This window comes from Anthonomus grandis, chromosome 19 (genome assembly GCF_022605725.1).
Source record: "Anthonomus grandis grandis chromosome 19, icAntGran1.3, whole genome shotgun sequence".
NCBI lineage: Eukaryota > Metazoa > Arthropoda > Insecta > Coleoptera > Curculionidae > Anthonomus > Anthonomus grandis.
The window spans coordinates 8,779,819-8,851,907 of NC_065564.1; the positions used below are offsets into that span (position 1 = coordinate 8,779,819).

Sequence of the window (72,089 nt, forward strand, 5' to 3'; positions counted from 1 at the left end):
CAAAATCATGGTCAGAAGTGCAAAAGCTAGCTGAAAAATATATCACATTAATTAAACTTTGGACGGATCAGCATCTTCTAACTCTAAATAGTAATAAAACCCACTTTATAAATTTCTCGATTTATAACACTAATCAACAAGAAGAACCTGTGGAACTAACTATACATACTTATCCTTGTTTTGCAAATCAGATGGAAAATTGTACTTGCGACTCTAGGATTTCTTCAGTTTCGTACACAAAATACCTCGGCGTCTATATTGATAGAAATTTAAGATACAATATGCACATTGATTACATAACTAAAAAGATAAGGAAAACAATTTATAAGTTATATCAACTACGCGAATTTATGCCTCGTGAGTTATTGGAGATGGTCTATCGGGCTCTGGTTGAATCCATTCTAAATTATGGTATAAGAATTTGGGGTAGTGCGTGTAGCACAATGTTAACAAACCTGGTTATCACTCAAAAATATATACTAAAAATAATAAATAAAAAACCAAAAAGATACCCAACAGTTAATTTGTTTTTGGAAAGTGGTGCTCTTACTGTAAGAGAACTTTACCTGAAGAGCACCCTTAACTTTATGAAGAATAAAAACATTTATAAGATTCTACCCCAACGCCTTAATATTACTAGATCTGTCACGAGAGAACATGTTTATTTGACTAAAGTAGATTTTACAATTTGTCAACGTCATATATCTTATGTGGGGCCAAGAATCTTTAATTTCATACCACACGCTTTTAAGGCTATAAGAAAAAAACTATTTAATATACGCATAACCGAATGGATCAGGTGTAACTATGAAAATATTTTATTAAAGCTACCTTTTCTAATGTAAAAAAATGTTATAATTACAGGTATATTTGCAAATATTATTTAATGATAGAATAAAAGAATGAATTAATTTAAATATTACTTTTACAAATTTAATCTAAGTTAATTTAATTTGGTTTTTATAACAAGCTCTCAAATTTATTATTAAATTATTATTGTATTCTGAAATACTGTGTCCCGACAAGTCACTTGTGACTTAGGGCACAAACACTAACTTTGTAACAATACTGTACAATTTTAAGTAATATATTTGAATTTGAAATTTGAAATTTGAAATTTGAAACATCACATACTACATTGTCTTCCTGTAAAAATACAGGGTAACTCCCGAAAAGTGTATCCTTATGATACTCACTAAAATCATTCGCGCCTACGCGCGAGAATTCCTTATTTAATTCGCCCAACACGGTATTTTTATAAATGTCTACAGTTACATTAGAGGTGTTTGTTATGCAAATTAACGTCTTCTTTTCGTCAAAATTGATAATTTTACAAGCTCGATTAAAAAAATAGTTAGTGGACGGTGAAAAAAAAAATAGTTTCTTGCTAACGCTCTATTGAAATGCACTGAAACTTTTACTGAACTTTTAGGAGGTATTTTAACAAAACAGAGACTGCGTACAACACTATCTTGCGATGGAGTTTCGTAATCTAATTTACCGAATTTAATAATACGCGAGTCTTTTCCTACTTGCAGTTTTATGGATTTTAGAAGAAAATTAATATCAGCTCTAAATTTGTCATTAAAATCATTTCCTAAAATAATTTTTTCTCCAAAATTTTTAACAACGATGAAGTCAAATGACAACTCTACACCATTTAAAGCAAAATTCAACTTAATCCTACCTAAAACCCACAATAAATGTCCACTAGCTGATTTAATTATCACGCTTCCTACCTTTTCTATTTTACAGTGTCTAACCCAAGAGTAATCAATTAAACTTATTCCTGACCCGGTATCTATAATAAATTTTACATTATTTTGACCTATACGTCCGTTAATAATTACTGGCTCTATAAATGTCGTTATGTCAGATACAGTATAAGTACATGATTTTAACTGCCTTTTCTTAAACCTACAATTATTTTTCTTATGGCTATCTAATTTACAGAAATAACAATTCAGCATTAAATTTGATTGAATTTGTTTTGTAGATTGACCGTCGCTTATCGACGGGTATTGCCGTTTTTTGCAAAGCAGTTTTTTGCATAGTGGCCAATTTTTCCACAGCTATAACACCTTATTTTTCCTTCTGGCGTTCGTACCTCTCTTTTAATGCTAGGATTGTTAAATCCGTTATTTCTTGAATTATGATTAAAATAACGTGGGTTATTAAAATTTGACTGTTGCCTACCTGATTGTCTTTCCAGTTGTTGGATTCTCTGCACCAGATCATTCATTTGGTGATGGTTTCCTCTGGCTGTTTCAGGGTAAGGTCCTCTGCTAGTACTCGGCATGGCTCCATCAGGGTACGACTCTCCCGCCAAAAACTCGGTAGTTTCTACTTTCTGCAAGTTCCTTCGAAGAGCCTCTACTGTCGGGTTGTCCATTAAATTTACTTTCTGTAGAATTTTCGGTTGCAGACCTCTTATGATGAAACCAACTTGCTCTCGTTCTTCCATATCTGGATCTACATCATGGCACAATTTCAACATCTCATGATAATAGGACCACAGTTCATCGAGATCCTGCTGCTTTCTAGTTAATAGCCGAACATACACCTGCTCTTGGTCTTTTGTTTTTGTAAAGTTGGCTCTTAAAGACTCTATTGCTTCGTCGTACGTCTCTATATCTTCCTCTATCGTTTCAAAGCATTCTAGAGCTGCACCTTCCAAATAGCATAGTAGTTGGAGAAGTTTAGTCTCCTTAGACCAACGGTTTGCTCTTGCGGCTCTATTTAAATTTTTTATAAATGATGCCACGTTCTCACCCTCTTTTCCTGCGAATAGTAGAAGTATAAACTTCCCTTGCGTTTCGGTCTTGGCCTCTGGGATTTTCTCCTACTTCGTCATTATCTTGGTTGTTAGGCATGTTTGATTGCTTCTAACTGGTAGAAGTGATGAGCGGCGTCTATTGGCTCTAGCGTGACTTCTCAAGAACATTCACTACTCTCGCACTACACTTTCTAACCATTAACACGTACTCTACACTTTCTACGACCGACGTTACGTTACGAGTGATCAACCACGCAAACTAGTACTTTAACTGTAGATGTAGATCAGTTTTCGCGAAAGTTACTCTGTACGATAGGATTACGCGGCGCCTCCATCAGTTGTGACACCAGTACTTTCTTTGGGGGTTGTAGCTTAATTAATACTACTGTGTTGGGCTTTAATGAACAGATGGTATATTGAGTTGCCTAGATGTTATAATTCTGGTGTCTACGTGACAACTAATTATTAGTACATTTTATTAGCTATGCAATTACAATAACACACTATGCTGAGTCGTTGTTTCCCAGCCCACGCGCGCTTCGGATGTCTAGCTCGTACAGGGTGGTCTCTCAAATAGGTGGCCTGTCGTCACAATATAATTTGCCTCATAAAATCAACCAAATTGAGAAAATTCAAAATCGAGCCATGAGAACGATTTTAAAATGCAACCGATACACACCTATTAAAATTATGTTAAATGTTTTAAATATGTTATCTGTTCAGCAAAGGATTGCTTTTAATGTTAATTTTTTTATATTTAAATTAAAACAAGGTCTTTTGCCAAAATATTTAGCTGATAAATTATCAATTTTTCGAGACGTCCATAATTATAACACAAGAAACTGTATTGATTTTATTTTAGTTAATAGATGTAATACCAACCAATTGCTAAATTCTATTCTTTGCAAAGGCTTTAGTGAGTTTAATAAATTACCAAATGATATAAAAGTTTGTAATAGTGTTAACCTCTTCAAAAGGCTACTAAGGGAATACATCTTAACAAAATATTAATGTTAGTATAACCACAAAAATGTAATTTTTCCCGATTATGACAGATTTTTATTTTATTTTTTGTTTTATTTTCTGTAGATGGGTAATATGTAAATGATTATTTTGTATTCTTAATTATACTGAAATATTGTCTTTAATTTTAAATATTTAGTTTGTATGCATCCATACCTAGGTCATGGTCTGACGCACTACGGTGGTGTGTTTCTATGTTGCCGGGATGTCGTCATTGTCCTGGTGACCCGGGTAAAACGTGCAGCTATGGAAACAGCATGGGACCGCACTATTTTGGCTGAGTCAACAAGGCCGCAACCCGACCCAAGCGCAACCAAATCAAAACATCAAACATCGATTGTTGAATTGCGTGTGTGTGTGTATGTATGGATGTAAATTAAACTAAACAAGCTTTGTATTTTTATATTTGATTTTGATATGTCATGTAGCATTTTTGCTAAATAAAGATTATTATTATTATTATTATAATTTTCTAAAAAACTAATGAATTTAAAAATTATTTTTCTATTGCGTCTAATGCGCATTGACATTCCAAATAACTTTTGTTTTAACTTTTTTTTCTCCTTCCAATTGTTTTTTAGAAAAAAAATAAAAACCTAAATTTTGAACATTTTCCCATGGGTACCGCTTACGATATTTCATACGATAATAGGAGTTTTTTGTTAAAATTTGAGTGTAACTTTTTTCTGGTACATTTTTCGAAAAAGTTTTATAAGACTTTTCTTAAGCTTTTTTAGTGATTCATTGATTTACCAAAAAAAAATTAAATTAAAAAAAATACAATTTTTCATCTAAAATGTTTCTAATTTTTCAAAAAGCTTACATATCTTTTTTATTCTTTGATTTACGCCTAAGTGTTATCCTTTACAACTTGTTCTAATTTTGAATAGGAATTTAATGCTAAAAAAATTTTTCTATTCTCCCCATAGTTTTCCAGAAAATGAGGAAAAACTGTTTGAGGTTTTTCCCAATTTTCTGAAAAGCTATTAGATTTAAAAATGATTTTTATATTGCATCTAATGTGCATTGACATTCTAAACAACTTTTGTTTTACTATTTTTTTCTCCTTTCAACTGTTTTCTACAAAAAAAATTAAAAACCAAAATTATGAACATTTTCCCATGGGTACCGCTTAAGATATTTCGCAGAAGAATTTTTTAGAAAATACATTTTTCAAAAAGGTTTTAAAATACTTTTTTGAAGCCTTTTGAATGAATTATTAATTTACTAAAAAAATTAATTTTTTCAAAAAAAAATTTCTTCCTAATTTATCCTCCAAAATGTTTCTAATTTTTCAAAAATGTTCCATAACTCTTTTATTTTTTGATTTACAGGTAAATGGTATTCCAAGTGATTTGTTCTTTTTATAATTGGGAATTCAATGGTAAAAGAAAATGTTTCAGATTCCTAATAGTTTTTAAGATAACGAAAGAAAACTATTAAAAGGTTTTTTTTAATTTTCTGAGAAACTAATGAATTTAAAAATTATGTTTCTATTGCATCTAATGCGCATTGATATTCCAAACAACTTTTGTTTAAACTTTTTTTTTCTTCTTTTAATTGTTTTTTGGAAAAAAAATAAAAACTAACATTATGAACATTTTCTCATGGGTACGCTCTACGTTATTTCGCGGAAGATTTTTTTGGGAAAATTGAGTGTTACTTTTTCCTGATATATTTCTCGAAAGTTTTATAAGACTTTCTTGAAGCTTTTTGGGTGACATCCATAAACAAAAAAAAATAATTTTTTCAAATTTTTTTTTTGGTTTTTCACCCAAGAATTTTCAATTTTTCAGAATTTTTTTTATTTTTCAATTTACGGCTAAATATTATTTTTTATGATTTGTTCTATTTTTGATATTCCTTGTTCAAAAATAGAACTAAAACTCAGGCTTCTTATTGAAGCTTAAAATCCGGCCACGTCTCAGTTTGATTTGTACAATTTTTAGTCAAAACTTTGTTAGATTAAAAATATATACAGTATAGTACCACTTTGTACATTTATTGGTTTCTTTATACATTTCAAAAATAAATTATAACAATAAAACACCGTTAAAACAACGTAACAAAATTTATTTGGAAATTGTCTTTGGGTTTCACATGCGTAATAAAATCCATTCATTTACCTAATATCGTTGCATATTGAGAATTTCCACTGAAAATTAAATATACAGCCATTAATGTGCGAAAAAACGTGTTTTTCCCCAATTAAGTGCCCCACATAATTTCGATTAAGTAACACGTATTCACTAATTAATTAAATAATGATTAATAAATGTTACATTATCAGAGCATATTTAAAATATTCTTTGGCATACAGTTACTATAAGGAATAACAAAAGTTCTTATGGTAAAAACCTCTCTCCATCCTTCCACCTCTTCTCTGTGCAAAATCCCCCATCTTTCTCATTTTAATTCATTAATATATATAAACATTTTCGAGTGTCACATTAAAAAAAAATCACAAGGAGAAAGATCTATGTGGTGTTCCCGGTCTTAATTTGAAATTTCCCACTATACTGTGCCGGCAATACTTATGACAGCTGTCACGTGTCACTTTGACCTTCTTCTTCTGATTGTTAAGGTGTATAGAGCTACACTGAGAAGAGCTACAGCTGAACAACCTTTTCGTAGCGCTCCATTACCCCTACGGCCTCCAAACACCCACTTCTTTCACTAAAAACTGCCTTACTGCCCTGCAAACTTAATTTACCAAACACAGCTCCACAAACATCCCCTCTACAGCCTCGTAGCCTCAGAATTACTTGCTGACCCGGCGCTCTTACTACCCTGCTGGCCCTCCTGCCTGGACGTCCTCCTGGCAGCACTGTAATACCCGAAATTAGGATCGGTCGGACTGATCACGCTTGGCCTTGGACTCTGAAAGAATCTGGACTCACTGCCATCGGGCACTGGCGAGCTGACCGCCTCCAAACACTCACAACTGGCACTGGAATCCGTTAGGTTCTCATTCGAGTACTTCGGAATGGAGAGCAGGCTCTCAGTGGACTTGGTGGGCTGGAAATACCTTCTCTGAGTGTGTGGGGTGTACTGGGGGCCATTTTTGTCTTGCACCCTGACGTACTGAGATTTCTGAGAGTTCCTTGGGGTGGTGTTTTGCTTGCACTTGTTCCCCGAGGCGTCGAAGTATCCATATCCGAAACCGTAGCCTCCAAACGCTTTGGTGGTCAAGTTATCCCAGGATTTCGGCTTGTTTTGGTTGTACTGCACGTAAATCGGCTCGTGGGGGTACTGCTGCTGTGAGTACCGCTGCTCCTGTTTGCTTTTTTGGCTCAGTTGTCTCGCATCTGTCGAGCCTTCCCAGTAAAGAGTGTCAGTGCTGAGTGACGTTGTGTAGCTGTTCGCGCTGCTTTCTCCCATGGTGGTGGTGGTGGGAACTACGTTGCTCATTTCGCTGGAGGTGCACGAGTGAAGGCTACACTGACTGACCAATCCAGCGCCCATATGAAAGTACCTTCTGGGTACGGAAATGTACCCTGCCGCAGTCGTTGGAGGTGCCTGGCCTACTTGGGAATGTGGACGAGATCTTGGAACCTAAAAAGCAAATAAAGCATTAAAGGGCAAGGGTTTTTGTGAATTCTCACTTGTTGAGGCTCAGTCTGAGTTTCTTCAGTCTTGGACTCTCTCTTTCTGTTGTCCTTCTGACTCCTGCTCCTCCTTCTGGCAGGTACGCAGTGAGGATCACAGCAAGGACTAGCTAAGTCGTATGCTTCTAAGCTAGTATTGTCACCTGAAAACTCCATAAAATAATAATAAAACTTTTTTGAGAAAAATTTAATTACCATTAGTGGTATTAACGGTGAGGCAAGGGTTGCACAGGTGCCCCCCGTAGCTATGACAAGGCCCATGCCCCTTTTTGCTTTTGTTTTCTGAGTACTGAGATCTCGTGGGTGGCTTCTGAGATTGAGGGGTTTTAATGATGAAACTTTGATCCCTTCTGTCGCTGTATCGTGACTCACTAAAAGCAACTCATGAGAAAAACTGTTAAAGGATAAGTAACCTTTGAGGCACCTCTGTGGGTCAAAAGTGAGTAAGTACTCCCCACTGGAGCTCGTTGAGGGGTGCAGCAAGTATCTGTAAGTGCTGTCCAGATATTGATAAGCAAATATTAGCGGAGCAGGCTGTTTCTTTTGGGCAACATCTTCTGTAGAAACGGTTGGTCTGCAGAATGTGTAGTAACCTTAAAAAGCGCATATCAGCTTAGCTTCTGAAGAGCCATTGCAGCTTACCTTGAGGGGTAGGGGGTCCACTGGTGTTATTCTGACTGGCCTTCTTCCTCGCCGGTAAGCTATGGGTCTTCCACTTGCCTTCCAGCAGCTGTCTCTCTCGGATGCACAGCCTCTCCAGCTCGTCCATCTTGCTCTCAAGCAGGTTCTGCAGCTGGATGTAGCGCATGTGCAGTTCCACCTGAATTTCCGTTACAATCAGTTCGAAGAGACGGGAATTTGAATGCTACTCACCTTCCTCACGCAATCCTCGAACAAAACCACCATGCGCATGCGCGACTCGCAGTTTTTAATGTAGTTCACGAGGGTCTTGTGATCGGCCTTTTCCATGTCGGTCCCGTTGATGGACAGAATGACGTCGCCCTCTCTCATGCCTGCCCTGATGTAACGTGAGTGAGGGAGACGGATGGAGTTTTATGTTTTCGCTGCTTACCTGTATGCCGGGCCGTCATAGTCGACGTAATCCACGTAAGTGATCATCTCTATCTCCTTCTCTTTTTTGTAGTGGATGCCGTAGCTTTGGATGGTGAAGCCGAAGCTGCCATTTTTCTTTTCAACGATGATCGTGCGCCTGCGCCGGTCTTCTTCTGGTTTCGTAACTATCACTTTGTCTGATTGGACCTTTTCTAATATTTGTGCCTGTAAATGGAGGAAATGCTACATTTTTGGGTCACAGTGTAAATATTAATATGCGAATGGTTAATGTATTCTTAGCACGAAACTAGTCGGTTATTCTTTGTAGTGACTCATTAGATTTTAGGTCCGTTTACCTTTTGAGACGTGCATTTATTGATACATTATTAGTCGTTAATTTTAATTAATTAGAGGATTTATTCAAATTTCGATAGAAGTTTTATTTGTTTAGGGTCAAAGTTTGAATATACCAAATTTTCCAGTTTTCTAATGAACTATTTAGGAAAATTAGACTAAAGGTTATTTAGATTTCTTAAAAAGTTTTTTTGGTTTCACGTCATCCGACCTTGAATTAAATTGAATTGTCGAAACAGTGGGCTGCCGAGGCAGTTATGCATATAGGTCTCCTGATGGACCCGTCATGCCCCACCGGGGGTTACCAGAGCCCAACGGCCTTAGAGAAACCGATAAGGCTCTCTGGTCTGAAGGTTTTAAAGTCACTCGGTACACTGAAAGTGTTACCCAAGTATTTTTTCTGATTTTTTCTTCCTCCTCACAGCGCCATCGGCATTCCGGGATGTTCGCAATGCCGATAATATGGAGATGGCTTCTTAAGTGCCAGTGACCGGTTAAAAGAACTGTCAGTAGCCGACGTTCGCGTCTTTTTAGGCGTAGTAGATTTTTGGTGAGACAGGCAGAGGGCCCACTTATGTGCGTTTTGGCCTGTCTCATACCAGGAGACTCAGTCCATCTTCGGTGGGTCCACTTGTCCAGCAGACCCTTCATTTACGTGACCGCAACGCATTTGGCGATACCAACTATGAGTTCCGGCCCCATCGGCACATTCGCGGATCCCAGTCTGGCAAGAGAGTCCGCTTTCTCATTACCTGCATGGCAACCTGCAGCCAACCTGCACCAGTTTTTTCAGGACTATGCACTCTAGCAAAGAAAATAATAGTAAACTATAGAAAATCCATCCCGTGTAAATTTTTTGACCACCTAAAAGGATCCCCGCTTTTCGAGCGAGGATCCATCGGTGAAATTACGCGTTGAAATCTGGCCGATCGCTTGGCTGTGTTGCAAAATTTAATTTGACGGCTGCGACTCGGCTGAGCAACACAATAAGTCCTAGAGTTCTATAAACATACTTAACCTTAACAGTGCCTTAGTAAGTAAGTACAGGGTGTTCAATTTAAGAGGAAAAACGGCATATTATTTGACTTTCCCGGTATATTTTAAAAAAATCGAAAATAACCAATCGACGTATTTTAACTCGGAGAATTTGAAAATCGTAATAAGAAAACAATTCCATTAAAAACAAAAAAGACTGACGACATTGTTTTCTTATTACGATTTTCAGATTCTCCGAGTTAAAATACGTCGATTGGCTATATTCAATTTTGTAAATATACGGAAAAAAGTAAAAAATATGCCGTTTTTCCTCTCAAATGGAACACCTTGTACCTAAAGTTCGTTTCATGGGTCTTTAACTGTGGATCCTAGAAGAGCCAGGTATAAATACGTGTATTTTACGCAAAGTTACAGCTGAATACCTGTGAAATGAACATCACCTACAATCTATATCTATCTCAAGTTTTAATTGGGAACTATTCGGCAATGAAAATTACAGTTAACCAAAAACTATAATTTTCAGACTTTTAGGTAAATGAAAAATGTATAAGGTGGTAAAACTATGAGGTGATGTACAAAGTTAATTTTTGGATACTGAAAATTAAATTTAAAGAATAAAAATATATAATACCGGTTTAAATAGTCAAATTCCAAAACAATAATTACTTTGAGATAAAACCTTAAAAATAGTACCATAACAAATAATAATAGTTATTTATTAGAGTAAAATAGGCGTTTTAAAATTTCTGCCTTCGCTAAAGCTCATGTAGTAAACTTACTTTATCATTTTACTGCCTCATCTGTAAAAGTCAATAAAGTGAACTTCTAATCTTGACCAACTTCTTTTTAAATAGGTATTGTATCTCTTTTTAAATAGGTATTATATGATACCGATTTTGGGGAAGTTTGAGGATGGGATCGTTGATATAAATATTTTTGATAGAATTTCTCTTTTGCGCGCCATCGTTTTTTTGTGCTCATGCACTTTTGTATACTTAGTGTTGCCATTGCTAAGTGGGACACAGGAAATCCCATGTTATTTTTTATAGGGATTGGCTTTCCTCTTTAACTTAGAGAAAAAAGTATTAAAATTTATTAAAGAGTACTAAAATCTACAGCCTATAAAATAGCACAGCAATAAAATAGCACGTCACGCACATACATTTTTTACTTATTTAAATAGCTTAAATCTCTACCACTTGTTACTTTGATAGTCAAAATACCTTTGACATATCTATCAATTCACGCCGATTCTGTGAGCTTTATTAAGCTTTATAGCCAAAAATCTATATAAAAAATTATCTTTTTTTATTGCAATGTATTTACAGGTAACAACCAACATTTTTTTATCTTGACTAGTGGACCGTCAAATAAGTTTGTCATTTTATACATTGGTAGTAAATACAGTAGTCATTTGGCTTTTTACTTTGAGCAGTGCCTGTAAGTACAGCGTGACAAAACTCATCAAGATTTTTGGACAATCTTAGACAATCAAGAAAAAAAATTAAAAAAATGAAAGTTATTTTGTTGGTAGAAGATTTTATTATTCTTTAATTAACTTAAATATTTTTTCTCTCTACAAGAACAGTCAATATTTTCCTAGGTCCCTCTTGGCGATGCAACACCCGAAATAAAAATTAATCATCAAACGGTATTTTTATTATTTACCGATTTCAGGAAGCGCAACGTTACTTGGTATGGATCTGGAAATCCTGAAAAATAAACACTTGTGTGAGAGACATTTTGCGGACAGCGCTTTTCGGACAGAAAAATGGCGTTATTTAAAAATAAATGCAATACCCTACGTATATTTCCCAACAGATAAACATTTAAAAGTACTATCACCAGAAAGGACCTATTCGGGGAAAAAACGGGCTTTACCTACAGACAGTCCGACAACCAACGAAAATGTAACGAAAAAATTACATTTAAACGAAGGCGATCATAATACAAAAAAACTAGAGGAAATAATTAAACTTCCAAATCATACAATGAGGCCAAGAAAATTAATGTTAAAAAACAAATAAAAATTCTCGGAAGTAAATTCAAAAAAAATAAATTCCGTATGCGACTTTTACAGTTAAAACAAAAAAATAATAAGTCTTTAATTTCAAAAGTAATGCCGTTGTTAACATTTCTATCAGTAGTACCAAAAACATTTATTTTGATGCAATTAAATGGACAGTCTAAAAAAAAATGGAACAACAGGGAAAAAGAAGTGTCTGTGTCAATTTTTTATAAATCTCCTGCGGCATATATGTTTTTGAGGCGTAAAGGTTTTATTTTACCCTCCGTTTCAACAATACGAAGATGGATGAGCGAAAATTTATTTAAAACAGATTTTGACAATGGTTTAAAGTATCATCTTAAAAAAAATGTGAGGGTATGACCAAAAATGAAAAAAAAATTGTGTTAGCCTTTGACGAGGTAAGCATTAAAAAAACTAATTAAATACAACAAAAAACTCGATCTCATTGAAGGATTTGAAGATTTAGGTGTCTTAGGGCGTTCCTCAAAAAAAGCAACACATGCTCTCGTATTTTCGATTAAAGGCCTATATAAGAATATGCACCAAAATTCAACCCGGCATTTTGTCCTGTTTAATTAGCTTTAAACCACAACTTTAAGTTTTTTCATAAAAATAATATAGGTACTAGTAATGTTGCTTTGATTTTGTTATTTAAAATATTTGTGAGAATTATTTTCTATTAAAACATATTCCTCCACTTTGTTCCTAATTAACTTCAAATGTCAACTTTAAAGATTAAGGCCTTATCAATAATAATCCTACGATGCGGTATAAAGACAAATCAATGCAAAAAATGCCAAAAATTAAGTCTTTATAAATTTAGAATCGTTTTATTTTTCTAGGCATGTGCATTTTTTTTAAATTTTAGCGTTTGAAATAATAATGGAGAAATTTTAATTTTAATGCGAACAAAACCAAAATGATGATTCAACAATTTTTCGCGATTTTTACAAATTTTTTCAATGCAATAATATGGTTGGTGTAATATTTTATGTAGTTTTACAGAGGCAAATAATGCAGGCGACAAAACCTCACTATATATTAAGGCCCAAGCAATTTTATCTCAGTGTATCTATCTCAGTGTATAAATAAGGCAAAAAACATAGTCACAAGTTTTTAATAATAAGTTAAATCAATATGTTAAGAATAAACTAAAAATTGATTAAAACATCCATTTTCCCAAAACTTAATTTTTGCGAATACCTCGTTCTGCCTTTATACGGCGCGGCGCGGCGCGAGAGAATAATTATTCACTAACAGATAAAATTTAAAATGTTATCAGTAATGGCAACGTCGCTTCGATTCTTACACGGTTAGCGCATAAAATATTCTTATTTAAGGAAGCATTGATGTCTCCTTGTCAGTTCACATCTTGTCATTTACGTGGGTTATCTATTCGTTAGTATAATTATCTTTGACTCTAGTACAAGCTTGGAGATTACCTTTGCGGCCGTGATAGCCTTAATGGCAGCTCTGCTGTCCGAGCATATTGATACGACTGTATTGCGGTGTCCGCAGCTTAGGGTTTTCTGTCCGCATTTTAATACAGCGAATACTTCGGCCTGGAAGACAGTGGCGTGCTCCCCCAGCGATTATGCCTTACTGGTACGTGGGATCCTACCACAAAACCCTGATCCAGCTCTGTTATTCATTCTGGAGCCATCTGTGTAGCAGATGATCCCCCTATTTAGCAATGCAGGTCTGTTGGGATGCTGCCACTTCTCTCTACCTGCTATGTGCGTCACGAATCCCTCGCAGTCCACAGTTACTGGAGCCATGCAGTCACTGCCCATCAGAAGGAGAGGACATTCCTGTATGGCCTGTGACCAAATTTTTGCGTGACCGGTCTCGCTAGCACGTAGTTCGCCGAGGACGTATAGCTTGTACGCAGTCCTCATTGCCTCGAATTGCACAACGAGGTCCAGAGGCGGAAGGCTCAGCAGAGTCTCAAGCGCTCTAGTTGTCGCCGTCCGCATGGAACCCGTTATGCTGAGACATGCAAGACTCTGTCCAGTTGAGCACGAATTTTCGCTTTCTCCGTACATGGCCACTAAACGACAGCCCCGTATGTGAGAAGAGGTCGACGCCGTCACGACAAAAAGGCGTAAGTGTTAACCAGCAAATTTTACAGGAGACCCGAAAAATTAATACTGCTTGTTCTAAATGCTTGGATAAGTTTTATTGTTTACAAACTGATAAAGTGGTGTTTAAAATGAAGAGTTTTATTAAAAAAAATAGTTAGACAGTAGATACGCCCTTGCCCATTTTATTAAGAAAAGTTCTTGGCGCTTAGATAAAAATTAAAAAAAAATAAAAAACAATAATAAATAATCGTTTTTATTAAAAATATTTTAAAAAAATTACAAATAAGTAACATAAACATGTATAAAACAAAAATAAAATCAAATTCTTTCTAAAAGGAAGTAAAATATCTATAATAAATAGAAAGTAGCAAAACATTAAAAAATTTTTATTTTTTTATAAAAAAATATTTTATAAAAAAAAAAACAAAACATTCTTTGGAAACTAAACTTAAAAAAAAGCGAAATAGAAAAAGTATGTAAATCTGAGTAAGCTATTAATCTTTGCTATTATCTTCCAAACCGGTTTCAGGTAGCATATCAGGTACTTTGTTATTACAAGTAAGGGAAAAGTATTCGGAATGATAATGCTTTTTAATAGACAATTTTTTACATAAATTTGTCAGATTTTGATATTTTGATTTATTAATTGGTAATTCATTTGTATACGCGCGGCAAGGTAATTTTCGACAACTCCATTCAACTTTATAAAATTGTGATTCTAAATCATAACTTGTGGAAATCTCAATGCAAGTTAAATCTAATTTGGAAAGCTTTGCTTTTTTTATATCTGTTATTTTAATTTCGGTACCAACTGTTGCCTTAATCTTTTTTAAAGAAGTTACTGCTTTCCAATCCAAAAAGTCAGAAAAATTTATTTGAACTACCTCATATGGCTTAGGCCGCTTTCTAGCATAAATTAGCCTAATGACAGTAGGCCATTCTGAGGGTGCTTGAATGTTCATGGATGCAGTATATTTTTCAATAACGGCGTGAACACTATCTATACTGGCATATAGGTACGCCCCGCTACTAAATAAGTTATTGAAATATCGGTTACATGCAGTGAATTTTGTAAAAAGTATGACAACATATTTAGCATGAATTTGTTTTTGTTTTGCCCTGGGCAATTATCGCAAAATAAGGACACTGATTGAAACTTACCACGTCGATCAACTTGAAGTAAGTAGGTGTATAAATTAGTGCAAATCTCATTAACACCGCGCTTTACGTCCTTTTCGCCCCATAGGTAACATATTCCGTCTTTTGATTTACTTTCATAAACTGTAAAATTGTAAACGGCATACTTCGTTGAAAAACCGAAAATCATACTTGGGCCATGTGGTGTAGAAAGAACTTTTTGTAGGTCAAACGACACGACAAGAAACCCGTCCTTCGAAGATTTTTCTTGCTCTGCAAGAAAAATCCGTTTTGCTTCATCTTTTTCTTTGGTGTGTTTTAAGTGGTCATCTTTTACGGAATCAGTTTTTTCAACATCTGGAATATTTTTGTATTTTTCACATTTCAGACACTTATCTTTTTTAGGTCTGTGTAATCCAATATTATATTTATCTTTAAAAATTTTTCTAAACGCTGAGAGTTTAATCGGTTTATTTCCATGACTCTTTACTACCGATTCGTACATTCTAAACAGATTTTGTACATTTCTAATTTCGCTTGAAAGATACAACCTATTACTTGAGGCACGGCAATAACACAGCATAAAGAAACCAGCAGTCGCACTCCGCTCGAAAATGTAAGCGAACTAATAGCATCCTTAGCCATACCGCAGCCATATTCTCCGGATGCCGAGCTCACTGTTTATCGAACTGTGTTCATAGGTGTATCGCCTAGTTCAGCGCCGTACTTAGTGACTATTTTGATAGCGTTTTTACAAAGCGTAGCGTTTTTTATAAAAACTTTTCTGATTTTAATTAAAATTACTCAAAGAATGGTCTCTTAAATTTATGGTACATACCTAATTAACTTCCTGCACGTATTCTTCTATATCGTCGTTGTTAGATGTAGAAATGCTATGTTTATTTTTGTTTAAATATTTTGTTAATGTATGAACTTTAATAATATTAAAAAATAAATATTTGTACTATGTAGGTATTTTTATTTTACAAGATAATAATATCTAAAAAAATGTTTAAGTCCGGCTCTAGCCAAGGCAAAAGCCGCGTGGACTGTAGCGAGTGTCAGCGGCATCCCTACTCTAAGCAAATATGCCGCGCCTGCATTAGTACACATGCACCGAACTCGCTTATTCAAGCCAATGTATTTTTATTGAAGTGCGACTGCTGGTTTCTTTATGCTGTGGCAATAATGTGAGGGTACTCTCGGCAGACTTTTTATAAAATTGTCGAACTCATTTATTTGATCTTCATTCATTTTGTGCTTGGGCGTATGTTTTCCTCTATGGTCCCTATTTTGTTTTAGTTTTCCTTGAATGGAGTTTCTAATTATTTTTTGTGTAATGTTTAAAGTGTTAATTACAAACTGTTGACAAACTCGAACTTGCATCCCTTCCTTCATGAAATAATATTGGTATGTAAGGCCCCTCCTTGACGATTCCTTTTTAGTCCTCTTGCGTTTTATTGGTACTACATTAACACAATCATCCATTCAAAAAACTTTTTTTTTCAACGGAACTCTTCATACTCCAATAAAGCGAGAAAAGTTCTAATCTCTCCTCCTCCGTAAAAGCATTGCAGTTGTTTACACATTTTTTATTCAAACAGGGATTTGGTAAAATAGACTTGGCCTTTACTGTTTCATTTTTATAATTTAAATGAGATAAACCTGAATTTCGCAGTCTTTTGTTTCTAAGGCACTTACTTTCTGCCTTTTTTTCTTCCTTCCTATTAAATAATTGCTGCTAGAGGTAGATTCGGCACTAGATTGGTTACTGTCATCAGAAAAAGACATGCTAGTAGAAGATAATACGTCAGAGTCACAAGGACTGTTGTTTTCGGTTGATGGTCCTGCTGCATCCTTTTTTTTTCTTGATTATTTTCATCTTCCGGTATTTTGTCACTAACTTGCTCTGGATACAACGCATCTTCATCGTTTGAGTCCGAATAGTCTACTAAACGTGATCTTACACTACTACAAGTTTTAGTCACAGTTTCGTCAGTTTCAAGTAAAACATCAGTCTCACATTTTTCAGTCTTATCGGAAATACATTGTAACGAAGTAAAAGAAATATCTTGGTCACCTAAGATATAGTTAACAACATTTACAGGACCTTCTCCTTGTTCCCCAAAGAGAATGTCATGTTGCAAAGCTTCATTAAATATGATAATATTGGTTCTTGTATCATCTAAAGCCTTATTTGGTGATTCTGGTGCAATTACTACTTGTTCTTGCGCCATTTTAACCATTTTTCGACTTTGAGACATCTGAAAAAAAACTTCTTATTATAACATAGGAGGGTTATTATTATTATTATTTTTTTTTTGTTAAATAACACAAAAAACTATACTGTATAAAACTCTTTTAAAAAATCTTTTATGACACAAGTGTAACTAAATAAAAATTATTTATTTTTTATAGCTACTTTGTTTTTAAAACAATCATAACAGTTTATTATTTAAATTAAGTATATTTTTTTAATACTTTTAATTATAACTAATAATAATTATTATACATAATAGTACTATTATTAATTTTGTATTACTAAATTTAATGATTTTACATTTTGGTTTCTTAAGGCGTAAGCGACACATCTTCACTTAATTTTAAAGTTAAATTATGTACCTATTTTTTGCACAACATTAGCGTGCATTATGTAATTATTAAAATTAATATTGCATTAATTAAAATAAGCAATAATTTACAACGGAAGTTTAACTTTTGTAGTAGATAGACTAATCTAAACTTTGTGTTACTTGCTTATGGGAGAATGGCGGTTAAGCCTTTTAAAAATTGTTGTTTCAAAAGGCGTAACCGCCAAAAACACAATTAAGGGCTTTTTTACCTATACTAAAAACAAATGTTCATTTCAATATGACAATTCACCTTATAAAGTTAAATCCAGTCAAAATAACCCATAAATACTAATTATTTATACTTACCATGGTATAAAATTTGCACCGGGCGTAAGAGCACCTTTCACCGTGGGAGTTAAACGATCACTAATGGAAAATCGGCATAAAGTGGCGCTTACAAATCTTTAGGGTCAAATTAGAGCGAATATAATTTTTTATCGCTTGCGTTCAATACACCAAAAGCTGAGTCGTTTAAAGAGGAATTCGTTTCAATTAAAATCTCAATTTTGATTTTTTGGCACTTACGCCTTTTTGTCGTGACGGCGTCGAGGTCTTACAATGCGCGAGTAGTTCCACTGGAAGATCTTAGGAGACAGACCCCAGGTATTGCCGAAAGCTCGCCTGCAGGCCCATAGCGCGCAGGTAGCCTGTCAGCCGACCTTTTAACTCCTTCTAATGGCCTGAATAATAATATTTATTGCACATCAGCTTTTTCAAGTTTTCTTATAATTTTTATCACAACGTATGGTGCTTTCTTCACATCAGCCATCACTTGATTTCTGTTGTCTTGTAACGTACTCTACGTTAACTAACGGATTTTTTTATATAATAATATACAATACATTTTGTTTAGACTATAATTTATTTAGTCGCCGCGCCAGCCACATGATATAAATTTAATATTTTATTACAGGCGGCATATTAAGTTTTATAAACAGTCTTAGCTTTATAAACAGAGTTATTAGATTTTAATTTCTTAAAAGCGCTTATTCAATTTCCTTACTAAAGCCGACAAATAGTACAAAGATCCTCCTATAATCAAAAATGCAACGTTTCATTATGTAAGCATTTTATACATTCACACTTTTAACTTCAGGCCAACAGGTCATTAAACAGTTCATAACACAAGATTCGGTTAGAATCAGAATTTTACTTTGTAAAATTTTTTTTGTGTATTTTATACAACAATTAACAGAATTGTACGGTTAGTGCAGTGCTTTATTTAATTCTTCTAATTACACTTATTTACCGAAAAATTGGTGTTATATTGAAGAAAAAAAAATCACAACCCAGAATACCGTGTGTGGAAAAGCCCATACACAAAACATGGTCCTTCGAGCCGGATTGGCAGATTGGTGGATAGACAGATTGGTGGACAGCAGATAGGTATACATACCTATATTAGGCAGAAGTCACAGGTACATCATACGAAGCAGTCGACAAGGTAAATTTTTTATATATCGCAACACACATCGCCAAGTTTCATGCAAAATTGTGAACGCAAGGAAACAAGCAGCATCCGAATCCAGAAAATTCGTCCTTTTTCCCAAGCGAAAGAAGGTGATTTTTTGATTTTGGTTTCAAGCATTTCGATCTTCTCTGGGGTACCAATTGGCAGGCATTGAGACACGCTTTCGACGACGCAGTGAATCTCCGGGTTTTTAGCCGCTCCAGAGGCAGACTAATTTAACAACATTAGGTACTTCACTTCGCTACAGGACTACTTGACGATTCTTCGGCCCAGTTTCCGAGTTTAAGTCGTTAATCATTTTTATTTTTTATTTACATTATCTTATTTAACTTTAGGATATATAGGTCAAGAGCGGGAAAAGGTTCATCGACGTCATATATCATAAAAGTTCGAGTAGCACATTATTTTGAGTAGTACTTGTTGTTGGATAGTGTTACAATCTTTAGTTTATTTACACTAATTATTTTTTTTCACACAGAAGCATAATTAATTGGTTTTTATTTTCGCATTTAAACAATTTTATTAATTTTTTTTTTCTTTTAATTAACGTTGAATTAATTTATTTTCAACAAAATGCCTGAAACACAATCATCCTCATCAGAGGTCTTAAACGTTAAAATTAGAGTTCTCTCTTTAGCACGAAATAGAATTTTTGTTGCTCTTTCAAGATTTACAAATTTTGTAAATACATTTTCTAATCCAAATCAAATTGGCCAATTACAGGTCAGGTTAGAACGGCTACAATCATTATGGCCTGAATTTGTATCAGTTCAGGGTGATCTGGAATTATTTGATTCTAAGGATCACTCACAATTTAGGATTGACTTTGAGGATGAATTTTTTGAATCTTCAGGTTTGGCTAAAACTATCATTGATAAACACCTCAGAGATATTCATCAAACATATCAGGAATCCCAGATCGCAGAGTCGATTCCGCAAAATTTCCAAAACGCATCATTGCAATGCCATTCAAACCTACCCAAAATTAAACTACCAGAATTTTATGGCTCCTATGAGCTTTGGCTACAATTTTCAGATACTTATAAATCTTTGATACACAATAGTGCATCACTAAGCAATATTGAATAATTCTGGTATCTTAAATCATGTTTGAAAGGCGATGCTGCCAAACTTCTTCTCTCATTGGAGGTTATTGAGTCTAATTATTATGTTGCTTGGGATATTTTATGCAAGAGGTATGAAAACAAACGGGTCATAATTCAAGCCCATATGAAATCACTTTTTGAAATTCAGCCAATTAATAAAGAATCTCATATTTTACTCAGAGGTCTTCTTGATAATGCAAATCAACATCTTAGAGCTCTTAAGTCATTAGGCTTACCTGTTGATAAATGGGACTGGTTTATCATATTTCATATAAAATCTAAATTAGACTTTTCTACTAGACGTGAGTGGGAAGATATTTCTTTAAAAATTAATACAGACACGCCTACTATGGATGATTTATTTCAACTCAAAACCGCAGTTCAAATCATTCAATAGCTTCCTCAATTTGTTTAAACTGTAAAAAAGATCACTTTATTTTTTCATGTGGTGACTTTTTAAAACTCAGCATCCAAGATAGGTTAGGCAGGATTCGTGCACTTAAAGCTTGCACAAATTGTCTGAAACCAGGTCACTCTGGTAAGGAGTGCCGCAGTACTGCAACATGTAAAAAATGTTCTTTGAAACATAATACTTTGTTGCATTTTCCAAAACCATTTATAGGACATAAACAAAATCCTAATAATATTCAAGTCGTTTCAGAGTCCAATATGCCTCGAGAGTCCGCTATTGAATCACAAAACCATGATTCCCAAGTTTTATCTGTCATTAATAGATCTTTATCATCCAAAACTCAATCTTAATGCATCTTACTTCCTACAGCTTGTATTTTAATTCAAGATAAACACGGTAATGATCACTTTTGTCGAGCTTTGCTTGACAGTGGCTCTCAATTAAATTTTATTACAAGGAGCTTATTTCATAAACTTAAGCTACCAAGCTCAAATATAAGTCATTCAGTGGAAGGCTTTGGCAATAATGTGACAAATATACATAAAAGTGTGAAAATAAATTTCAAATCATCAATCAATTCATTTTCATTAGAAAATGTTGAATGTCTAGTCACAGACAAAATCACAAAGAATTTACCCGATGTGTCATTTAGTATGTCAAACATTCAAATTCCTAAAAACATTGTTCTTGCCGATGAAAATTTTAATCAAAATGGACCTATTGACTTATTGATAGGTGCTTCAATTTTTTGGAATTTATTGAGTGTTGGGCAAATCAAATTACAAAATTCCAGCGCTATTGTGCAAAAAACAAAATTAGGGAGGATTGTTTCAGGGCCCATATTACTTAATTTTCTGGAAAATTTTTCCTCCGTGTGCAATTTATTTACATCTAACACATCTGATTTGCAAAATCAATTAGAAGCTTTTTGGAAAATTGAAGAGTGTCAGCCAAGACATTTTTTATCTAAGGAAGAGCAAGAATGTGAAACCTATTTTGTTGAAACTACCTATAGAAATAATTTGGGAAAATTTGTCGTTAGTTTACCTTTTAAAAAAATCTCGCAAATTTGGGGGATTCATATGACATTGCCCTAAAAAGATTTTATAACATTGAGAAAAAACTTAGTAATAATCCTGATCTCAAATTACAATATCATGCATTCATGAAGGAATATCTTGAACTTAATCACATGACCAAGGTTTCTCATCAATCAACTCATATAAACACAGGATTTTATCTTCCACACCATGCTGTTCTCAAGGAATCGAGCACTACTACTAAGCTTCGAGTGGTATTTGATGGATCAGCGAAATCAACTAGTGGTTTAGCTCTTAACGACACCTTGAAAATGGGTGCAAGATTCAGGATGATTTAATTGATATTATAATTCGTTTTCGAACCTACAGGTATGGGTTCACAGCGGACATAGAAAAAATGTACCGATCAATTTTAGTTCAGGAAAATCATCGATGCTTTCAAAAAATAATTTGGCGTTTTGATCCTTCTCATGAGTTGGCTGAGTATCAGCTAAATACAGTTACTTATGGCACAGCTAATGCAGCTCATTTAGCTATTCGTTGTCTAAGACAGCTAGCTATCGAGAATCAAGCTCAATTTCCCGTAGCATCTGACAAAATTTTAAAATCATTTTACGTCGATGATTGGCTCTGTGGTTCGAACACAATTCAAGAAGGAAAAGTTCTCATTAAGGAAGTTGACGAAATTTTAAAATCTGCAGGTTTCAATCTTAGAAAATGGTTTGCCTGTGATAATACCCTTCTTAATAACTTTTCAAATTCCCCATTAGAAGCAAAGATTCTTACAGAAAATGACACAACAAAAACTTTAGGAATTACGTGGAATGCCAAAGATGATGTTTTTCAGTATACGATCTGTCTTCCTAATATTAATCCAGTAACTAAAAGATCCATTTTGGCAAGTACCTCACAAATTTTCGATCCTATGGGTCTTGTTGGTCCTTGCATTGTAAGGGCTAAAATTATTATTCAGTCTTTATGGCAATTAGGCCTTAATTGGGATGAAAGTGTTCCAATGGATCTACATCAAACCTGGATCAGCTTTTGTGAGCAAATTTGTTTAATAAATCAGATTAAAATTCCTAGGCAAATCTTTTGTCTAAATTATAATTCAGTGGAATTTCACGGTTTTAGTGATGCTTCGCAAAAGGCTTACGGAGCTTGTTGCTACCTTAAATCATGCAATAATTCTGGGGATGTAGTAGTGCGACTTATTTGTGCTAAATCTAGAATTGCGCCATTAAAAACTTTGTCCTTACCACGCTTAGAATTATGTGGTGCTTTGCTACTCATAAGGCTATCTTCAAAGGTATTAAATGCTATTCAACATGTCAAAATAAATCATTCTTATTTTTGGACTGATTCTAGTATAGTTTTATCATGGTTAGCTTTAGAACCCAGTCAATTAAATACTTTTGTCGCTAACAGAATATCAGAAATACAACAGTCCAGTACTCTTTCCCAATGGCGTCATGTATCAACCCAACAAAGTCCTGCTGATATGATATCCAGAGGATTAGACCCAGATACATTAAAAAATTGCAAACTTTGGTGGTTTGGTCCTGAATTCTTACAACATGAAGAACAAACATGGCCCTATTTACATTCTAATATTTCATCGAATGTTCCAGAGGTGAAACAAAATACTCAAACCGTCTTAACCACATTTGAAAGTAACATCACTTTTATTAATAATTTTTCATCTTATACAAGGCTTCAAAGGGTCATTTCTTTTGTTTAAGATTTATTTATAATTCAAAAACCAAATCAAAGGGTTTACGTTACTATAGTCTTCTATCTAAGCAAGAACTAATAAATGCTACTATTACCTTATGTAAATTAATTCAAAATCATTATTTTGCTTATGAACTCAAATGTCTTAAAGCATCTTTACCTTTAAAAGGGAAAAGTAAAATTTTGCGCTTAAATCCTTTTATCGATTCTAATGGCTTGTTGAGAGTTGGAGGTCGATTGAAGTTTTCAAATTTAGATTTTAATGGTAAACATCCTATCTTAATTCCTAGTGACTGTCATTTCACAACTTTAATTATACGATATGAACATCTGAGGCATTTACATGCTGGTGCTCAAACAACTTTGTCAGCTATAAAATCAACGACGTCGTCATGACGTCGTCATGACGTTCAAAAAATTCTCCGTCAATGCATTATTTGCTTTCGTGCAAATCCAATACCTGCATGCAATCAAATGGGCGAATTACCTAAGGATCGGGTTATCCCTCAAAGACCTTTTTTTTCTACTGGCATTGATTTTGCTGGTCCTTTCCTTGTAAAAGATGGTAAAACCAAAAACAGAATTACGGTCAAATGTTACCTTTGTATTTTTGTATGTTTTGCAACAAAGGCCACACACTTCGAACTGTCAGCTGATTTATCATCAGAGTCATTCCTCAATTGCTTAAAAAGATTTATTTCTCGAAGAGGCATTTGTTATAATATTTATACAGACAATGGTACTAACTTTGTTGGTGCTGAGCGTGAATTAAAAGACACTATTAAAAATTAATACAAGGATCAAATTTTAAAGAATTTCTAGAAATCAATCAAATAACTTGGCATTTTTCACCACTATATGGTCCTAATTTTGGAGGGCTATGGGAGGCATGTGTCAAGTCAGCTAAATTTCATTTAAAGAGAATTGTAGGAAACGCGCACTTAACTTATGAATCGCTTTTAACCGTCTTTATTCTAATTGAAGCCATATTAAATTCAAGACCATTGGTACCTCTTTCTAGTGATCCTAATGATCTAGCGGCTTTAACACCTGGGCATTTCTTAATTGGGCAAAAATTAACAGCATTACCGCAAACGGATATAATAAATATACCAGATAATAGACTATCGATCTATCAGCGTATTCAACAACAAGTACAACATTTTTGGCGTCGATGGTCTCTTAGTTACCTAAATACTTTGCAGGAAAGGTCCAAATGGGGCACTCAATTTCCTAGTATTAAAGTAGGGACACTAGTATTAATAAAGTACGATAACACAGCTCCATTATTTTGGAAGCTAGGTCGTGTAGTAGAGTGTTTTCCCGGTAAAGATAATATAGTGCGAGTAGTGAACATTCGTACAAACAACGGTATTTTGAAACGTGCTATTACTAAGATTTGTGCTTTACCCATAGACCATAAGTAGTGGTATAATAAGTTCTTATACTTAATTTTAAGATTAATATTTTAGCATTAACTCTTTTTATTTTTTAGTTTATAAGATTTTCACCGCATTCAAATATTGAATTGCTATTTGTTAATTATAATATTCGTAATGTACATTATTTCAATTCACTTTTTACAAATTTTTTTTTTTAACATTATTATTTGTTAGTTGGTTTTTTGTACTAAGGTTGTTTTATCATTATTTTATTTGATTTTTATTTATTTTTTTTGAAAGTTAACCCTTTCAAAGGGGGCGGTATGTTTAGACTATAATTTATTTAGTCGCCGCGCCAGCCGCATGATATAAATTTAATATTTTATTACAGGCGGCATATTAAGTTTTATAAACAGTCTTAGCTTTATAAACAGAGTTATTAGATTTTAATTTCTTAAAAGCGCTTATTCAATTTCCTTACTAAAGCCGACAAATAGTACAAAGATCCTCCTATAATCAAAAATGCAACGTTTCATTATGTAAGCATTTTACACAGCCACATTCTCCACTCCATCCATATTTTTATATACATTCACACTTTTAACTTCAGGCCAACAGGTCATTAAACAGTTCATAACACATGATTCGGTTAGAATCAGAATTTTACTTTGTAAAATTTTTATTTGTATATTTTATACAACAATTAACAGAATTGTACGGTTAGTGCAGTGCTTTATTTAATTCTTCTAATTACACTTATTTACCGAAAAATTGGTGTTTTATTGAAGAAAAAAAAAATCACAACCCAGAATACCGTGTGTGGAAAAGCCCATACCCAAAACACATTTTATATTATACAATAAACAAAACACTCTAAATCCAGTAGTCATATGATTGGAACCTTTGGTGTGACATACGAGACTTTGGTTTTACTACTAACCAAAACTCTTCATTTTACTCTCGACACGTGTTTCGCTAATGATGTTAGTATCTTTAAGAAGATTAAAACTAAGTTAATTCAGTTTTAATCTCTTCTAGGTAAAACTGTCTCGTGATCTAAATCCAGTGGAGTATTTGAGAAGATGCGTTCAAAATCAGGACTCTCAAAGGATATTCTGGCGTTTTCTCTGAATGAAATTATTATTTTTTTGAAATAGGAACTAATTGGTTTTCTTTTGATATTTCCGAGAACATCTCCGCCATAACTTTATTACGTTCTCTCTCTTTCTCATATTTTTCATTGATAAACCCCATGGACTGCCTCATTTCTTTAATGTCATTTTGTAGATTCGTTACAATGGTTTTTACTTCATAGACGCTTTCCTCAATTCCTACTAAGAGTCGTATAAGTAGGCATTATGGAAGTTCTTCTGGTTATAGCTTGGTCGAGTGCTTGTCCTCCTATTGAATTCTTCGTGATCTATCGCATATAAAAAAATAGTTTATGCGTGGTCAGAGTTTGCGAAACTCTCTATGTAAGTATTGAAAGAATTACGTGTATGAGGGTTAGTCATTGGCTACGAACAGGTCGGTATTGTCAGTATTTAATTCAATGAAAATTGATTGACTTTTAAAAGTTGTACTAAAAAAGCCTTTGATTAAATAAATTGTTATATTAATGGCTAATAGAGTAATGCCATTTGTCTGCCCTGCATGTAGGGAAAATATGTTTAACATTCCGAACATTGTTAAAAAACTTACTGAACTTGAGTCATTGGTACAAACACAAAACTCTGACATTATAGGAAAAATTGTAAAGCTCGAGCAACGAATTGTCAAAATGGAACAAATAAATGAAATTTCTTTCAAGTCTTCTAGTTCTGGGAGTGTGGGAATAGGGCGAAAAATATTTAAAAAAAAAATATTATTATTTATAATGTAAATGAGTCAAAAGCAAAAACTCAGACAGAACGGAATCTTGAGGATAGCGACACAATCAGGGACATATTGAAGAATTTTAATTTTAACAAGGATGGTGTGAGAAATTTTCGGCTTGGTAAATTTGCGGCAGATAGGATTCGTCCAATTAAAGTTATTTTTGGAGTCAGAGGAAGATGCAAAAAGTGTGCTAAATAATAGGAATCATATAAACATTCCGGGTGTTCGGATAAATAGTGTCCAAACAATTATGCAAAGGGACTACTATAAAAGTATCAAGGCAGAGTTACAAAAGCTTATTGAAGGTGGTCAAACTAACAAAATAATTAAATTTGTCAACAATAAACCAACTATTGTGGACAAAAAAGAAAATCAAAAAAACTCGCAGTAACATCTAATATACTTTTTTCCTCAGACATAATTTACCTTAATGCACAGAGTATTTTAATAAATATAGATCAAATACGACAGAGCATTGCGTATACAGGTATACAGGTGTGACTCAAACAGCAGACATACATACAGGTGGTGTTTTGATTTCCATTAATGATAACTATACATTTTCAAGCATTAAAAAAATTGAGCTAAAGGATAACTTTTGGTGTAAATTTATTAAGGTGAATTTAGGATCTCTTGTCTGGGTTATTGGCTGCATATATCATTCTCCATCAAGCTCAGATTTACAGTTCATTGAGGGATTTGAAGACATATGTGATTCTGTACTTTCTAAAAATAATAAATGTGTTTTAGTGGGTGATTTCAATGTTAATTTTCTTAATAACAGCTTTTATAGTATTAAGTTAACAAATTTGTTTACATCCATGGAGTGAGTCAATTAATCACTGTACCAACTAGAATAACGGATGTTAGTGCTACCTGGGTTGATTATGTACTCACAAATCAAAATAACTTATTGGTGGAGGTGCATGATACTCCAATATAATAATAATAATAATAATTATAATAATAGTAATAATAATAATAATAATAATATTAATAATAATAATAATAATAAGTCCCAAACTTCCAAAAGTAAACTCTTCAAAAAAACTAGGTCAAATTATGGAACTTTTAAACACCAAAATTCTTCCACCTTATCTTTTAAATATTAATAACATGCAATCTCTTCACCTTTTAGTATATAGCGCAGCAACTGCCGTTGCTAAAACCATGAAGATTAAGATAAGGACCCACAATGACTCTGCAAGAACCGAGCTCCCGATACCGCCATGGGAGACCAGACTTTAACCAAAAATTCAGAGGTTTCGAAAAGATATCGGCCAACTAACAGAATATCTAAGGGGTACACGAACAAACAGACTAAAACAGAAAGTTGATGAAATTTTGCAGAGAAACAACATCCACACTCGGCATGAACCAGAAAATAATACAGCTCAACAATGCCTGGATACTCTAAAACAGAAACTTTCCTTATTTTCAGGGCGCCTACGAAGATACAAGACCAGTAATAACCGAAAACGTGACAATCTTCGTTTTAAAAAGGCCGAAAAACTATTTTACAGAGAGCTAAATTCGATATCAGATCACCCAGATAAGCAATACCCCACGAAAGAACAAATTCAAGATTTTTGGGCCAAACAACTTGCAACTCAAACAACATGCAATATCAACGCAAGCTGGGTTACTGAAGAGAAACAAAACAGTAAAAAATATAGCCAGATGGAACATCGACCATTCACTATCGAGGAAGTCACTTAGATTATCCAAAAACTGCATAATTGGAAATCACCTGGCCCAGATGGAGTTCATAACTTTTGGCTAAAGAAACTACGGAGTATGCATCCTAAACTCTTATTCTTAACCCACAGGAAATGCCAGCGTTCCTAACGCAAGGAGTAACCTATCTACTGCCTAAAGAACAGAACAACACACAAGATCCGTCTAAGTACCGACCGGTAACGTGCCTACCTACTTTGTATAAAATTATCACTTCATGTATAACACAGCGCATTTATCAACACTGTGAGGAAAACAACATCATAGCCGCACAACAAAAAGGATGTGCTAAAGGTTCTATGGGCTGTAAAGAACAACTTATTATCGACTCTGTCATCAACAACCAGGCATATCACAACAAGAGAAATATTTTTACTGCCTACGTCGACTATAAGAAAGCCTTCGACTCAGTACCACACGAATGGCTTATAAACGTTTTAAAAGTGTATAAAATTGATGGTAATACTTTGTCTTTTCTAGAGAGCGCTATGACAAGCTGGAGAACAACGATCCAGCTCGAAGTACAGGGTAAAAGCGCAGTAAGTACAAACAACTTTCTAATTCGAACAGGAATCTTCCAAGGGGACTCACTGAGCCCATTATGGTTCTGCCTTGCTATGAACCCTCTTTCGAACCGTCTTAACTCTACCAACTATGGGTTTAGCATCCGAGATAATAACACCGAGATTGCAAAGTTAAATCACTTACTGTATATGGATGATTTAAAAATAATGGCTGCAACTAGGAACCAGCTAAACCAAATGCTGCATATAGTAGAAGAATTCTCCAACGACATCGGCATGCAATTTGGACTAGATAAATGCCGTACTGTCAATATAATCTGAGGAAAAATTCAGCCAGGACAATATCAGATGCAGAATTTCCAGACCATGGAGGCCATGGGCGAACACGAAATTTACAAATACTTGGGGATGAAACAATCACAAATGACTGAACAACAAACAATGAAATGCGAACTGACTAACGAGTTTGTGAAAAGGGATGATGAAAAGTATTGCACTGTTTCTCGCACAATGCCTAAATGTGGGTTCCAGGGTTATGATTATTAGCCTTTATTAGGGCACGCAAAGAAAACGCAGCTTTATATCGTTAAACCCAGCTTTAGTATTGAAAGATAAATCAATGTCATAATTGACAACTAATTTAATCTATAACCTCAATTCAAAAAAAAATAAATACAAAGACAGTAATGCTCTAATACTTAAATTATAATTATGAAATTTAAAATTATGAGAAAGAAAATAAAGTAAAATTTAGCACTTAATACTTATTCAATTGTACATCTGATAATACCTCGCATATACGTATATACTCAGTTCCCAATTTCAAATCAAATCAGTGATGGTGGTTATATAAACAATTTTGCTAAATTGATTTTAAAATCTGTGATCATTTCTACATATTAATTAAAAAAAAAAAATAATCTATAAATTGCGACGAACCGATAAATCAATACCTGGAGAAACCAAGCCAAAAAGAAAAAGGGACTACCTGAAATTCTGAGTATCTCCGACTGGTAGCAGGGCCCACCTGATCTGAATGGGGCTCCTTTGTTGGCAGCTATACGTTTGGGTCAAAAGAGGCAGCAGCAGATCGACCAGTTAGGATGCTTCCAGAATGTCTAGCAGGTAGTGGAGGGCAATCGGTATTAGGTGTAGCCGATTGGAAGGAATGCAGGTTCCGGAGGTGATGATCCAAGCGACTTGATGTGGTAACACGTGGAGTAGCAAGTGAGGTGGAAGCAGTAACAATAAAAATGCAGCAAAAGCAGAAGCAGAGGATAAGCAGAAGGTACAGGAAGGCCGAAGATGGAATGTGGCCTTTTCTGGGGTTTATTTAACACAACAAAAACAAGGAGCCCTATAAACTCTTAGGCCTACTTAGAAAATCAGCAATTAAGCTATCCTAGCACATACTAGTAACTACAAAAAAAATTAGGCTAAGATAGGGTCTACCTTTTCACATCCGCATTAAGCGAAACTATCTGTCATACTCTAGAACCAGATAAAGAATGAATCTATTAAGAATAGGATTGTCAGTTCCCTCCAAATTTTAAGGAATGCATTTATCTGTCAAGTACCTAGGTGTTGACATGCTGGGCTTAACTACTGGGTACTATCTGGTACCAACATTGGTTTAAGTAATTTGCAACTATGGAGCAATCTATAACTTGAGGCCATGGTTTAGCAACAATAATTTACAAAAAAAAAAACTGACAGACCAGATTGACATCAACATTCTTATCACTATTGATCCTTATGATTTAAACAAAATAAACAATTAGTTAATAAGTGCTCAGTATTCATTAAAATCTAAAATAGGCCAAATTGACCTGCAAGGTAAAATCAATGCAAAATCAATGGCAGTTCCTAATTCTATTCAATCAACAAAACAATGAAACAATATCCCATATTATTATTTACTTTCCTCATCCAATAATGGTTTTCCTTGCGTTTCAGATCGGGTATGTTAGGAGGGACCATCTTAACGGTATCATATCTGTGTAGTATGTATATTTATGTATGATTTTTAAATAAATTATTTTATGAAACTATGGTTGCGATTTACTTTATCTTGGTAAAAAAAATTAATAAATCAATTAATATATCTGTTGGAGATTAAACCTGTAACAAAAGACAAGTTCTGAGAACCAATCTCAACAGCAAAAATATGTTTAAGGCACTTAACTCCTACGCATGTTCAGCTCTTAGTTATTCTTTTGGCGTAATTAATTGAAGTAGGACAGACATAGAAAGGCTACAAAGAAAAGTGAGGACCTTACTTACTAAAACGCACAACCACCACCCTTGAAGTGCCACTGAAAGAACAATGCTTCCCCGCCACCTTGGTAGATCTGGGTAAACAACTTGAAAAACAAATCACTAACTTAAGATCCTATTTTTACAGGCAAGGAGAAAATTCCACGCTGCATCGCGCAATAAATCAAATAGACGATTCCACTCCTCTACAACTTAAGAGCGAGGAAGCGCGCAGCTACCAGGAGAAACTCCGCATCTGGATGGAGAAGCCCCTTCATGGGCGGCATCCTAATGAGATCAGCCAAAATCATGACACTGCTTCGTCGAACTATTGGTTGGCATCAGGCAAGATGTTTCCAGAAACCGAGGGCTTTCTACTCGCCATCCAAGATCAGGTTATACCAACAAGAAATTATCTCAAGCACATCGTCAGAGATCCGTCCGTACAAAACGACAAATGCCGGTATGGATGCCAAACATCAGAGACAATCCAACACATAACAGGAGGATGTCAGGCCTTTGCAGCGACAGAATACAAAGAGCGGCACGACTCAGCTGGAAAAATTTTACATCAAGAGCTGGCAATGAAGTTGGAACTTATTACAACAGAGAAGGTTCCGTATTATAAATATACTCCAGAACCCGTAGTGGAAAATGACCGATATAAGTTATATTGGGACCGTAGTGTACTTACCGATCAACATGTAAGGCATTAGATTAGATTAGATTAGATTAAAATAAGGGTGAAGTTTCACTGCGACCTAAAAGATCTATTGTGTGCCCCTTTATAATTACTGCTTGATGTTATTCTCAAGTCAAATTACTTCGTACAATCCTATGGCTTTAATAAAGGCTAGTAGTTGTGACGGTTCCAGTAATGAGATATTTCCTTCTGGAATTTCATAATTACCGAGGTGCATGGCACGACTTTCGGCAACTGTTTCGCATGTAGTTACTAGGTGTTCTGGGGTCTCTTCCTCTTCCCCACAGAATCTGCATTCACCTGTCTGTTCTAGTTTTAGTTTCCTGCGGTGTTCTCAAAGGTGACAGTGCCCTGTTAGGAATCCTGTTACAATCCGTAGTTTAGTTTTAGTTAAACTTACTAGAGCTTTAGATTTTTTTGGGTCGAGGGTTCCAAGGAACATCTTGGAGTGTCTCAACCCTGGATGATCATCCCAGAGGCTTTCTCTGAGTTGATCCTCCATTTTTGTAAGCTCATATAGGTAAGTATTCTTTCCTATGCCGCAGAAAGGTTCCGGTCCTACAAATTGAGAACCAGATCCCTTTTTTGCCAGAATATTGGCTTCTTCGTTACCTTGCACGCCTGTATGTCCAGGTACCCACAATATTGTGACTTTATTTCTCTTTCCTACCTCATTAAGTTTGCCCAAACAGTCTCTTACCATTTTAGAACTGATGACATGTGAACTCAGTGCTGCTATGGCTGCTTGACTGTCGGTGAAGATTGCGATGTCCTGCTTGAGGTAGTCTTTGTTCAGGATTAATTGAGCGCATCTTTCTATAGCGTGTATTTCCGCTTGAAAGACACTGGTATATTTTCCCAGTGGCTCTGAGTATTTGGTGCCAGGCCCAAATACTCCAGCTCCTGTTCCTTTTTCGGTTTTAGAACCATCTGTGTACCATTTGATAGTATTCTGTTTAAGTGAGCGGGCGACAGATCCATTTTCCCAGTCACTTTTGCTGTCAATTTTTGTACTGAAATTCCTAACAAAGTGACATTCCCGAGTTATTTCGTCCTTGGGAAGATCGAACAGGGGAATGGATCTTGTTTGAGATACCCAGGCTCTCTGATCAATGTCCCTACTGTTCGTTCTATCCCTTGCTAATCTGAACATGGCCCTTTTAGCAGCTCCCTCTACTGCCAGGTGAAGAGGTGCCAGGTTAACTATGACCTCCAGTGCTGCTGTGGGGCATGTTTTCATAGCTCCTGTAATGCATACGCATGCAAGTCTTTGAACCTTGTCAAGTTTTCGCCTTACTGTACTTAACTTTGTAGTGTCATGCCACACCACTGCCCCATATGTGATTATGGGTTTAACCATCTTGGTGTACATCCATCGCAGTATTTTTGGGGAGCATCCCCAGTTTTTACCCGCTAGGTTCCTACAGATCATAATGGCTTTAGTGGCCTTGTTTACTGTGAATTCTAGATGCTTGTTCCAACTAAGCTTACTATCCAGTGTCACTCCTAGATATTTTACTTCATCCGATGTATGTACAACTTGTCCGCCCAGGTGGATGTCCCTGGTGGGTTGCATTTTCCTTTTACGAGTGAATGGTACGATAGTAGTTTTCGCTGAATTTATGCTCAGCCCCACTGATGTGCACCATTCTTCCGTGATGCTTAGGCTTCTTTGTATGAGGTCGTATAAAGTGCCCTTATACCTGCCTTTGACTACAATAACGATATCATCAGCATATCCTATGCAGGTGAAACCGAGATTTGTCAATATCTCAAGTAGTTCATCGACTACTAGACTCCATAGTAAGGGTGAAGTTACCCCTCCTTGAGGCGTGCCACGAGTAGTTTTGATGCCTGTGGTCTGTTCGCCCACAGTAGTCTCAGCCGTACGCGTGGCAAGCAATGTAAGGCATAATAGACCAGATCTTATTTTAATAGATAAAATTTCCAGAAAAATAACTCTAATTGACGTAGCCATACCGAACAACAATAATCTGCAAAAGAAACACACTGAGAAAATCGCCAAATACAGAGATCTAGAAATTCAAATCGGAAGGCAATGGAGAATGGATAATGTTCAGACCATCCCAATTGTTACATCGACAACGGGTGTAATACCAAAGAGTCTACTGGAATACCTTAAACAACTAGGAACTGGCGAACATCTATATAATCACATGCAAAAGGCAGTACTACTGGCAACTGCTCGCAGCACCCGAAAATTCCTAGGAGATAACTCTACATTTCAGGTCACTTAAGGGCACTTATGTATTTATTTAGCTTCAGCTACAAAAAGGTAATACATAATACATAGATAATATAATACATATTTAAAAAAAAAACTTAAAAATTTAAATTAATATAAATAAAAAATGCAAATAAATTGAAAAAAAAGTGTGTGCTTGTACCAAATGGCATACATATACTTACAAACTACAATTACATAAATAAAGGTAAAATGAATGATAAAACAAAGTATGTACGGAAAAAGTATAGATAAAATACGAGTCTAAAATAAATTACTAAAATAAAACAAAGTACGAGTAGAATTGTAAAACTAAAATAAAATAAATATAAATACGAAACAACATATTGTGGCAATATTATAGATTTTGAAAACTTTTGTCATTAAGCTTTTTCATTACTTTTTGAATGGTCTTTAGCCAGAAAAAAGAAATTTTGAAAAAAATTTCAGTTTGGGCCGGATTTTGTTTGAAAATCGATAAATGTAAATAAATAAGTTTTCTGTTCATTTTAGAGTCAAATCGATAATAATCTTTTTGAAAGGTATCCTGAAGTAGTACAAGATAGAAAAATAAAAAATTGAAATTTTTCCATATAGGGCTCTTGATAATTCGCTATTTTAATCAATTTTCACCAATTTTTTATTTAACACCAACATTCTGACGTGTGTTTTTATTTTTTAGGATACTCTTTTACTCTCTAAATTAAAAAAAGAAATAAAAACACTTACAGGACTCGACGTGGCAGCACTACACTCATCATCACTACTTTGCGTCTGTGACTGACTATTCTGGTGGCTATGCCTCCTCATTTTGACAAAAAAACACTATTGTGCACTATTCAAAAACCCCTTCAGAAGATCTAAGTCGACTGAGAAAACACATTTTTTGTCTGTCTACTTCACTCACTTTATTACATGCAGGTTATGATGGGTAATTAAAAGCCGAAAATACTTAAATATAAAAGAGAAAGAACAGTTTAGGGGTGCCATAAACAGCTGTTCGATATCCGGAGTTGTCTATATCGAGCGTCTTCTTTTGGACGGATGGCGCCGACGCCACACGGCGGCGTCGCGTCTATTATTACGTCGCGACGCCAACCTTCGAACTGGATTTTACGAGGGGGTGTTTGAAATTTGCATGGGGGTGAGTGTTAATAGGGTATACTAGGGGTAATCCGGGGATAAGATGAAAAGATAATAAAAAATATACAACTGTGTGGTTTGTATACAAGGTGTTTCATATTATTGCGAAAAAATTCAGGGGGAGCTTAAAAATAATAAAATTTTTTATAAATATTAAAAATTTTTGAATCTAGATGATGAAAAGTTGTCCCGTGACGTAGAACCAAAAAAAAAACTGAAATTTCTTCAAAACTTATTGACTCATCTTAAAAAACTAAATTTCTACTAATTATTGATAAAAATGGCACAACTACCGGAATTTTCATAGCGATACGCCTTGCTTTCGAAAAATAAAATAGGATTTTTCACGTTTTACTCGAAAATCTGAAGGTTATGTAAGAAAAGTATAAAATACAAAAACTATAGATTTTTTTATTACCTATAATTTTCTTAAAAAGCATTTTTCTCTCAGGCGATTATTTTTTTTGCAGAAACACCATTTTTCATTAACCCTACCCTTAGCCCCCCACCCACCCCACACAGCTTACCAGTAAGAAATTGTTTCCGAAAATCAGTGTTTTGTAAAATAATACGCATGAATAACAGCTGCTTTCGTCGTTAATACCTAATCTAATAACACAGTTTGTTTATTTAAATTTGACATAATTGTATTTATGTATATTAATAAATATTGAATACAAAAACAGTGCAATTAGATTGGATATTATGGACGAAAAACTGTGATTTTTCAAAAGAATTTCTTACTGGGCAAATGTTTGGGGTGGGTGGGGGGGCAAGGGTTATGTTGACGGAAAACAATGTTTTTGCAAAAAATATATATTCAATATTTAAATAAATAACACTGTTTATTTAAATTTGATATAAATTTATATATAAGTATTTAGTATAAAAACAGCGTTATTAGATTGGATAATATGGACGAAAAACAGTGATTTTTCAGAAGAATTTCATCAAATATTTGAGATGTAGTAATCGCGTTTATAAACTAGATATGTAAATCCCGTGTCAATTTTTTTAAATGCCGAAATTATCCCCTTATAGTAAACGGAATAATATATGAAATACGTAAATTTTCTAATACAGTTGATAAATTTACTAAGAAATCTTTGAATAAATATATATTTAACGATAATAATACATGATGTGTTGCTTTGGGTCTAGAGCTTAAAATAAATATCTAAAAATTAAAGTTTCTCAAATTTTCGGATAGAAAATTTAATTTTTACAATCACATTTCAATAAATAAAAAAAATCATGCATATATGCTCAATTTTGTTGTAATTTTCAAAATATTTTTAGTATTTTTTAGCCATAAATTCTTTATTATTTGTTGCTTATTTGTAGTTTTGATTCACCGTTTTTTGTTAAAAACAGTATCGTTTTAAAGCTTATACATTCTGCACTCTATAGTCAATATTTTAATATACTACTTCTTCATCCTTTTAGTCCTTTTAATCGGATATTTCCGAAAATTATGGAAAAGTGCATGTTTACTTAGCAACTAAAAAACTGTTAATGTTGTGTATAAAAGTCCGGTTCAAAGGACCGTTTTGACACTCGAGGACAAGCTTGAATGGATCCATCTTGATGAAATTGAAAGTTAAATATTTATATAATTTAACAGTAGGTTATATTAAAAACTAAGCTTTTGACTTAACCGTTGTTATAACTATTTTCACAGGCCTTTAGTCTATATAGGTCATTACTCTCGAAAATTGTGTGAAAAGTTTTTTTCTTTTCGATATACATATTTCCATGAAAGAACAAGAAACAAAATAATTTAAATAAATGTTAATTAAGATTTTAGATTTTTATATTAAAAAAAAATAGTCTTGGGGATATACAAAGCTAAGATAGCCTTCTATTAATATTATTATGCTTAAATTGAGTATTTTCTTTTTTTCCGTGTGTGTGTTTTATATATATTTCTTATGGGCCTTTCTGGTTTCGGGTCATTACGTCCATAGTGGAATTTCACGCTTCTTTTCGGATTTTTTTAAAGAATTAAGAAAATAATAGTAGAGGGGCTAGCGACTGAAATCTATCAAATTTGTGTATGAAAGTCCGGTTCAAAGGACCATTTTGATTGTTGAAAGATAAATGTCCAGTGGACGTCCGTTTAATTTATGATAAAACCAATGGATGTCTATAGGATTATATAAATGCCAAATTAATAATTAAGCGTAAACCGTTAAGGTTCAATATATTTTTAAATTAAAATACAGATATAGTTTTCAAAGAGAGATGGACATCTAATGAATCTAAAAAAATAGGAGTGCAATGACTTTTCATTAGTATTTGTCCACTGGTTTCTCATTTTTTAAAAAATTTCCCAAGTCCATAATACGCATATTCATCAAAATGAAGAAACATCATTGGACCAGTAATGGTTGTCTGATGTACCTAAATGTCCAATGGCCAAAAAATGGTCAAGAAAATCTATCCATTGGACTTAAATAAATTAACTATAATTTTCAAAACATCTGTCATAAGGCCAATATAACTCCATTAGATCAAGATAATTCAGAAAATTTCATTCAGAGAATGCCCAGAATTAATCCATGGACATTTCGACCTAGTGTAGACCAATCATATAAGGACATCTATTTGGGTAATAGCTAGAAAACTGGAAATTGAGAATAAAACCATAAATAAAAGATGCATGATTCCATATGAGCACCAACTGTAACTTCAAGGTTAAGAGATTAAAAGCACATGATGTTCTTGGAAATAATTAAAGAACTCTGGAAAACTTTTATCCGTAAATTTGTAAATTAAAAATAAAGCTTTTATCTATAATTATTATTTCATAAAAATTAAACGTTTTAGTATGGCATATTGTATACTATTTAAAGACGTTTATACAATGCATTTAATGGAATTTTTTTTTAAATCTTTAATAGCTTTACTACTACTGTAGATATTTTTTTCATTTGCAGATGTATTTTATGCATCAGGGGGCATTTTTTGACATAAAAAGAAAAAAAATATAATTTTTACATACACATACACATTAATGCATTTCCTATTTTTTTTCTAGCTTTCTTTGCGTATGATATTCCATTATTACATTATAAGATATATACGTGTATGAAAAGTATATCGTATCCTGTACAGTGGCATATATGTGATATTGGGGTCATTTTATTACATATTTCAGGTGTAGTGATCGAGTCTAAACACTAGCTATGTAAATCCCTTGTCAATTTTATGTATTTTTTTGAAATGCTGAAAATTTTTCCCTTTTGTAAACGAAATCGTATATAATATACGTATATTCTACAGTTTAATAAATATACCTTGACCATATACGGTTGATGAATACATCGATGGTTTTAATTTAAAAACTGTATTTTTAAGCCTTGATAATTCAAGGTTGTCTAGAACCAAAAAACTTTTCTTAAAAAACTAAATTTTCACAAATTTTTCATAAAAATGGCACAACTAACGGAATTTTCAAAGCGATACGTCTTACTTTCAAAAAATAAAATAGGATTTTTTCACATTGCACTCGAAAATCTGAAGACTATGTGAGAAAATTTTTTTTGTATAAATTGCATTTTGTCCAAAAAATACTTTTTTGGGCATTGACGAAAAACGATTTTCTTTTAAACCCTGCTATATATTTTTACAACATGGAGTTGTTTTGATAGAAATTAACATAAAAACCCATTAAGTTATCTCAGTTAAATCAATATTTATTAGAAAATCTGGAAAAATCGAAAAAATGTTTGGACTTAATGCGCGCTGATTCGTAACAATGTATAAAATTCGTTTTGTTTCGTTCAAAATTGGACATAATGCTGTTTGTTCCAATTTATTCGTTTTACAAAAAACTGGTGTTGGTAGTGAAATTATTCGACTTTAAGGATAAAATGTCAATTAAGTACCAGGAATAAGTTTTTTTTTTGTTTTTGTTTAATTTCTTCGAAAAATGCAAACTTACAAAATAATACTAATGTTAATAACATACAAAGTCCACTTGAAAAAAAAAATCAAATTTGTTCCTGGTTCGAGGCAGTCGCACATGGGATTTTCTTCACCTACATCATCTGCAGGATCTGGAATTTCAGCTTCTGGTTCCGTCGTGGTGTTTAAGGCATGATCAAAAAACAAGAGCGAAGAAAGCGAGACTTTAAATTCCCAGTCTTGTCCAAATCTTGCACAAAGCAGCTTTCGCACATCAGTTTTCTTTTCTTCTTTGATGTTATTTACCAGTATGTTACAGCGATCCTGCATATCCCTTATCAAAGTTTGGCCTCGTTTTGTTATTGCTATTGGGTGCTTCGAAGCGTCGTCAAACATCAACGTAGTTGTTTTTCATAATTTTTTCTAAAAATATCCTTTTCATGTCACTAATTCCATCATTTTTTTTCAGTATTTCTCTGAGATCTTTGTAGTTTTTAAGGAACCAGTCTTCGCCTAAAACCCTGACAATTCCGTATTGTTGGTAAATTTTGATATAAGCTATGGGGCCCAACACCTCTTCAATTTTTCGTAGATGTTTCTCAACTCGACCGAATATCCTGTCAGCAGGTAAATAGGAGTGGCCGCGAACTGGGAAATATATTACTATCTGTTTTATGTTTCTTGGGGACTTTTTATGTAGCCAGTATGTTATGACGTGTTGGTTTTTATTTTGGCCTGCGCAGCCGTCCGCAAAAAGCCTAATTTGCGTTACTGAATCTTCAATATGTACTTTTTCGAAAAAGTCTATCAAAGCTGAAGAAATTTCTTGAGCACTTCTTGCAGCTTGTGTCTCGTTCCAGACATAAAAATGTAGGTTTTTAGTTGCAACATCGGTCACACAAAAAGAGTAAAATGAAATTTGTCTGGAATAGAAAGCCACTTGTTGCAAGTCAAACGCGTACGTTATGCTCGCTTCTGGCATTTGCTTCATCAAAGTATGGAAAGCTTTAGCTCTCTTTTTGTGAATTACGATATTTGAAATTAAACCTTCTTTGATAACACCATTTTCACAAGACTGAATTTCACTTTTAAGTCTAGCGCAATAGCTACAGGTATCGGAGGCGTAGTGATTTTTTTACTTTCAACTCATCTTCAACGGTATAGTATTATAAAGGTGAAAAAGTCGATTTATGTTCAAAGATGAATGCAAGTAAAGTCGACGGCTTTTATTTCATGCGTAATGACTTTCGCAACCTCGCAGATTTGAAATAAACTCGTACACTTGCTTTATTTTTGCAGAAAATTTCCGAAGTTTATGATCCCCTCCTCGTTTCTCTACGATCCCGATTCCAGATAAAATTCCGTCAGCAATTGTGTTTAGTCTTCGCTGACCGACCTCAAACAATTTAGCAAAAAACTTGGAGCATACAGGTAGTCTTTGTTTTTCTGTAGATATCAAGAAATATTTAACTGCAACACGATGTGGCTTGTTTTTTCTCACTCACCACGAACTCGGCTGCGTTTTGGTTGAGCAACATCCATTAAAAAGGACAGTCTTTTATCTTGCTCCTTTCTGTCTGGTTTATAAAAAACTTTTCTCTTTGCTTCTGCTAGGATGCTTCTTGAAATACTGAGACAGTTAAATTTTCCTTCTCTGTGGGGGCAGGGTGGTTGAAAATTAAGCAACAAAATTTAAGTTTCCCTTTTTGTCTTTTGTCGTTGCCTTTTCCTTGACCCTTCATTATAGTTGCCCACAATAACACTGTTATCGAGGTTTTCCATTATAACGCACTTTAGCACCTACACTTTCTAGTTCCTAAATATTTAATTAAAGAATGTAACTGGACAATATACACCTGTTTCACTGCAGAAACTTACTGAATTGCAGGTTATAACAAACAAAATTAACACAATACTAGCTTTATATATCAGCTGTTTTGTTCGAGACAGCGCCTTCTAGTTGCGTTTTGATTCGACTACATCTGTGGACAAAATGCATTTTGATGTGAACCCTATACTTTGCACGTCGATTACGCAGTGACATAATGCCGTTTGAAACGTTTCATTTTTACAGGCTTGTAGAACACAATAATTAATTTGCAAATATTATGGACGAAAAACTATGATTTTTCAAAAGAATTTCTTACTGGGCAAATGTTTGGGGTGGGTGGGGGGGCAAGGGTTCTGTTGATGAAAAACAATGTTTTTGCAAAAAACATATATTCAATATTTAATTAAATAACACTGTTTATTTAAATTTGATATAATTTTATGTATAAATATTTAGTATAAAAACAGCGTTATTAGATTGGATAATATGGACGAAAAACAGTGATTTTTTTCAGAAGAATTTCATCAAATATATGAGGAGTCGAATCGAAAGTTTAATTATGTGGTATAAGAGGATATAAAATCGATGCTAAAGTCCCCGGAATGACAAAAATCATCATATAATATTTTGAATTACTGTCCAGTTAAATGGAAAATAATAATCGATAAAGAATTCGCTGGACTGAAGAACGTCATAACCCCGTGCTTAGGTTAAAATAATAAAATCGTTTAAAAAAATCAGACACTGCAGACTATATTTCAGAGATTGCCATTTTTAATAAATTCCTTAAAATTCTTTTTAAAACGTTCACAAGTTTTCATGTAAAAAAATATCAACGGTCCCAACGACCCCGGTCAATGACAAAAATCATGCACAAAATCCTTAAAAAAACATAAATCCATGTTCAACATGGAAAATCTTTTTTAAACTTATGCATGAATTCATGATATTTCTTATGTAGCTGTGTACAGGGTGACCAAATTTAATGGCGACCATTGGGATATTCGTTAGGGTTGATGAATATACCAATGGTTTTAATTTACAAAACTGTATTTTTAAACCTAGATAATGAAAAGTTGTCTAGAACCAAAAAAACTGAAATTTCTGCAAAACTTATTGACTTATCTTAAAAAACTAAATTTCCACAAATTTTCGATAAAAATGGCACAACTACCGGAATTTTTACATTTTACTCGAAAATCTGAAGATTATGTGAAAAAAGTATAGATAGAAAAACTATAGTTTTTTTATCACCTATAATTTTCTTAAAAAGCATTTTTCTCTTAGGCGATTATTTTCTGCAAAAAAAACGTTTTTCATTAAACATGCCCTTACCCCCCACCCACCCCACACAGCTTACCAGTAAGAAATTATTTCCAAAATAATACGCATGAATAACAGCTGGTTTTGTTATTAATATCTATTCTAATAACACAGTAAGATTTAAATTTAAATTTGTTCAAACAAAAATCAAATTCATTTAAATTTGATTAATTATATATAAATATATTAATAAATATTTAATACAAAAACAGTGCAATTAGATTGGATATTATGGACGAAAAACTGTGATTTTTCAAAAGAATTTCTTACTGGTCAAATGTTTGGGGTGGGTGGGGGGGTCAAGGGTTCTGTTGATGAAAAACAAGGTTTTTGCAAAAAATATATATTCAATATTTAATTAAATAACACTGTTTATTTAAATTTGATATAATTTGATGTATAAATATTTAGTATAAAAACAGCGTTATTAGATTGTTATTATTATATGGACGAAAAACAGTGATTTTTCAGAAGAATTTCATCAAATATTGGAGATGTAGTAATCGCGTTTATAAACTAGATATGTAAATCCCGTGTCAATTTTTTTAAATGCCGAAATTATCCCCTTATAGTAAACGGAATAGTATATGAAATACGTAAATTTTATAATACAGTTGATAAATTTACTAAGAAATCTTTGAATAAATATATATTTAACGATAATAATATATGATGTGTTGCTTTAGGTCTAAAGCTTAAAATAAATATCTAAAAATTAAAGCTTCTCAAATTTTCGGATAGAAAATTTAATTTTTACAATCACATTTCAATAAATAAAAAAAAATCGTGCACGTTTGCTCAATTTTGTTGTAATTTTCAAAATATTTTTAGTATTTTTTAGCCATAAATTCTTTATTATTTGTTGCTTATTTGTAGTTTTGATTCACCGTTTTTTGTTAAAAACAGTATCGTTTTAAAGCTTATACATTCTGCACTCTATAGTCAATATTTAAATATACTACTTCTTCATCCTTTTAGTCCTTTTAATCGGATATTTCCGAAAATTATGGAAAAGTGCATGTTTAGTTAGCAACTAAAAAACTGTTAATTTAGTGTATAAAAGTGCGGTTCAAAGGACCTCAGGTGATTATTTTCTGCAGAAAACCATTTTTCATTAACCCTACCCTTACCCCCCCACCCACCCAACACAGCTTACCAGTAAGAAATTGTTTCCAAAAATCAGTGTTTTGTAAAATAATACGCATGAATAACAGCTGCTTTCGTCGTTAATATCTAATCTAATAACACAGTTTGTTTATTTAAATTTGACATAATTGTATTTATGTATATTAATAAATATTTAATACAAAAACAGTGCAATTAGATTGGATATTATGGACGAAAAACTGTGATTTTTCAAAAGAATTTCTTACTGGGCAAATGTTTGGGGTGGGTGGGGGGGCAAGGGTTATGTTGACGGAAAACAATGTTTTTGCAAAAAATATATATTCAATATTTAAATAAATAACACTGTTTATTTAAATTTGATATAAATTTATATATAAGTATTTAGTATAAAAACAGCGTTATTAGATTGGATAATATGGACGAAAAACAGTGATTTTTCAGAAGAATTTCATCAAATATTTGAGATGTAGTAATCGCGTTTATAAACTAGATATGTAAATCCCGTGTCAATTTTTTTAAATGCCGAAATTATCCCCTTATAGTAAACGGAATAGTATATGAAATACGTAAATTTTATAATACAGTTGATAAATTTACTAAGAAATCTTTGAATAAATATATATTTAACGATAATAATATATGATGTGTTGCTTTGGGTCTAGAGCTTAAAATAAATATCTAAAAATTAAAGTTTCTCAAATTTTCGGATAGAAAATTTAATTTTTACAATCACATTTCAATAAATAAAAAAAATCATGCATATATGCTTTATAGCTGTTGCTAGTATTATTTGTAGTAGTTTTGATTCACCGTTTTTTGTTAAAAACAGTATCGTTTTAAAGCTTATACATTTTGCACTCTATAGTCAATATTTTAATATACTACTTCTTCATCCTTTTAGTCCTTTTAATCGGATATTTCCGAAAATTATGGGAAAGTACATGTTTAGTTAGCAAAAAACTGTAAATTTTTTGTATAAAAGTGCGGTTCAAAGGACCGTTTTGACACCTGAGGATCATTTAACGGTAGTTTATACTTGTGATATTTTATATTTAGGAATATTCATAGTAATGACAGAAACTACGCCCTAAACGTTCCTGCAATGTTCAAATTTATCGATTATTTTATGAATTCCAAATTTATGAAAATTTTTGTTGCATCAAATCTGTAATTTGTTTGTTTATGATTTTTTAGCAGTGATTTGATAATTTCTAATCATTCAAACATGAATTAAAAGTTTTCTCTTCCAGGTGCAAATGTTTATTGTATTTTTTAGGTTTATTATGCATACATTTTTTATTCAAGAATGCTGAGCATAATCCTGACATGCATAATTTCTTTAAGCTCACTTCAAAGTCTCTGAGTTATATAATGTTTGAAAATATCAAGCATTATGCACACATACATAATTTCCATAATTTCCTAATATTATCCTAATAGGATTCATAGCTCGGAATTCACTATGATCTAATTATTATTTTTATTTTTTTAATGGTGTGCGTAGATTAATATTAAAATTTAATATATCCTTTCTTCTATTCATCATTTTTATATTCCATTAAGTTAAACATAAATTCAAAATATTCGATTTAAATTTATTTCAAGGGGTTACCCATGCTTACAACATTGAAAGGCTAGAATTAGCATTGCCATGGAACTATGGCCAGTTTGTTTGCTTGCAACACATCTGATGCAATGATGCCAAATGTTTGTGTAGAAATGGCAAAAAACACACTTTAAAATATCATAAAAATTTGTCACTTATTTTGACAGGCGCAAAACAATACTACTTCTCTTTAATAAAATATGAAGCATTTTTTTTTCATAAAATATGATAAAATACTGTGTAAAGAAGTCAACATTCAAGTTAAATGAATGTAGATAACGTATATTAGAGAAATAGGCAACAACATTGCAACGCCGCTCGATCGCATTGTTGATTCCACTGACACAAGTAATCTTTACCAGTGACGTCAAAAAATATTTACGTAATAAATATTTATTTATACATAATAATATAAACAATATTACCGTTTATGAACTCTTTATGCGTTTTTTAACGTACTTCATTAGAGTAAAGGTACTATGTAATAAAAAACATTTTTGTGGAAATTAAATGCTTTATAATTATTATAGATTAATAAGTTTTTATTATTCTACGTTTATGATCACGGTTCTCCCTTGATATGATGTTATGACACTATCAATATTTACTTAATATCAATGTTAGTGTATTTGAAAATGTTCGGTGTGAAATTTCGAACGGACTGTTCCTGTGTCAAGAAGTTCAAGGCAACCATTTCCAGCATCTTCTCAATTGAACTCAATGTAGTATTTATTCGATATATCAAGTTAAATGTTAATGTATTCAGGTAATTATTAAATGTACCACCATTTTGTAGTAGGTAAAGATATTGAATTTTATATTCTAGGGAAAACTCGTCAGGGGCTTCAAAATGATGTGCCACAAGACCACCCTTTCCATTTAATTTTTTTTCCAAGATGGCGCCTAGCAGCCATCTTGAAATTTTCATCTGTCAATTTTGCTTTAAAACATAGTATTCATTCATCAATTGCATTACCTCAAGTTTCAATATATTGAATTGATCCGTTCAAAAAATAAAGAGGGGGGGAGACATTAAAGTAAAGCACTGTATATGTATATGTTCTAAGTACACATGCATTAATATTTTTTATATAGTTGGAAACAAACTTGTGCTTTTTTCTGTAATCAGTTGAATTTAAACCACTCGCAAATTAATAGAAATACAATAAAATAAGTGGAATATAAAAGAAGCTAAAGCTCAACTTTCAATACAAAATTTCATATTATTGCCTTTTTTATAAAATATATAAACTTATGCATACCAATTTTCAACAAATATTGAATTCTAATCAACTATATAAGATAAAATTTGGCATTCAAATACAAGTGAATGAACTTAAAGAAATATGATTCGAGTATATGTACATACAGAAATATTATAAATAAATACTCAACTCACTAATATGGAGAGAAGTACGAATTTATTTGTAAATAAAAATAATTAAAAAAAATTAATCCATGCGTAAAATCATGAATTCTGTAAACCCAAATGTACTCACTCGGATTGAGAAATTATGCATCTGTGCACATTCTTTTAGCGTATAAAACAAAAACAAAAAATGATGGTTATATGTTTATTCATTAGTTTTATTTTTACCTACTGGGATATTTTCAAAAATTATAAAATTCTGAAAAAACTGAGCAAAAGAGCATTAATCATTAAATTTCAGGACTACGTTTAGCATCTTTGAACAAAAAATGTATGCATAATAAACCAAAAAATGAGCATAAGCATATTTTAATTTCGGATATTAAAATTATAAATTGACTAGAAAAGGATACTCATAATACATATTTAAATTCCTAGAAAGGAAAGCCCTACATTTATGCACAACTGCCTGGAACATAAAATTATGTGAATTAAAGAATATTTGCATTCATCTTTGACTGATTAGAATATAAAATTAAAAAATCATGCTGATGTTATAAAAAAAATTGTGCACCCTTAGTCAAGTTAGAATAAGAAAATTAACGTCTCTTGAAAAAAATTATGATTAAATTGTAAATAGAAAGTTTAATTATGTGGTATAAGAGGATATAAAATCGTCCCTGGAATGCCAAAAATCATTATATAATATTTTGAATTACTGTCCAGTTAAATGGAAAATAATAATCGATAAAGAATTCGCTGGACTGAAGAACGTCATAACCCCGTGCTTAGGTTAAAATAATAAAATCGTTTAAAAAAATCAGACACTGCAGACTATATTTCAGAGATTGCCATTTTTAATAAATTCCTTAAAATTCTTCTCAAAACGTTCACAAGTCTTCATGTAAAAAAATATCAACGGTCCCAACAACCCCGGTCAATGACAAAAATCATGCACAAAATCCTTAAAAAAACATAAATCCATGTTCAACATGGCAAATCTTTTAAAATTTTATGCATGAATTCATGATATTTTTTATGTAGCCTATGTAGGTACAGGGTGACCAAATTTAATGGCGACCATTGGGATATTCGTTAGGGTTGATGAATATACCAATGGTTTTAATTTACAAAACTGCATTTTTAAACCTAGATAATGAAAAGTTGTCTAGAACCAAAAAAACTGAAATTTCTGCAAAACTTATTGACTTATCTTAAAAAACTAAATTGCCACTAATTTTCGATAAAAATGGCACAACTACCGGAATTTTCACATTTTACTCGAAAATCTGAAGATTATGTGAGGAAAGTATAAATACAAAAACTATAGATTTTTTTATCACCTATAATTTTTTTAAAAAGCATTTTTCTCTCAGGCGATTATATTCTGCAAAAAAAAAACGTTTTTAAATTAAACATGCCCTTACCCCCCACCCACCCCACACAGCTTACCAGTAAGAAATTATTTCCAAAAATCATTGTTTTGCAAAATAATGCGCATGAATAACAGCTGGTTTCGTCGCTAATATCCAATCTAATAACACAGTTTGTTTATTCAAATTTGATATATTTATATGTATATTAATAAATATTTAATACAAAAACAGTGCAATTAGTTTGGATATTATGGAGAAAAAGCGGTGATTTCTCAAAAGAATTTCTTATTGGGCAAATTTTTGGGGTGGGTGGGGGGACAACGGTTATGTTGATGGAAAACTATGTTTTTTGCAAAAAATATATATTCAATATTTAAATAAATAACACTGTTTGTTTAAATTTGATATAATTTTATATATAAATATTTAGTATAAAAACAGCGTTATTAGATTGGATAATATGGACGAAAAACAGTGATTTTTCAGAAGAATTCCATTAAATATTTGAGGTAGTAATCAAGTTTAAGTATGTAAATCTCATGACAATTTTTTTAAATGCAGAAAATTTCTCCCTTTCGTCAACGCAATCGTATATTATATACGTATATTTAACAGTTTAATAATTATACCTTGACCATATACGGGTAATGAATATACCAACGGTTTTAACCAAAAAATGTATTTTTAAACCTAGATAATAAAAAGTTGTCTGGAACCAAAAAAAAACCGAAATTTCTGCAAAACTTATTGACTTATCTTAAAAAACTAAATTGCCACTAATTTTCGATAAAAATGGCACAACTACCGGAATTTTCACATTTTACTCGAAAATCTGAAGATTATGTGAGAAAAGTATAAATACAAAAACTATAGATTTTTTTATCACCTATAATTTTTTTAAAAAGCATTTTTCTCTCAGGCGATTATTTTCTGCAAAAAAAAAACGTTTTTAAATTAAACATGCCCTTACCCCCCACCCACCCCACACAGCTTACCAGTAAGAAATTATTTCCAAAAATCATTGTTTTGCAAAATAATGCGCATGAATAACAGCTGGTTTCGTCGCTAATATCCAATCTAATAACACAGTTTGTTTATTCAAATTTGATATATTTATATGTATATTAATAAATATTTAATACAAAAACAGTGCAATTAGTTTGGATATTATGGAGAAAAAGCGGTGATTTCTCAAAAGAATTTCTTATTGGGCAAATTTTTGGGGTGGGTGGGGGGACAACGGTTATGTTGATGGAAAACTATGTTTTTTGCAAAAAATATATATTCAATATTTAAATAAATAACACTGTTTGTTTAAATTTGATATAATTTTATATATAAATATTTAGTATAAAAACAGCGTTATTAGATTGGATAATATGGACGAAAAACAGTGATTTTTCAGAAGAATTCCATTAAATATTTGAGGTAGTAATCAAGTTTAAGTATGTAAATCTCATGACAATTTTTTTAAATGCAGAAAATTTCTCCCTTTCGTCAACGCAATCGTATATTATATACGTATATTTAACAGTTTAATAATTATACCTTGACCATATACGGGTAATGAATATACCAACGGTTTTAACCAAAAAATGTATTTTTAAACCTAGATAATAAAAAGTTGTCTGGAACCAAAAAAAAACCGAAATTTCTGCAAAACTTATTGACTTATCTTAAAAAACTAAATTGCCACTAATTTTCGATAAAAATGGCACAACTACCGGAATTTTCACATTTTACTCGAAAATCTGAAGATTATGTGAGAAAAGTATAAATACAAAAACTATAGATTTTTTTATCACCTATAATTTTTTTAAAAAGCATTTTTCTCTCAGGCGATTATTTTCTGCAAAAAAAAACGTTTTTAAATTAAACATGCCCTTACCCCCCACCCACCCCACACAGCTTACCAGTAAGAAATTATTTCCAAAAATCATTGTTTTGCAAAATAATGCGCATGAATAACAGCTGGTTTCGTCGCTAATATCCAATCTAATAACACAGTTTGTTTATTCAAATTTGATATATTTATATGTATATTAATAAATATTTAATACAAAAACAGTGCAATTAGTTTGGATATTATGGAGAAAAAGCGGTGATTTCTCAAAAGAATTTCTTATTGGGCAAATTTTTGGGGTGGGTGGGGGGACAACGGTTATGTTGATGGAAAACTATGTTTTTTGCAAAAAATATATATTCAATATTTAAATAAATAACACTGTTTGTTTAAATTTGATATAATTTTATATATAAATATTTAGTATAAAAACAGCGTTATTAGATTGGATAATATGGACGAAAAACAGTGATTTTTCAGAAGAATTCCATTAAATATTTGAGGTAGTAATCAAGTTTAAGTATGTAAATCTCATGACAATTTTTTTAAATGCAGAAAATTTCTCCCTTTCGTCAACGCAATCGTATATTATATACGTATATTTAACAGTTTAATAATTATACCTTGACCATATACGGGTAATGAATATACCAACGGTTTTAACCAAAAAATGTATTTTTAAACCTAGATAATAAAAAGTTGTCTGGAACCAAAAAAAAACCGAAATTTCTGCAAAACTTATTGACTTATCTTAAAAAACTAAATTGCCACTAATTTTCGATAAAAATGGCACAACTACCGGAATTTTCACATTTTACTCGAAAATCTGAAGATTATGTGAGAAAAGTATAAATACAAAAACTATAGATTTTTTTATCACCTATAATTTTTTTAAAAAGCATTTTTCTCTCAGGCGATTATTTTCTGCAAAAAAAAACGTTTTTAAATTAAACATGCCCTTACCCCCCACCCACCCCACACAGCTTACCAGTAAGAAATTATTTCCAAAAATCATTGTTTTGCAAAATAATGCGCATAAATAACAGCTGGTTTCGTCGCTAATATCCAATCTAATAACACAGTTTGTTTATTCAAATTTGATATATTTATATGTATATTAATAAATATTTAATACAAAAACAGTGCAATTAGATTGGATTTTATGGACGAAAAACTGTGATTTTTCAAAAGAATTTCTTACTGGGTAAATATTTGGGGTGGGTGGGGGGATAAGGGTTGTGTTGATGAAAAACAATGTTTTTGCAAAAAATATATATTCAATATTTAATTATTGTATATAAATATTTAGTATAAAAACAGCGTTATTAGATTAGATAATATGGACTAAAAACAGTGATTTTTCCGAAGAATTTCATCAATTATTTGAGGTGTAGTAATCGAGTTTAAAAACTAGATAGATAAATCCCGTGTCAATTTTTTTAAATGCCGAAATTTTCTCCCTTTTGTAAATAGAATTGTATATGATATATTATATATGTATATGTATATTATATTGTATATGTATATTAATTCTTGTTCCGACGTTATTTAAAGTCGTAAAGCAAAATAAGTATAACACAATAACACTTTTTGATGTCCACTCTTTTTGCCCTACCTGATTAATAAATTAATCAACAACAAATTTTTTGTTTTTCTTGTAGGCACCATGTTGGATTAACTTATGAATTATTTAATTAATGTGACACATTATTAACAAACATTAATGTGAATATGTAAAAATTATCTACTCATATCTGTTTTTGTAACAGAGGACTTACGGAAATTAACCGGTAAATTTAATGAACACTTTAAATTAAGTAATTTTTCAATTTAAATAAAAAAATTGGGTACCTACATTAGTACAGTCCATAATATCACAGATCCCCATATCACATCACTCACTTATCACGCGGACAAAACATTTCACCGGACTGTTAATCAATGGACTAATAATCACTAACTCGATTATTTTAGCGTAAAATATTTTTAGACATCCTGCCGTTTTCTTTCCTCGTTTTTCCAATTAGCGCAGTGTTTGCCTCACTGTTTCACAGAAAACTAATGTGGCGTAAAAATTATAAACGTTTCGTAACCTTTAAGGAACCTTCAGTTGCCGATCGGCGATTGTTTTATTTTTATTATTTTTTTTTGTTGTGTGACGACGACGGTACCGCGAGTCGGTTTTGCGTACTGTTTTGGTTCGAGCGGTACCGCCACGATATGCATGTAATTAAATCGTTTTCATTGCACCAAGTGTACCAAATAGATTATTTTAATTTATATGGGGGAGGATTGTGATTTGCATTTTAATTAAATCAACCAGATATTAATTTAATAAGATGCTTTCCGCAATTTTCATAAGTATCCGACTCGAAGGACCAATGAATGTTCGAGAAAAAAATGCACAATTTTTTGTATAAACTCGGGTATAATTGGACAAAAATTGATAAAAATGGTTAAAAAAAAAGGCCCAAGAAATCCCACTCAAAGGACCAACAAAACAAAATGGAAGACAACAAACATTAATAAAATTATGGTTAAAAACTACTAAAAAAAATACAAAATTATACCGTTGTGCATCCTTTTTCAGATAGTGAAACAGGAAATTTATGATTTTTGTATCTGACTCTAATTCTATTACATTTTTCTTTCCTTAGTTTGTGAATAATGTCTAAATATAAATTCACCTCAAGTGTAAGTTCTAATAGTTATATTGAGCTAATTACAATAATGTAAACTTGTTACATTACGATGTATGTCACACGCAAGTGTCACAAATGACAAGTCACTCTAACAACAAAGCAACCTGTAGAAACCCTCCTTCCTTCCTTCACTTTGAGGACCACCACTAAAGACAACATATTCTCCAGATTTAAATCCAGTGTACTTAACAAATTGGCTTCTATTGGTGGTATTATTATGGCCATTTCATATTTTCTTTCATTCTAGCTGACAAAGCACTAACAAACGAGAACGTATTTCTTAATTTATAATAAATGGTACATTTATAAAAAAAAATAAAAATTCGAAAACCTTACATAAAATATTTTCTGCAATTCTCGGAAGTATCCGACTCGAAGGACCAATGAATGTTCGAGCGATTTGTATAAACTCGGGTATATTTGGACAAAAATTGTTAAAAATGGTTAAAAAAATATTTAAAAAAATACAGTTTTAACCAAGATCCCACTCAAAGGAATAACACTACAAAATGAAAGATAACAAATATTAATGAAATTATGGGTAAAAATTACTAAAAAAGTTGTTGCATCCTTTCATAGCCAGTTAAATAGGAACGTTATATTTTTTGTATCTGATTCACTGTATTCAACCAATTGACTTTTATTAGTGATATAAAAGGAGAACAATTTGACAAGGTCGTTGTGAAAGCCCAGTTTGTGTAATTTTTAAGCAAAAATGGCAGGGTCCATCGTGGCAAATGCTTTAGCCAATTCGATATAATATATAACATCCAATTCCAACAACGTGAAGAAATGTCATTAAATTGGTACTAGTCGAACTAGAATGCTGATAATGGGATATAAGATGCTTTATTGTTAATTAGAGGAAATCTAGTAATTAAGGGATAAAGAAATTAAACACACGCGGTTCATCATGAAACGACTAACTGATTTATTGATATTGACAGTCTGATGAAGAATCTGGAGTGTAGTAGTAGAGGCAACACAATATCAACATGTTGGACTTGAGGAAAAAGGCTGAAATACAGATTGTCCCAAAAGTAGATGTCCAAACTAAAGGAAGTGATAGAGGAAGTCATTTGCAAAGACACCAAACATATAAATTATTATCCGATTGTTGAAACGTTATTACTGTTTTTCTATTTTTTATAAATATAGTGTCACGCATTGTATGACATTATGATAATAAAATTGTTCCTTATATGTTTCCATATATGTGCTCCAAAAAGTCAAATTTTGGAAGTCGATATCTCGGCTTCTATGGGCACTATTTGCTAAAATCTAACGGATCTGTCTTAGTTTCGTCCTTCTGAATCCAACGCGACTATTCCCAAATTCGTTGCTCTCAAATTAGCCGAAACAATCATTTTTATTTTTTATAAATATAGTGTCATGCATTGTATGACACTATGATAATAAAATTGTTCCTTATATGTTTCCATATTGTATGTGCTTCAAAAAGTCAAATTTTGGAAGTCGATATCTCGGCTTCTATAGGCACGATTTTCAAAAATCCAACGGGTCTGTCTTAGTTTAATTCTTCTGAATCCAACGAGACTATTCCCAATTTCGTAGCTCTCATATTAGCAGAGATAATAACTTTTTGTTTCCATATTTGTGCTCCAAAAAGTCAAATTTTGGAAGTCGATATCTCGACTTCTTTGGGCACTATCTGCAAAAATCCAACGGTTCTGTCTTAGTTTAGTTCTTCTGAATCCAACGAGATTATTCCCAAATTCGTAGCTTTTATATTAGCCGAGATCGTAATTTTTAGTTTCCATATATGTGCTCCAAAAGGTCAAATTTTGGAAGTCGATATCTCGGCTTCTATGGGCACTATTTGCAAAAATCCAACGGATCTATCTTAGTTTTGTTCTTTTGAATCCAACAAAACTATTTCCAAATTCGTAGCTTTCATATTAGCCGAGATAATAATTTTTAGTTTCCATATTTGTGCTCTAAAAGTCAAAATTTGAAAGTCGATATCTCGGCTTCTATGGGCACTATCTCTAAAAATTTAACAGTACTGTCTTAGTTTAATTATTCTAAATCCAATGAGACTATTCCCAATTTTCTAGCTCTCATATTAGCCGAGATAATAATTTTTAGTTTCCATAAATATGCTCAAAAAAGTCAAATTTTGGAAGTCGATATCTCGGCTTCTATGTGCACTATCTGCAAAAATCCAACGGTTCTGTCTTAGTTTAGTTCTTCTGAATCGAACGAGACTACTCCCAAATTCGTAGCTCTCATATTAGCTGAGATAATAAATTTTAGTTTCAATATTTGTGCTCAAAAAAGTCAAATTTTAGAAGTCGATATCTCGGCTTCTATGTGCACTATCTGCAAAAATTCAACGGTTCTGTCTTAGTTTAGTTCTTCTAAATCCAACGAGACTACTCCCAAACTCGTAGCTTTCACATTAGCCGAAATAATAATTTCTAGTTTCCATATTTGTGCTCTAAAAAGTCAAATTTTGGAAGTTGATATCTCGCCTTCTAAGGGCACTATCTGCAAAAATCCAACGGATCTGTCTTAGTTTCGTTCTTTTAAATCCAACGAGACTAATCCCAAATTCGTAGCTCTCATATTAGCCGAGATAAGAATTTTTAGTTTTTATATAGGGGAACTACGGACAAAATAACATATATGGACAAAATGACATATGACCATTATTTCATAATTCGCGCCATTTACCACCCTAACGACTAGCATGTCATGTGCTCCAAACGATTGGCGATAGACGCCACTAAAAAGCACCCGATTCCCGTCACCATTCGGCTATCTCCGACTGTTCCAATCGGATATTTAAATATTATGTGAATGGCGGGATTGGCCGGGAAACAACAAAACAGCAATGTTTGCTGCTAGAAGCAGCGGTTTTGAATAAGAAATAATTTAATTAAAATAAAAAATAGCGTTTCTGGAATAATAATAATTATTGATTCTTTAAATAAATTAAATATAAATGAAGGATGGAAACAAGAAAATTGAATTATTAATTTTATACATAATACCCTAATGTAAGTATCAAAAAAATGCAATTTGGTTGAACGATCCAATGAAATGGAAATTGAATTTTTTTTTAATAAATATTTAGAAAAAATTTTTTGGGCGGACATGGATTTATTTAATTTTGGATATTATTTAAAATTACTATATTTATTTTTGAGAAACTGTTATTTGAAAATTTTATTTTTCTACTACCTTATAAGAAAATTTTTAATTTTATTTCGCTGCCTATTTGAATTCTTTTATTTGACTATATCTTGCTTATTATTTTTTATAAAATTAATTTTATACATTAAATTGTGCTTATTAATAAGAATGAAAGTAGAAAAAATTATATGAATACTGTAGGAGCAGTGTCATTTCCTCACTGGGGATGCTTTTGCCGAATTAAACTTCATCCACATAAGGAAATTATGCACTTTTCTCCCTTTTGTTATACAAATAACTATTATTTTTTTAAGGGAACTTAAGGAACATGGGCATAACTATGTGGACATATTAAAAGGAAAACAAAATTTATAAAATATTGTAGTATTGTAATTTAATTTTAATGTTAAATATATAAATGTTATTAATCTTTTTGAAATAAGTACCTATTTTTTTAAATAACTTATACCTAGGTAGAGAGGTAATTTTGGAAAATGAAAACACAATGGATTTAGTTAGTTATATAAACGTACCATATATTAAAAGTTTTATTTTATCAATGCTGCAAAGACATGTATATGACTGATTTGAAAAGAAACTTAATTATTTCATGCTGAAATATTAATTTACAATTCGCAGTTTCGATTAATACTCATAAGAAGAAACTACAAGAAACTTATGAGATAGGTAATGTTTTTTTCAAATATTTGCCCAAAACTTACATAAAAAATTATAATACACATATATACTTAAAGCTATAAAAATATACCTACTATTATATAAAAAAAAATACTGAAAAATAGAAAAACTATACAATTTATTATTTTTATTTACTGCTCCTTCTTCTTCTTTGATGGAAAATAAACTTGTTTGTCCATTTTTCGTTTACCTGTATTTGTCTTATTTACCTGTTCCATCATTGATGTAAGTTATCTCATGCACCTAGACATTTACAGGTATATGTTAATAAATCTTATATAATTTTATAAAAAGTTAACTTACTTATCCTAAGTTTCATCATTTAAAGATCTTAAAAAGTTTGATACACTCTCAATTTCAATTTCTCTTCTTGATTGCTTGTTCAATGGTTGTACTGCTACTTGTTGATTTTCAGTCGTCTTCTCATTAACAAACGTTTCAATTTCTACACTCTGGCTAGCTTCAATATTATTGGAAGAACATTCCCCAAGGAGTTCAGCGACATCACCTAAAACAGAATCGCTTCCCTTCCTTTGCTCATATAAACATATTAAATGTATGTGTTTGCATATTGTTGTTTTAATGCAATATTGCGGACACTCACATGTGTAGCGATGAAAACAGATCTTACATAATTTACAATACAATGTTTTGCAACCCACCTCACAGACTTCATTTAGGGAAACATTATAAAATTCTTCTTTAGTATTTTTTACCTGATACCGTCCAAATTCAATTTCCGTTACCATATTTGTCATATCCATATTTTCTGCCATTTTATGAGCTTTTACTATCACTTTATCTTGGTAGTTATCCGCATCTGGTCTTTCCAACTTCAAAACTCTTTGCCACATCTTTGCATCCACCAAATCTTCAATTACATCCATCAACCTATAATTTATATTAATATCAGCTTTTCAGCAAAGCCCTTAGATTCGTGCATAATCAAATTTCGATGCAAATTTAGGAAACAGATCACACAGAGAATGATGTGTAACAATTCAGCGTGAAAGCTGAAAATTATTCAATGACAAATAAAATATGTAAGAATTTGTAATTTATAAAATACATATATACAAATCCTAGGCTCAACCCGACCCAACTACAGTACGTTATTTATTATTAGCATTCACTAATTTCCAGCTCTCACTGTAACATAGTACTTACTTATCTATGGTAATATTTGCTTTCCTCTTTAGCATATTACTTTTCAGGAAATTATTTAAACTTTCTATTGACATGTTTGTATTCACTCCCGCATTTACTCTATAGCAATGTGCCCACATAGCAATTCTTTCTTCATTTTGGAAATAATACCTGTAAAGTAATTATTGTTTTTAAGTGCTAAAAAGTCATTACACAGGGTATCTATTTAGTACTTTCTTCCTCCACAGTGGTTTTATTTTTCGAATAAGTAAATTTACTTTTTGTGTACAGGTGGTCGAAAAAGCTTTTTTGCTCCCTATATGTACACATAAATTAATTTTTTTTATTCTAAAAATAAAACAATGCAGGAAGGAGGTATTAAATGAACTTTTGAGGTATAACCACATGAAGTATAACCGTCAAACATACTTTTTAAGATAAGATAAAAATGCAATTTCATTCGCATTTTCTAGTTTTTTAAAATATTTTGTAGTTTTGTCAATAAAAGCTTCCATTTTAATCTCATTTAGAATTTTTTTCATGTCGGATTTCATTGATTTCTTAATCTCATCATTTTGTATCTAAAATGAAAAATAACATTTCATAGCAGTCGAATATTTGCTTGGTACTTGGCTAAAACTACCTTAGATCTTCCTTGTATAACCCAGTTTTTCATAATGTGCCAACTACACAAAAGTTTTCTTGGTACAGATCCCATCACCTTTACCCACGCATTATAATATTTAGGATCATCATCAGTCATAAAATATTGGGGCTCGATTAACCCAACTTTATCATAAAGTGCACCTAAAAATAATTCCTGTACCTCCTGATCTAACCTATTACTTAAAAAAAAGCAGCTGGAAAACCACAATTTCTGTCATCCTTAACGAGCATAGTTGTCAAATCCATTCCCTTTTGGTTGGTGCAGTGAGTCCCATCCATACATATTATCCTTGGATACTGTTTTAATTTAGACTCCATAATGTCATTCATAATATACAAATACTATATGTATATTATTATTGCATGCAATATTAGCATGCAATTTGTTTTCTTAAAAGAAGCATATTGGCAAAAATAATGTATTACTCTACTCAAATTGAAATTGAGCCTATACAGCATCTTTTTAAAAATATTAACCAAATTTTGAATTTTTTGGAAAACTACAATTACTTATTTTTATTGAACACTTTAAATATTGGACTAAATAATAAATAAAGAGGTAATAATTACTAGGTAGAAACAAGATATATGGATTTTTCAAGTAGTAAGTTACATACCTTGTTGTTTAAAGAAAAAACAATAATTTTTGTTATTAGAATTCCATTCCTCTACTTTCAGTTTTATCGCCACCATAGTATTGTTATGTTTTTTCCCATTAATGTTATGTTTTCTTGCCAAATTATTAATATCCTTTCTGTTGAGTAAATGAATCCTTTCCAGTTTATCAGAAGAGACTTTTCGGGCATCCAAAAGAATTCGATCTGCACTGACTCCACTAACCAATTTTTCAACAATCAGGGATTTTTCATCATGTGACAAGTGCAGGGTTTTGACATCTTCTTTGTGACCAACATGTGACTTGTAAAATATCAAATCAACATTTCCTATAGAAAGTAGTAAGATTAATAATGCTTTACCAATTAGATATACCTAAATAGCATTGGACTGGAGGCAAAGCTTTAAAAATGTTGTGATTTTGATACTATATTCTAAAATTCCAATAACAAAAACATATAAAACATTTATAAGTGCACAAAAATAAGCCTTTTAGGCTGTACAGGATCATGGATGAACCCCAAGCAAAGAAAAGAAAATCCATCAATTTAGCTTATGGTGCATATGGGCATGAGTCAATTATTTTTTTATGTATATGTATATAGTATCAAAAACACACAATTTCAAATAGTTAGAGGGTATTATTTAGTACTATTTAAGAACAAACTGATGAAATAAATTTCAAATACATAATTTGTTTCCACAACCAATAATACCATAAAAGTTAAACAGAGCTAATGGTATTCACATGGGCCTGGATGTTCGCTAATAGCAAGGCTGTAAGCTTTATTTTTGTATTGTTTTTATGGTGCATAGCTGACTTAGTCTAATAGGCCACACACGATAAAGACAATACAAAAATTAGGCTTACAGCCATGCTACTGGTGATCATCCAGGCCCGTTGTGTGGATTCCCTAAAGGACTATATAATGTTACCTGCACCATAAATCTTGACATTTAAACGAGAAGGACATACACCATTCATTTTAATGGAACCACTACATTTTATTGTTCTCTTACTACATTTGCTTTCAAATCCTAGAAACAGCTACATATTAAGTACAATGTTTAACAATCTTTCACTAAATAGTACAATGAATATATACAGTATGCAATAAATACTTTGCTAGAATTGAAATTGCTAAAAATTTACCTCGCTCGATTAAAATCGCTCGATTAAAATCGCTTCGATTGCAACAATATACTTTTTCAATCTTATCTTCAATTTTCCTTGTGCGAACAAGTGCATAGTTTGTGCTTATGTTATGCTCTATTAACCATTCCTCAAATCTTTCTTCGCTGGAAAAGTGGAAAGTTGAGGACTCTATTTTGGTATCATGACTTACCTGTAAATGAGCTTCAAGTTTTTGATAAGTCTCACGAGAATACTTAGTCTCTTTGCATAAGGGACAAGAAATGTGGGACTTTGGGTTATCTGGGAGCTGCTGCTTATGAATAACCTTAATATGTTTGTTCTTAGCTGAAATGGAAGAAAACATCTTACTGCATAAGTGGCACATATTTTTGTTGATAGTTTGTTCCTGATTCTGATGGTTTTGAGTAGTGCCGTCCATCTTTACAGGTAAAATCGCTGAACTGGAATTAATACAGCTTTTCAGGTATTATTTTAAAACACTATAAGCAACAATATGGTCAATATTTCACAAAGAAACAAAGGAAAGTTCAGTATAATCGCAATAATCGATCAAATTAGTTGGAGCTTTTTTACGAAAGTAAACAACCAGCCAACAAACGCAAAAAAAGCGGGAAAATTCGTGTTGTTATTCTTGTCATTCACGTCAAACGACCGAATTTTTCTCCGAACATACACGATCACCGGCGGGAATCGGGTGCTTTTTAGTGGCGTCTATTGGCGATCACCTGCGAAGCGGGCAATATTCAAAATTCAGTTAGGCGGAGGCAGTCGTATAGTGAACGTATATGGTGTTCGAAAATTTTCCACGTGTGAATTTGTTTTTAGATTTTTTGGTAAGTTTTCATTATTTAATCAATTGATTTTGTTGTAAATCAATGCTCTTTTGTGTATTGTAAGACATGGATTCATTACTTTGATAAATACATAACATTTATCGCACAATTTCAATATTAAATTGTTTAAAGTTTTCAATATGGACAAAATGACATAATGGTAATCGGGGCATAAAGACATAGTATGTCATTTTGTCCGTTATAATTTAACACGCTAAAAATTATCATTATATTTATTCGCTTACAGGTAACAGTGCTAGAATGCGGCGCGACTATAAAAGAAAAACCAATCGGCAATCTTGGAGTGACCTGTCCATGAAAAATGCAATCGAGGCTGTTCAGCAAAATAAAATGGGTTGGCTTTTAGCCTCCAAGACGTTTGGTGTTCCTCAGGCGACCCTTAGACGACATGCATTAGGAAATAACAAATCATTAAATGCCATTGATAAAGGATTAGGCAGATTAAAACCTACTTTTCCCCCTGAAATTGAAAGGCAGCTAGTTACTCATCTAAAATTACTAGAAACACGACTTTTTGGTTTAACTCATAGAGACGTTCAAAACTTCTCAAAAAAAATAAATTTGCCCATATTTTCAATGTAGAAAAACATGGCTAACCGAATTTTTAAATAGGAATAAAGATATTTCAGTACGCAAACCAGAACCGACTTCAGCGGCTAGGGCTCAGGCGTTTAATAAACCGCAGGTTGAGAAATTCTTTAGGGCATATCAAGAACTGTTGGATACACACAACTTTTCACCGGATAGAATTTATAATATGGATGAATCGGGTCTGTTCACGGTTCAGAGACCACAGAAAATTTTAGCAACAGCTGGTCGGAAGCGAGTCGGATGCTTAACAAGTGCTGAGCGTGGATCTCATGTTAGTGTTGTTTGTTGCATGTTTAATATTCCCGAGGAAAAATTTAATGAGCTTTTGGATGGAGCTCCAACTGGCACTCTTGGAATTGCACAGGAATCGGGCTGGATGACCACAGATTTATTTTTCAAATGGCTCAAACACTTTCAAACCTATGCAAAGGCTAATCTAAGTGAAAAGGTTTTTCTCATCCTCGATGGTCATGCTAGTCACAAAGGATTAGAATCACTGACATATGCTAAAGACAATGGTATAGTCATATTATGTCTGCCACCACATTGCACCCATCGGATGCAACCTTTGGATGTATGCTTCTATGGACCTTTAAAAACCTACTTCAATCAGGAAATATCAAAGTGGTTAAAGCTTCATCCAGGCCGCGTAGTGACTCATCTGCAGATAGGGAATTTATTTAATCAGGCATATGGCAAATCCGCTACCGTGCAAAATGCTTGCCAAGGATTTAAAAACACTGGTCTTTGGCCTATTGCTTCCGATATCTTTCCAGAATACATGTTTCAGCCTGCCGAGACAACAAATGTTCCAATAATGACTCCTGAACCTATGTCCATAGAGATATCAGCAAGCTTAAGATCTGATAATAATGAAACTGCTTCTACCCTACCAGATGTTTTATCACCTATACTGCAAGAAAATCTAGTCAGAGGTCAAGGAAAGAGACGACCAAAGAAGCAACAAACTCATTTAGTCTTCACTTCTACGCCAAATATGGTGGAGGTAAAAGCCAAAAATGACACTAAAGTCGTCTCCGAAACAAAAAAGAGAAGGGTTACAAGAACTGTATTTGATTACAATGAGAATGACAAAGATGATGAAGATCCATTCACAAGTGATACGCAAATTGACGACGACGATTGCCCTTGTATATATTGCAACGACCTGTATTCGCGTTCGAAACCTGGTGAGAACTGGTTACGATGTAAGTTATGTTCACAGTGGGCTCATGCTATTTGCGCCGACGTGCCTAAAAAAACAAAAATGTTTATTTGCGAACTATGTGTTCCTGATTCAAAGTAGTTTTGGTGTATGTCATTTTATCCATAGAACATATGTCATTTTGTCCATTTAGTATGGACAAAATGGTTTTCTGTTACATTTTAGTGTTTAGCTTTTAACTTTTTATACCTTTACAATTATTTGCAAAATAATTTGTTGTACATGAAAAGTTGATGTGTCAAAGATATTTTTTACATATTTTGACTTTCTTCACTGTTTAAATTAAAGTTTTATGGAGCAATATGAAGACTGTATGTCATTTTGTCCATAGTTCCCCTATGTGCTCTAAAAAATCAAATTTTGGAAGTCGATATCTCGGCTTCTTTGGGCACTATCTGCAAAAATCCAACGGTTCTGTCTTAGTTTAGTTCTTCTGAATCCAGCGAAGCTATTCTCAAACTCGTAGCTTTTATATTAGCCGAGATCGTAATTTTTAGTGTCCATATATGTGCTCCAAAAAGTCAAATTTTGAAAGTCGATATCTCGGCTTCTATGGGCACTATCTGCAAAAATTCAACGGATCTGTCTTAGTTTTATCCTTATGAATCCAACGAGGCTATTCCCAAATTCATAGCTCTTATATTAGCCGAGATAATAAATTTTAGTTTCAATATTTGTGCTCTAAAAAGTCAAATTTTGGAAGTCGATATCTCGACTTCTATGGGCACTATTTGCAAAAATCCAACGGATCTGTCTTAGTTTTGTCCTTTTGAATCCAACGAGACTTTTCCCAAATTCATAGCTCTTATATTAGCCGAGATAATAATTTTTAGTTTTTATAAATATGCTCCAAAAAGTCAAATTTGGGAAGTTGATATCTCAGCTTCTGTGGGCACTATCGGCAAACGTCCAACGGTTTTGTCTTACTTTTGTCCTTCTGAATCCAACGAGACTATTTCCAAATTCATAGCTCTTATATTAGCCGAGATAATAAATTTTAGTTTCAATATTTGTGCTCTAAAAAGTCAAATTTTGGAAGTCGATATCTCGACTTCTATGGGCACTATTTGCAAAAATCCAACGGATCTGTCTTAGTTTTGTCCTTTTGAATCCAACGAGACTATTCCCAAATTCATAGCTCTTATATTAGCCGAGATAATAATTTTTAGTTTTTAGAAATATGCTCCAAAAAGTCAAATTTGGGAAGTTGATATCTCAGCTTCTGTGGGCACTATCGGCAAACGTCCAACGGTTCTGTCTTACTTTTGTCCTTCTGAATCCAACGAGACTATTCCCAAATTCATAGCTCTTATATTAGCCGAGATAATAAATTTTACTTTCAATATTTGTGCTCTAAAAAGTCAAATTTTGGAAGTCGATATCTCAACTTCTATGGGCACTATCTGCAAAAATCTAATGGATTTGTCTTAGTTTTCTCCTTCTAAATCCAACGACGCTATTCTCAAATTTGTAGCTTTCATATTAGCCGATATAATAATTTTTAGTTTCCATAATATAGTGTTCCAAAAAGTCAAATTTTGGAAATTTAAATCTCGTCTTTTATGGGCACTATCTGCAAAAATCCACTGGTTCTGTCTTAGTTTCGTCCTTCTGAATTTAACGAGACTATTCCCAAATGCGTAGCTCTCGTATTAACCGAGATAATAATTTTCATTTCCCATATATGTGCTCCAAAAAGTCAATGTTTGGAAGTCGATATCTGAGCTTCTATAGGCACTATCTACAAAAATCCACCGGTTTTGTCTTAGCTTCGTCCTTCTGAATCCAACGAGACTATTCCCAAATTCGTAGCTCCCATATTAGCCGAGATAATAAATTTTAGTTTCAATATTTCGCACTATCGATGGAAAAGTAACTCAAAAAAAATCAAAACTGAGATGTTTATTTTTATAACTGAGTTTGCTCGAAAAGACGATAATTTACTAAATGAAAAAGTAACACATCCGAAAAAAGGACGGGAAATATTTAAAAATGTAATAAAACTAATTTTAACATAAAACCATAGCAAAAAATTTCCGATGTAAAAGTATAACATATTACTATACTATGTATACTGCCCATAAAGTCAAGAATGTTTGACAGATAAAATAATGGAATACTAACACATCTAAAAATGTAACACTATTAACCTGTAATAACTAATTTTTTCCTATTAAATTTAAATTGTTAAATAAACGCAAAACAAAATATATCACTTTTACATTAAACATCTAGTCTCATAAAGTTAAGAAATTAAAGAAAAACACTAACATAACATCAAATATGTTAGTATATCTTCAACAGCTTACTGAGAAAATTCAAATACAATAACGCCACAACGCAAAAAACGTTGATATTTTATTAGCCGCGCGTCGGTTTTTGGCGCGTAAAATCTTGATAAAACCAGTTTATTTTGGAATGTGTTACTATTGCACTCAAAAGCTGGTGACATTCTAGGAGATATTTTAATAAGTCAGTGCATACTCTATGACTTAAGAGGCATTATCTTGTGTTTTAATTTTGGGTAATTTGTGCAATTAATATTGAAATCATGATGTTAAATCGTGTTAAGAAGATGTTTGATATTTTGGAGAAAAAATCAGAGGTAAGTTAGTAAGTTATTTTGTAACTAAATTCTTTTTTTTTTGTTTTGATTTTTTTTAATGTACTGTTAGTGCCTTTTCACACACGACCAACCATCAGCACTGATGGTACTCTGAACTGATTGAACTGACATCAGCACTGATAGTACTAATTCCACAAGTTTTCACAACAGAAATCATGGTATGCACCAACTTTAAATAAAATATGCAATGTAGATTATTAGATTGTATCTTTTTTAGGTGGATTCATCTGATACAGCCAATAATTTTCAGTTTGTTGATTTAAATGGAGCAATAATGTCAGCTCCTGTTGTTATATCAATGGCTGAATATGAACCTACAAATTTTAATATACAAAGCAAACAATGTGCTGCATTGTCATCACTAATATGCAATTACGGTGATGATGGGTTAATTCCAGTCAGTGACCCCGCCCATCCCATTGATCATGAAGAAATTAATCAATCAATCAATCAATCAATGCTTTATTGTCAAGAAATTGTTACAATTTGTAGACAAAGCTGTAAAACAAAAAAGACACAAAAATGCAAACAAAACACAATTAAAAAAAAGAAAAACAAAACAAAATTTAAAAAAAATATAAATAAATAAATAGAATAGATTATCTACAATATATACAGATTAATACAATTTAGAAATTGTAAGTAGTCAAAAATATTATTATAAAATATACAATTTAATGTATACAATGTCAAAAAAAAAGATCATTAAAAAATCTCTCTACGTTAAAAAAAATGTAAAAAATGTTTAAAAAAGTAAAAAATTTTAAAAAATCCTAAAATAGCTACAAAAAACAGTATACCTAAACATGTACAGATAGTAAAAATACATAATCAGCTAGTGCGAAATTTCAAATCAATGATTACAAAAAAAAATCGTTAACTGTGTAAAAAGCTCTCTTCAGTAAGAATGCTTTTAATGCTTTACGAAATGCAAAAAAAGATGTGATGGATTTAATTTCCAATGGCAGATGATTGTGCATTTTTTTTGCATTATATAATATGGAACTTTTGACCAACTCTGAATGTGGGGTAGGCAGGTATAGATCATGTTCCGTGTATCTAAGTAGATAACTATGGGAAGGCCTATCAGATGCTGAACCGTGTTTGCGTATTAGGCAAAGGGACTCAAACATGAATAAAGATGGAAAAGTTAATATTTGAAATTTTTTGAAGAAATGCTGGCAATGACTTCTGTATTTAAGTCTCAGTGTATAACGTAAAGCTCTCTTTTGTAGTCTAAAAATACGGTCAAATTGAGTTGCACTACATGTACCCCAGAATGGAAGGGCGTATCGAAGGTACGATTCAAAGAGGGCAAAATAAACTGTTCTAGAAGTAGACAGGCTAAGCTCCTTAGAAATTGATCTTAACGCAAAACAAGCGGAACTTAATTTTCTTGATAAAAAGTCAATATGTGTGTCCCATTTTAACGAGTTGTCAACAGTTAGACCTAAAAACTTTACAGAATCAACTTCGTCAATTGTTGCATTACCAAGTACAAAAGATTGCAAGGTATTTTTATAGGACAACATTTTAGTTTTGGAAATGTTGAGACAAAGGAGATTAGAGTCGCACCATGATTTGATAGTAGTTAAGTCACTTGATACGGTTCTATGAAGTTTAGAAATATCCGGATCACTCCAGGTAAAACTAGTATCATCAGCAAATAGACAGACTTTACCGTTAATATTTAGATTAGCAATGTCATTGATGAAGATAAGAAACAAAATAGGGCGAAGTACGGAACCTTGAGGCACTCCACTTTGTATTGGCTTGCAAGAAGACATAGTCGAATCAATTCTCACAGCTTGACTTCTGTTACTGAGATACGACTTAAACCATTCAAAAGGCGCTCCTCTGAACCCGTAATATTGCAACTTTTTTAATAAGATGTCATGATTAACACAATCAAAGGCTTTAGAAAAATCACAGAAAATGGTTGCTGTAGGGTGTTGGTTGTTTAAGCTAGAGTATACATTATTAAAAAGAGAAAACATAGCATCATTTCTGCATTTGTTATTTAAAAATCCACATTGATGGGAAGTAAGTATTTTATATTTTAGCAAAAATAATTGAAGTCTTTTTTTAACCAATCTTTCAATAATTTTTGAAAGTGTGGGAAGAAGAGCAATAGGGCGATAGTTGGAAGACTGATCTTTGTCTCCTCCTTTATGTAGTGGAATTATTATCGCCAACTTAAGGCAGTTAGGAAAAACACCTTTTTGAAAAGACTGATTAATTAGAGTAATAAGATGACATAATGTACATTCGGGCAGATTTGAAAACATTTTGAGAGTAATTCCATCAATTCCAGAAGAGCCTTTGTTTTTGATTTCCCTAATTGAACTGCAAAGCTCTGGTAACACTACGGGCGTAAAGAAGAAGCTGTGGAAATTCTCATTTGCAATGGGAAGATATGAAAGTGGATCATGGGAAGGAGTTATGGTACTCATTAAATTATTTGCCACATTTACAAAATAATCATTAAGGTTTTCAGATGAAGTAGAGATAGTATTCGACAAAGAAGGCTTATTTCTCAAAGCATTAACAATCGACCATGTTTCCTTAGCCACATTTTTAGATTTAGCCAGTCTCCTATTATAGTAAATATCCTTGGCGGCTTTTAAAGTTCTCTGATAAATCTTTTTGTAAAGTTTTACGTATTCATGAAAAAAAGCGCTGTCTGAAAATTTCTTAAGATGAGATAATAAGCGCATGTTCTTAGCAGATGTACGCAAGCCTTGGGTAGACCAGGGGTTATGTTGCTTCTTTTTAAGAGGTCTCAAAGGAAAGGACTTGTGAGAAAGACTAGATAGCGTTTTTACAAATCTAGAGAATTCTGAATCAACGTCGTCAGAGAGAATATTCCAGTCAGTTGATTGACAAAGGTGCCTAAAATGTAAAAAATTTTTATCCGAGAAAATACGGCCTAATTAGCGTGGAACATTTTTACTTTTAGATTTAGTTATGGAAAACTTTGTTAACATTGCTTCATGGTCTGAGAAACCTGGGCTTAAGACAGTACAATCGACGAAATCTGGCTCAAAGGAAGATACGACATAATCTATTGTACTAGAGCTGGTTTTAGTTATTCTAGTAGGTGATTTAATGTGCATGATTAAGCCAAAAGAGTCGAAAATGGACTGGAGAGATTCTTGAGCAGCACACACACTGGAAAAATCAATGTTTAGGTCGCCACATAAAATGAGTTTGCTTTTTAATGGCAGAGACTCAAGCAAGCTTAGTAATTTTTGAAAAAAAAAACATTTACGTCAGCATCAGGTGTTCTGTAAATACAAACAACGTAAAGATCAAAATTATTATTGTAGACAATGGAAAACTCAAATATTTTTTTGGACACTAAATTATCGAACCTGGTTACCATTGAAAAGTCGTTGCTAGTAGATAATATCACAGTACCTCCATGAGTTAGATTTGTTCTATCAAATCTGGCAACTGTAGTGTAATTATCCACCACCACAGGCTCACCAACATGCAACCAATGTTCAGTTATGGCAACGATTTCTGGAAAATGAAGCTCTTCCAGTAAAAGAAATAAATCATTAGTTTTATGTCTTAAGGACTGAATATTTAGAGAGAAAATACTAAGCTTGCCATTGTCCAGTATTTTAGAGGGTGCTTGATCCTCTGTTCGCGTCAAGTCATTTAAAAATTTTTATTCCTGGTGGGAGATCCACCAGAATAATAATTGCTATGACTCTCTCTGATTTTTTGAAGGCGTAGCAGCTTTTCTAATGAGAAGAAGGACCTGAAGGCTGACAAATCAGCTGCTTCAACTTCAGTTAGACTAATACCATAGGCATCATGGTACCGAAAGTAGAGCCTCCGCAAAGAGTCCACGTCACCAGAAAGTCCCTCTGATGCAAGTGCCAATAGGATGCTGGTGTTGGTATGTCCTTCAAAACACACACTGGAGGGTTGATCATGCAGATAGGCAAGGAATAGCCTAAGAGGTTTTAAGATGGAAGGGTCTCTCAGTCTGGCCAATAAATAGCGACCATCAGTCGCATCTGAGTCTCTTGATAACCGCACTATTGGTGGAGTCAACGGGTCCATATTATTTGCTGTTTTATTCGCCACTGAATTATTATCGATGACAAAATCAACCTCTAATAATTCTGTTGCAAGGGACTTAGAGGCAGCAATGGCCTCCCTATCAGAACTAATTTTCAAAGATTGAACCTCTCTGGATATTGTAGCAGATGTTGATGAAACTGAGCGATGTGGCAGGTTATGGCTGTCTGGAGAGTGAGGCTTAGACTTAGACTGGGAAGGCTTAGATTTGGGCGAGGTGGTACTATTTATTTGGACTGGCGCTTTAGAGGTTTCCAAACATGAATTTATGAGAGTGCCCGGTGGCCACATACTAATATCCTTCAGCCGCTTTAATTGATTTAAGTTCTGCACACTCAAGTCGGAATGTGCAGTGTCCTTGGTTTTTAGCATTGGGAAACATCGGATAAAGTCCGTCGTTCCCAGTTTTTCTTTGATAAAGTGTGCAAGCTGATTTCCGGTATACGGAAGTGGGATATTTGATACAACCACGTAATGCCATTTATCTTTGTTCATTGTGTTGTCCTTCGGTGACGTCGGAACCTCCGGGTCTGGTTTTTCTGTATGATCAGTCTGGCAGGCTATCGTCCTTTTAGTTACAGGTTGGTAACTTTTAACATTATATTTTTCCTTAGCTAATAGTTCTATGGTGCGAGCCATTTGTTTAACATCTTTCCTCAGATTCACTACTTCACTTTTTAACTCTTCATTGGAAGAATCATGGACCTGTTCCTTTACCGTCTCACCATGGTTGTCCATAAGAATTGATGACAGGTTGAAAATTTCCTGTTTCATATCTCTGATTGAATGGAAAAGAGATTCTTGTCCATTTTCAGAGACAGTATGTAGGCGATGAATGTCATCAATTTTGTCATAGAGATTCTTCCATTTGGAGTCGTGAGAACTTAAAATCTCGTACATCTCTGAAAACACTGGAAGAAGGTCGTTATTCTTCTTTAGACAGGTTCCCAGAGCATTGACATTTTCTAGAGATATCTGAGAGTTTTGCAGCTGCGAAACTTTATCATGAAGATATTTTAATGTTGGTGAATCACAAACACTGCAGAAAAATCTAATGTTGTTGTATTTCTGCTGATGAAGGACCTTTGCAGTTACCTTGTCCAGACCTGTGCAGCCCATACAGAAATTACGGCGGCATTCCCCACTGCAACGAAGTTTGTATTTCTCTTTATCCGAGACGATTTTTTGGCAGGAATCGCACTTGAATTCAGCCATTATTCTCAAGTGGACGGTAGATGTTTATACAGGAAAAACTCAAAAATAATTCAACAGACAGAGTTACACAGGAACTAAATAGTTAGCGGGAAATGTTTTTTAACTAGAAAGCACGCACAGCAATTAATGTTCAATATTAAAAGTTCAATAAATATCGAAAAAGTCAATGGTAGCTATACAAGGTCACGTTAAGTTACACCGGAAAAGTTTATACTAGCGGAACGTAAACAGTAGAATAGGAGCTAGAATTTATCAGGAAGCGTATGTATATCGGAAAACACACCGTTGTAATTTTTAAACAAAAAAGTTTTTTAAAACACGCGGTCAAATCAAAACAAAACAAACATTCAATACTAACAGAGCCAACGAACGAAAACACGACCGTCTCGTACGACTGCTGCAAGTAGAATGAAATACCTTTGAAAGATAAGGATGCCTTAGTTAAAGATCCTGATTATAATCCAGAGGAAGAGTTTGAATCAGATGATAGTTTGGAACAAGAACACACTCTTTTAAATAATAATGATAGAGGGGATGGAAATTCTAGAGAGAGAAAAGCGAAAGAAAAATCTAGAAAGAGAAAGCGAAGTAAAGAAAATTGGCCCCGCTTCATAAGAAAGCAAAAACGAAATTTAGGTGAAAGCTACTTAACATCTAAAAAAAAACAAGTCCCAGCACGTTCCCTACAAACTCCATGTACTGAGAAATGTAAACAAAAATGCATTACAAAAATATCGGCAAATTTAAGAAAGGAAATTCTTACATCCTTTTGGGAGTTGGGCGACAATTAATCCAATCCAATTAAACCTAAATACCAGTATTTAAAGGAAAATAGTCAAAGAAAGAACTGCACACAAGCCTATTATTTTGACATCAACAATGAAAAAATTCGAGTTTGCAAGAAGTTTTTTATGAGCACTTTAAACATTGGTGATAATACCATTCAAACGGCTCTTAAAAAAACCAGTAATAAAAAAAAATTGTTAGCAGTGGTAAACACGGGAATCATAAAAAACTGGACCTTGCATTAAAAGCCGGCGTAAGAAAACATATTGGGTCATTGCCCACAGTAGAATCTCATTATTTGCGACAACAAACAACAAGAACCTTTATAGAAGGAAGTCTAGAACTAACATTCTAACACTTGCGACGCTATACCGTGACTATAAACGTGAATGTGAAGAGGCAAACAAACCTTTTGTCAAGCCGTGCATTTATGAACAAATCTTTAACTTTGAATACAATATTGGATGGCACCAACCAAAAAAAGACCAATGCAGTACCTGCGAAAGGTATGCCAATTATTCTTCGGAAGAAAAAGTTCAGCTTCAAAGTGAATACGACAAACACGTTGATGACAAAAATAAAGCTCGACAAGAAAAAGAGATTGATGTGTAAAATGCCTTTCAACTAAAGATTCAACTAAAGTTGTAGCTGTCTATGATTTACAGTCCGTCCTTACCACACCTTGCTCACAAGTCTCAGACTTTTATTACAAAAGTAAATTGGCGACATACAATTTCACAATTTTTAATATTGGTAGCAAAGAGAGTTCATGCTACGTTTGGTCAGAGAATATTGCAAAGCGCGGTGCAAATGAAATTGGAAGTTGTATTCTGCAATTCCTAGAA

General features: G+C 32.9%; 3 protein-coding genes across 7 annotated transcripts; all 3 read right to left on the reverse strand.

Moving 5' to 3' along the window:
- Positions 1-5,851: 5,851 nt before the first annotated feature.
- Positions 5,852-51,894, reverse strand: LOC126747326 (uncharacterized). Of its 5 annotated transcripts, XM_050455877.1 has the most exons (9): positions 51,565-51,893; positions 18,219-18,373; positions 8,480-8,685; positions 8,281-8,425; positions 8,050-8,227; positions 7,832-8,000; positions 7,603-7,778; positions 7,405-7,550; positions 5,852-7,354 (listed from the first exon to the last, which is right to left on the reverse strand). In XM_050455877.1, exons 3-9 carry the CDS (start codon positions 8,524-8,526, stop codon positions 6,539-6,541), a joined length of 1,677 nt encoding a protein of 558 aa, XP_050311834.1. In that variant the 5' UTR covers positions 8,527-8,685; positions 18,219-18,373; positions 51,565-51,893; the 3' UTR covers positions 5,852-6,538. The 5 variants fall into 5 exon arrangements, with proteins under 5 accessions (XP_050311834.1, XP_050311835.1, XP_050311833.1 ...); XM_050455878.1 differs by lacking the exon at positions 18,219-18,373 and having other exon boundaries at positions 8,281-8,420; positions 51,565-51,894; XM_050455876.1 differs by lacking the exon at positions 18,219-18,373.
- LOC126747328 (uncharacterized) lies at positions 30,776-34,189 on the reverse strand. The gene has a single exon (XM_050455881.1). The coding sequence runs from the start codon at positions 33,912-33,914 to the stop codon at positions 32,271-32,273; it is 1,644 nt and encodes a 547-aa protein (XP_050311838.1). The 5' UTR covers positions 33,915-34,189; the 3' UTR covers positions 30,776-32,270.
- Positions 51,895-56,404: 4,510 nt separating the features above from the next.
- LOC126747569 (uncharacterized) lies at positions 56,405-58,401 on the reverse strand. The gene is made up of 5 exons (XM_050456306.1): positions 58,059-58,401; positions 57,845-57,996; positions 57,437-57,586; positions 56,573-57,160; positions 56,405-56,512 (listed from the first exon to the last, which is right to left on the reverse strand). The coding sequence occupies exons 1-4, from the start codon at positions 58,176-58,178 to the stop codon at positions 56,578-56,580; spliced, it is 1,005 nt and encodes a 334-aa protein (XP_050312263.1). The 5' UTR covers positions 58,179-58,401; the 3' UTR covers positions 56,405-56,512; positions 56,573-56,577.
- Positions 58,402-72,089: the final 13,688 nt, after the last annotated feature.

Excerpts from the sequence above, each read along its gene's own strand:
- LOC126747328 (XM_050455881.1), bottom strand. The coding sequence starts at position 33,914 with ATGGCTACGTCAATTAGAGTTATTTTTCTGGAAATTTTATCTATTAAA.
- LOC126747326 (XM_050455875.1), bottom strand. The coding sequence starts at position 34,991 with ATGAGGAGGCATAGCCACCAGAATAGTCAGTCACAGACGCAAAGTAGT. Across the intron at positions 8,228-8,280 it reads TCGAGGATTGCGTGAGGAAG|GTGGAACTGCACATGCGCTA; the intron begins GTGAGTAGCATT and ends ACGGAAATTCAG. Across the intron at positions 8,001-8,049 it reads TGGACCCCCTACCCCTCAAG|GTTACTACACATTCTGCAGA; the intron begins GTAAGCTGCAAT and ends GCGCTTTTTAAG.
- LOC126747569 (XM_050456306.1), bottom strand. The coding sequence starts at position 58,178 with ATGACTGATGATGATCCTAAATATTATAATGCGTGGGTAAAGGTGATG. Across the intron at positions 57,997-58,058 it reads TTATACAAGGAAGATCTAAG|ATACAAAATGATGAGATTAA; the intron begins GTAGTTTTAGCC and ends TTTTCATTTTAG. Across the intron at positions 57,161-57,436 it reads GCAAATATTACCATAGATAA|GTTGATGGATGTAATTGAAG; the intron begins GTAAGTACTATG and ends TATAAATTATAG.